This window comes from Homo sapiens, chromosome 9, assembly GCF_000001405.40.
Source record: "Homo sapiens chromosome 9, GRCh38.p14 Primary Assembly".
NCBI lineage: Eukaryota > Metazoa > Chordata > Mammalia > Primates > Hominidae > Homo > Homo sapiens.
The window spans coordinates 12,543,012-12,603,959 of record NC_000009.12 but is presented as its reverse complement, the minus strand read 5'-3'; the positions used below and the strand labels follow the sequence as shown (position 1 = coordinate 12,603,959).

At 34.6% G+C, this 60,948-nt stretch overlaps 2 annotated features.

Annotated features, from left to right (window-relative positions):
- Nucleotides 22,484–22,628: an enhancer, noted in NCBI's record as "145 bp 9:12581404 sequence used in MPRA reporter constructs". NCBI's record gives its function as "activates a minimal TATA-containing promoter with rs11788283 allelic activity by MPRAs in UACC903 melanoma cells {active_cell/tissue: UACC903}" and the evidence as "EXISTENCE:reporter gene assay evidence [ECO:0000049][PMID:36423637]".
- Nucleotide 22,556: a transcriptional cis regulatory region, noted in NCBI's record as "rs11788283 or 9:12581404 MPRA-significant variant associated with a GWAS melanoma risk locus at 9p23". NCBI's record gives its function as "allelic transcriptional activity by MPRAs in UACC903 melanoma cells {active_cell/tissue: UACC903}" and the evidence as "EXISTENCE:reporter gene assay evidence [ECO:0000049][PMID:36423637]".

Here is a 60,948-nt window from a genome sequence, read left to right as displayed (position 1 = left end):
TTAGCATTGATAAAGAACTTTATAAACAATATTAACAAACATTATTTAATGCATAATGGCATAATATAATAACCTATGAAAAGGTTAATAAGAAAGAGTTCCAGAAGTAGAGAAAAAACAACAAAACAAAACAATAAAACAAAACAAAACGAAAAAAGGTGACCCCACTGGGAATCAGGAATCCTCTGAAATCTCTTTGTATTATTTGTTAAAATTAACATTAAAATGTTATTTTATTTTCTTATGTTTGTACATGGAGTCTTGATTAGGCCTATGGCTCCCTTTTTAGAATAATATGCTAACCATATAATATGACTTATATGTAATCTTAAAGCTTACCAGTTATATGCCTTACAGTTATTAAAGGAGTCTTATAAATTTGTGACATAGCAATAACATAATTATTTATCCTCAATGAACTAACAAGTTTCTAGCAGGTATTCTAATATTAACTGTAATTTCAAAGGCATGACTTAAGTAATATAGTATTTGATGCATCAGCACTAACTGCAATATTACACAAAAATATAAAGGATTTGTACTGACAACCACTCATATGTGTTGCTAAGACTACTATGGTTTGTTGCCTACATTTAAAATGAAAAGAGATGCTAATTTCACTTACAGCTTAGTAATATGCAATTTTTTTATTAAAGTTCTCAGACCTCTTAAACCTATAGTACATGACCCCCATGTTAAGAACTTCCATACTATTTGCAGATTACTAAATAGACAAGTTGCCTTTGGGTAAATAGTATTAGAGACTGCTATAACTTTTGTGTTGCAGCAACTACAGTTGATAGATTTATTTATCATAATAAAGATTCTGGTTCAAAAAATGCCTTTTCCCCCCCCGAATAACCAGCTGCAATGTCTAGAATTGGTTATTTTTCACAGGAGAGAGTTTTAGGTGGATCCTGAAATCCATCTAGTTGATGAGACATCCTAATTTAGAGCAGTTGATTGCATGAAAGGATTAAGATTTGTTTAACACATTTTATTACTAAGCCAAATACTCTTTGCAAAAATGTATGCTAAAGGAGTTGGCATACCTTGCTTCACGACCACTCTTCCCTCATGTTTTATCTCATGCAATGACTCTACCTGTAATGTGAAGTCTTCTAAAACAGATTTTCTCCTCTTTTTCTTCTCATCACATTCATACTAACGGTAATTTCCGTGCATCCTTTAAGATTTGCTTAGGTCTCCTGCTTCTCCCATTACTCGTCTCCGGGATGTTAGATGCAACTGTCATATTGGTTTCCATAGTATTTTATGTATGTTCCTGTCATTGTACTGATTACAATGATTTGTATTATTGGGTTTTATGTTCATTTCCAATTTTAGACTATGAGCTGTTTATGAGCAGGGGGAGGTGTTAAAATAAATTTTTAAGCTCCAATCTCAGTGCAGTAATTAGCACAAAAATATTTTTCACTATGTTTATAAAATAAATGGGCACAATTGTGCTGAGTTTGAGGAATACAAAGATATATATAAAACACAGTTCATTCCCTCAAGAGGCTTAGATTCTTGCTGAAAATTGAGACTCTGTGTGTGTGTGCATGTGCGTCTATGTGTGTATGTGCACATGCAGGAGTAAGACCAAGATCAACAATTGGTATAAGGTTCCTGGCACTACATGCAAAATAAACAAAATAATAAATTATATATTTATTTAAAAATAATTAAATTAAGACTGTAATATAATGCATTCTGAAATAGTTAAAAACTGAGCTGAAATGAGAACCGTGAAAAGAGTTAGAGTGGGAATGGTGGGAATGTATCCACTATAAGGTTCTTCACTGGGATTTTCTTCTCCAGTTTGAAAATCTCTACATCATTTAACTTCTTCCTATCTGGCTTGAATTTTTGAGCTCACTGTTCCCCAGTCATTCTCCTCTTGGTAGTCATTTCTCTGTTATAATTTTGTAAAGGTGAGTGTCTGGAAGAGGATGCAATAATTTAGATATGCTCTGACCAGAACAGAATGGCTCTATTATCCCCTTAATTTGAACACTGTGTTTATTGTATTATCATCTGGAATTGTGTTTGATTCCTTGGTGGCTCGGTACATTACTTGGAAAATAAGTAATAGGTTACCTAAAACCCCAGAATATTTTACACACAAGCTGCCATTAAGACTTTTTCCATTTTTAATATTTACTTTTTAAACCATTCAATTATTCATGTAATTATTTATTCATTTATTCCATACAAACTTATTAGAATACTATTAAGTTCCAGGAATTCTTCAATATTGTTTAAGACCAAACATATAAATTTTTCACAAACTTATATTAGGAAACTTTTGAAACGTAATGAAAAATTGAAAAGATTATATAGTGAATAACCACATGTACACAACCTAGATTCTACAATTAACATTTGCTTGTGTTTACTTTATTACATATCTTTCTATACATCCATCTATTCATTCACAAAATTGTCTTATTTTATGATGTATTTTAAATAAAATGGCAGCATAAAACTCTCACAAACACTCATAAATACCTCAGCATGTGTACCAGGAACTTGAGTTCAAAATATTATTCAAACTCCTATCAAGATTTAAATCCATTATTATTACCATAGAAAGTTTCCTCATGCTTCTTTCCACATGAATTTTAATTTTTCCTAATAAAGTTTTAATTTACCTATTATTCTCCAATATTTTGGCCTATTTAGTTTTGAATCTTGAGTTTATTATTTACATGTTATTTGTAGCATCCAGGTGAATGCCATTCACTTATGTTTTTATATATACTGCAAAGTCATTGATTAAAGGGGTGGAAATAGTCATAGCTAATAAGTTAAAACAGAAAGCCCTATGAAATATGACTAGAACTTTCCACTAGGTGGGCACTGCTTCATTAATTGTTACCCAACTCTCCTATCCTTTCCGATAGTCAAGTAGATAGCACAGGAGACTTCTTGAAAGATTAAATTTATTTAATGGAAGAAGTAATTATCAAGGTTATCTGATATTATGCATATTATTTTAGTATTTTAGTGCATATCTAGATGATTAGATTCAAACATTTTTCAGGTGGCCTAATTGTTGATAATTTTGTATATTTTATAGAATCATAAAATCATATCAGACTTTGAAAGAAACTAACGCGTTATCTGGCTCCTTGCTGTAGCAGAATTAAAAATACTATTTCAAACACTAGAAAAGTGATTTCACTGTTCCTTCCTGTAATTCTCCAGAAAAGAGACTTCAACTTTTTCTGAAACAGCTTATTTTAGTGAATCAGAATGGTAGATTCAGGATTATGAAGTTTCCTCCTATCACATGTCATAAATATTAGATGCATTTAGGACTTAAAGTATATGCATAAGAAAAAGGTATGATTCTTTAAATCAAGAATTAGGAGCTGAAATTAGAAAAATAAAATGTTTCCTTAGAAGGGAGATTCTTTAGGTTTAGTGACTTCCTGTAAGAGTGCTACTGGCAGGTTAGAGCCGCTATTGGTGCAAAGCATTGCAGTTTTTAAAGGTAGCAAATAGTTATGGAAAATACTCCCTAATATTTTGTATCTTGTACCTTTACAATCTGCTTAGACCCCCTTACCTATTAAGAGAGACTCTTAAGAGATTTATTGAAGTTTCAGATGAAACTTTTATCGTTTTTAATCCAGCATTAGCAGTTAATACAATAAATTATTTCCTCTATTCACGGATGAAACTGTTTGCAAGCAAGAAAATTGCTACTTTGCATCAGATTATAAGGCCATCCCTCAAGGTCAATTGGTAGTATTTTATCATTTCAAATACACCACTAAAATTCAAGGAAAATTATGCACCAATATCTGTTATTTTTAGAAAAATCTAAATACAAATAAATGTCACAGTAATTTGCTCATTGATTTATTTGTCTGACTTGAATAGGCTCATTAGAATTATTGAAATTAGACACCATTTTGTTTAGCATAGGAAACTGCATTATAAAGTTTTGTTATAGATCTCTTATAAAGTGGTTCGAGCTGGAGATTTATCATTTAAATCCCACCTAGTAATTTGTAATGCAAATAAATAAAGGCTTATCCCATTTAAACAATAAATACCTACTTAAATAATGAAACATCACTCCTCCATTGATCAGTTTTGTGGATACAGTTATGGCACTTGCATGGAAAGGTATCACTTGAATGGACTGAAACAAACCTAACACTGCATTAGATCACAGCTGAAATTCAATGGGTTCAATTTGTTGTAGCCTGCAGCCCAACAGCTTGATCTTTTGTCACTATGTGCACTAAGGGAGATCATATATCTCTTATGCACTTATGTCAAGAAAAGCGCCACAACCTACTTATCATACTTGCAAAACACTTAAGAAAACAAGGCAAATTTCCTGAAAGTAATTGAGCTTTTGGTAAGGGCTTTATTATTGCAATCAATTACAATGTTGTCAAACCTGACAAATTGAAGTTCCTAAATAACTGGCTCATAACTGGATGTCTTAAAGCAAGAAGCAAAATGCACTTCTGCCCTTGCTGATTTTCTTGTACAGCTTTGAAAATAATTTACACAGCTGTTAAGTAGGGAAGCCATAACATGGGAAAACCATATATAGGTAGAATCCTTTTAAAGCTGATTGAATCTAACAAAAATCGCAGAAATATTTTATGATAAAACAGCACAACAATAATGCAACAAAACCAATCCAGTTGGATTCATTTAATAGCTTATTTTAATAAAGGCTAATTAAAATAGCATTCCTTGCTATTTTCTTGTTAGCCATGCTGTTAGTGCTATTGAGATACTGGATAAAGCCACTGATGATTAAAATTGCTGCAAAGGGTCACGGTTACATGGAGACCTGCATACAGGAATGCCAAGGTATCTCTTCCAGTACATTCTGAGCTTCCAATGTTTTAGACCTATGTTTGGCTTCAAATCTTACTCTGTTCGTAGCATTTTGAGGATTTAGTAGAAAAATATAATTTTCTTTCCTCTAGGATCATGTACTGTGTTGTACATTTTGCTTATCATTGCACTTAAAATAACTTGGCAATGTGTGTGTGAATGTGTGTGTATGAATGTGTGTGTATGTGTGTGTGTATATAGTTCTTCCACTATTCTCAGTGAAAAAACATAAGAATGGAACTAAAGTCTTACTCATCACTGTATCCTCACACCCTGCTAACACAGTATTTACTACCTGATAACATAGTAACCACTCAATAAAGTAGAATAAATTAATAAATAAAAGTATAGAGTATGTGTAATACTAAAATATCAATGAATAGTATTAATGTTCCCAATTTTTTACTCTTCACTGTACTTATTCCTAGAAGTGTGCTGGCAAATGTTTGTCAACTGGCTCTAAAAAACAAACACATAAACAACCCCCTTAATTTGTAGCATTTGTTGATTTGCATGGTGTAAATAATAATAACATGGCCAATTTCAGATTATCCATATGATATCCCTGAATGCAGAGTTGAGAGGAGATTAGCTTTTATGAGTTGGAGCAAGCTGGCTCCAGCACACCACCATCCCTCTTCTCTGAAATATCTCTTTAAAACGTCCCACTAGCAGCAGATACTACTTCCCTACCACATAGAGGGTGGATTTGATCATGTGCTTGCTTTGGCGAATAGAATGATGGTGAACATAACAGAGGTAGGTGCTTGAAATGTGCTTGTGCATTTGTGTTTGCTGTTTTATGCTTCTTATGTCACTACCAAAAACATGGCACCTGCCTAAGGAGAACAAAAAGCAGGTGAAGCAAACCTGTACAGCACCCTTCACTTGGAATCAAGCCCAACTAAGCCCAGCCTAAATGAGTGGATTGTTAACCAATCCACAGGTGTGAGAGTGAGAAATCAATGTTTGTTATAACACACTGACATTTTTGTGGTTGTTTTTGTTACACAACAAAAAGTAACTGATGAACATAGTATAATGCAAGTTAAGGTAAGGTAAGATAATCTAGTAAAGTATTAGAGTGAGATTCAAAGACCCATGGCTCCATTTCTTATTTTGCTACCACTTTGAGGGTGTATGTGTGTGTGTGTGTGTGTTATTAAGTAAACTAACTATATGAGTTATTGGTATATTTTCTATTTTACTTTCTGAAAGTGAAGAACATAACCACTTCCTACTTAATAATGACGTTATGTGCTACTTTACAGTTATAAAATTTTGGTGCTTTTGTGGCCACTGGCATTTAGAAACTTGGGAATAATAAAGTCAATCATACCTTGAAACTTTTCACACATTTGTTAATTTTTACAATTCCTCCTCATGCAGGGTAATGTTTACTGTGTCTGTGAACTTTCCTAGGTATAAAAAAATTAGTTTCTCTTTGAAGAATATACCTTTTTCCCAATCTCTTAACTTGTGGTATGCTGATCTTTTAATTCTAATAATCTACTGAAACTTCTATCAATGGTCACTAGTTATTAACTAATTGACAAATTTAAGGATTGTTTCCCAGTTATTAGTCTCCTTGGACATTTTTGCATCTAGTAAGTTAACACTTTTCCTCTTCTTTCCTGAAACCCTTTTCATACTTGGGTTCTATAGAATCTCTCTAGTTTTTTATTTTTGGACTTTCTTATTGGTTCTTATTCCCCTTCTAATTTTCCTAGTTGTGAGAAACCACCAAAATTTAGTCCTCGGCTCTCTCTGTACTTATATTTTAATATTCTCATATTCAGAGACTTTATCCATTGTTATTGCTTAAACTATATCTTCAATCCCAATGACACTTAAGTCCACATCTCCATTCCTAACCTCTGCAGGGCTGTAAGTCCCAGAAAATGTTGAATGTTTCCACTTAGTTACAGATGTTGCTTCAAACTGAGAATATCTTAATTGAATTTATCATCTTCCTACTAAAAGCAACTTCTGCCTGCTTTATTTTTATCAGTGACTCATTCTCCAAGTAAGACAAATTCTACATCTTGAGATAATATTTTTCCTGTACCTCCATTCCATTACCATTTAGCTACATAGTACTCCTGAATTTTTCAGTAGATATTAATGCTTTTCTCTAAATATTTAAGGTTCTCTTCTTAAGAAAAGTAGGATTCTATTTCTCTAGTTCTTCATAATTAAATATGGCTTCACAACTTGCTTTTGCTAATGATACATGAGCAGAAATATCATATTCTACTCTCAGTCCTAAGCATGTAAAAGCTGGTGTGCAAGTCCCCATCTTTCTTTCTTTCTACCAGATACTAGTAGTGGAGTCTTTGTTAACCTGGGTATTTGAGTGAGAATGAGAATCATCCTAAGGAGACATGTATGTGTAGTCTGAAGGAAACAGGCCTGTTATTGGTTCTCAAATTGTGGCCCAGAATAGCAGCATTAGCAATATCTGGGAACTTTTTAGAAAGGCATATTTTCAATCCGAAAACCCTGATTAATTTGGACCTTCTGAATCAGAAACTGTGAGGCCCAACAAACTGTGTTTTAATGAGACTTCCAGGTGATTCTATAGCATACAAAATTTGAAAAGCCATTAGACTTACTTATTTCTGTTTATTTTAATAGAAACACTTTCACAGAAGTATATGCTACTTAAATGTGGGGAAGAGATATAATGGCGTCGGGATTTTTTTCATTTTTTAAAACATTTCTCTAGGTAATCAGGAACATATGCAACATGCCTCTTGCTCTAGCAAAATTTAATGCAAGTTAACTCTTACAACAGTTCAGTACCTCTTTTTTTGCTTTTAAAGTTACTCTCCTACATATGATTTATTCAAATCTAGTTTATGAGAAAGGTAAAATAGGGGTTATCATTTTCATTGGACTAGCAGTGAAACTGGGCAGAGACTTTTGATGAACTAGTTGAGGTTATTTTATGAGTTTGTGACACAGCTGGGACTAGATCCCCCCGTTGGGAAGCTCAGTCCATATTGTGACGGATTGCAAAAGTGAACCACACTCTGCAATGTAATTTTGCAATTCCTTCTTTCAAGATGCGAATATTACTGTATTTTTCCACTTCTTGAATGTTAGGTGGCCTTGGAACTTGCCATAGCCTATAGTGTATGGCACAAGGAGGGATGTACCAAGTCCAAGCCTAGGTCTCAAGAGGTTATCTTGTGTTTCTTCTATCTCTCTCTCTCTTTTAACCTGCTCTGCAGCAGCCATGAAAACAAGTCCAGGCTAGCTTACTGGAGAATGAGAGACCATATGGAGCAGAGCTGAGGCCCTAAACATGTGAGCAAGTCTAGCTGAGATAAGCTGAACCTGGCCCCGATCAGCAAAACAGCTGCTTACTGACCCAATCCATGAGTAATAATAAATGGTTGCCATTTCAATCTGCTAAAAAATCTACTAAAAAGCTATCCCTTTTATCATGCCTTCTTCTATGACAGAATCTGGGTCGATAAATAACTTATCTCTCCTGTGTGACTCAGATAGGGTGTGATGATTAATTTGGTGTGTCAACCTGACTGAGCCATGGGATGCTCAGGTATCTAATTAAACATTATTTTTGGGTATGTCTGTGAGAGTGTTTCTGAAAAAGATTAGCATTTAGATTATCGGGCTGAGTAAAGCAGGTGACCTTCCCTGATGTGAGTGGGCATCAACCAATTCCTTCAAGGCCTGAATAGAATAAAAAGGTGGAATAAGATTAGATTCGCCCTCCCTTTGCCTGACTGCTTGTGCTGGGACATAGATTTTCTGCCATTGGTGCTCCTAGTTCTCAGGTCTTCAGACTCAACTTGTCATCTATACCACTGGCTCTCTAGGCCTTACTTTTAGACTATGGACTACACCACTGGTTTTCCTGGGTCTCCAATATGCAGATGGAAGATCATGGAATGTCTCAGCTTCTGTAATCACATGAGCCATCTCATAATCATGTGAAAAAATACTATATATATATATATATATATATATATATATATATATATATACATATATATACACACACATACACATGTATATATTAGGATCATTAAGATTCATAAGAAAGTCATTTGGTGATGCTTCTATAAAACCTTTTTAAAGCAACAGACTCTACTGTAGGCATCCTGTGATCTTTCTCCCCTTTATCATCTTATTTCTTGGAACATGGATATAACACCTAGAGGTGCAGCATCCAACTCATGATGAAAGCAATATTCGTGGATAGGGTACTACACATTACATATGGTAGAGCCAAAATCATAGGTAGATCCTGATAAAAACCAAGACCCTTAATAACATTACTAACCTTTCATACACACCTTGGATGGCCTACTCTTGAACATTTTTCTGAGTAAGACAAATCCACTCTTTATTTATTTAAGGCCTTGGTGAGATTTTTCTTTGCTGAGCACATTTCTAAAAGATACATGCATTAAGGCTCTTCCAAAAATCTTGCCTGGGTGCAGACTCAGAATACAGATATATTTTTCTTATAGCATAGTGTTCTGGGGTCCAAAGAAGAACACTTTACTCAATGTGCCCTAAATGTTAAGGTCCCATTAGACTCTAAGCAACAATTTACATATTTTTCTTCATTTAATTTCCTCTGTCACTGCCATTAAATTAGAACACATTTTTTATCTAAAAGAGATCAGAATGAGAAAAGATCACAGTGAGAAATGCAGTCTTAGGGAACAGATGCAAATGTATTCTGAATAAATTTTCGATTTCAGGTTTATAGACTAATTCTCTTCCCATTAAAATACTAAATCTTTAAAGATTCTGTACTCCTTGACCCTCAATCCCACCGTGAGCATAGCTTACCTTTCAACTATTACAAAATGTAAGGTCATATTTTGCTAATAAAGAGCACAAATTATAGTGTTTCATTCCTTTGAGAAAGGAATGATATTCCTTTATTCCTTTGAGAAAGAAAAACAAAATAAAGCAAGCTCTGCCCTACTTAGGTAACAATAAAATCAGGGATGAAATAATTATTCATGAAATGAAGAAATCACCTGCAAGGCAATTTGTCAGAGTAAAAGCGTGATTTTGAGTTAGAGGAAATATTCAACTTACACGATTTACAGAGGACAAGACTTAAAAGAAATATACAGCAATTCATTTTAGTTGCAGAAAATGCCTTCATCTATTGCGCTCTAATGTCTTGTTGTGAATGTGGCTGATAAGGTTATCAGAAGTGCAAGACTGAAGTGTTGATTTTCTCTTAGTTCTACATTACCATTTGGTTTTGCATTATATTTTACGACTCTGATGGGAAATAAAATAGAGACATCATTAAAAGCCTCTTTCTACATAATAAGCACACACTGAAGGGTTATCATCAGGTATGAGTGTGTAATTGGATAATGTTTCAGATGCCTCTGTTGTCACCTCAAGGTTATGAACAAATGATGCATATGTAACATGGATCTATGGATGTTTGCAGAGAGGCATTCCTTTCCAAAACGTTTGACATGTCAACAAATACAAATAGAAAGCATATGATTCTTTTAATATTTTTACTCAGCACTTCAATAATAATAAGGGCTTGAGCAAAACAAACAACACAATACCTTAGGAAAATGTAAAGAGGATGAGACTTCCATAGCTTAAGTAATTGTGGTACAACAATTCATTTTAAGTCATTTGAGATAACTCTTAAAACCAATCATCTCATTCTCTCAGAAGATTCCTATCTTACTACTCTCTATTCTATACGAGAATCACATTTAAACCCATGCCTTCATGTGTTACACATTTTCCACAAGATGAAGGTAGCCTAGGTCTGGCAAGGAGGAGAGTCATGGATGCTGGCTGACTTTGGAAACAACAAGGAGGGTAAGTTTCTCAAGGGAAAGAGAATAAATGGATTATTATAGGAGGGTTTTAAGAGGAATGATGTGTTCCCAAACTGCTGGAGGTGATACCAGAACTGTGCAGAATGAACTGATAAGAAAAATAATTATAACACTCCACAAAGACAATAATGAAGGTAGAACAAGGTAACTAATATTCTCATGAGAGTGGGTTTACCTGATATCTAATGTTGGAATAGGGGGATTAAAAGCGAGTGTTAAATTTAATAAAATTACACTAATTATACTCGAAGTAAGTAAGTCATAAATCAATTAATTTTTAAGAATTTTTTTCAGCATTAAACCAAATAGCATATATTTAAAGTGGAAGATACTTTTCTTTTAAAATACTCTAAATGTAATCCAACCTCAACACAAATATTTTATAGTTACACTAAGTGCACATTTATTTTCTTCTCTTTTAAATTATGGATTTCTTATATTTCTCCTGGGGATAAAATTCTAGAGAACCCAAAACCTAAAATTGAGGAAAAAAAGGAAAGTGAAGTGTTCCACACAATTAAGTGGGTTGTTTTGGAAATCATCTTAGGGTAAGATAGAAGAAGCTGGGGAAGTAGTATGCCTAGTCTTTGAAATTGCCTTTGGTGTGTGTTTAGGTCAGGAGGTAGAGTCATATGTAAGAAGGGTGCTGTAAGTTAATCAATGTTCTGATGGCAAAATGGATAAAGGTAAAGATTTAGGGCACCTAATCTCAGATTGCAGCTCTACCACTTACTATCCATATGCCTTTGGGCTACTTTCTTAACCTCTTGAAACCTCAGTTTACTGATCCTTCAACATGAGAACACAGAAAGAATGCTGTTATTTATTAAAATTATGAAGAATTGAGATCCTGATGTAAAACACTTAACATGGTTTCTACCAAAAGCTTATGAAAACTTGTTATGGTGGTGTGTTTGCTGTAATACAGTCACAGTGGACAGGGTTAAGCTTTTATTTAAACTTTTAATTTAGATATTACTTTTTCTAGATACTTGGACTAGCTTGAATTCCTCCTACATTTTTGTTAAGTGCAAACCATTTTGTTGCTGGAATAACACTAGCAACTAAAGCAATTCTTTTTTTATTCAAGTGATATCCATCAACTGTTCTATAAATGTCTGTTCTTCAGAATAATACATTTTGTTTCTCTTTCACTTGCTACAAAAATCTTGTATTTTTGAAGATTGATCTTTCTTCTTTAGTTTTCCTTCTATTATCCAAAATGAGCAAATTTCTTTAATCATTTATCTAGATATATACAATCCAATATAGTAGTCACTAATTACATATGGCTATACAGTATTTGACATGTGGCTAATTCTATTTGAGTTGTTCTCATAGATACACTACATTCCATTTGGGTTGTCCTACATTGTAACATACACACTCCATTTCAGACTTAGTATGAAAAACAGAATGTAACACATTGAAATAATATTTTAGATATATTGAGTTAAATAAAATATATTATTAAAATTAATTCTACCTCTTTCGTTGTACTTTTTTAATGATGCTACTGGAATGTTTACAGTTACATCTGCTCCTTGTATTTGCAGCTTGCTTATATTTCTATTTGACATCACTGCTTTAGAGAGAACAGTAGTGAAATGGGAGTGGGTGAAGGAAGAGTTTATCAAAAGAGAGAAACAGTTATGTGGATTTTAAAAAACTAAATGGGTTGCATTTTTTAGACAAATACTGTTGATTTGGTATTTATTTGTAACAGTTTCTTGCATGACACAAACTTGAACTCATACATTGTATAACATATATGTTCATGAATTAATATAAAACATACATTAAACTAGGGTCATATGGTCTTAAGCGAAGCTTATTTTTGTTGCTGCTCACCCTCCTGCCCACCTTTCCCTGGGAGCAGTGAAACTCTGTCAGTTGGCTGTCATGCTTGCTTAAAAGCTAGAAACTTAAAAAAGTTAATCCTTACACTTGAAAACTACTTTTGAAGATAAAATATCACTTCAGATTTCTCCAACTGAATGCCTATTTTGTGAGGCTGAAGTTATAAGTAAATTATAGTAACAGAAAAAAGTGTCCCTTTTCATTAATTTCTGAAGACAAACTAGATATTTCAAAGAAGAAATTATCTGAAAACCTAGAGAGATTCACCGTAATCTTATTAGTTCTCTTCTAGACAGAACTGTACCATATGGATGAAAAGTATTTCACAGAAATTAAAGGGAGGAAGTCCACCGTATAGCACTGTTAAATGCATTTACTTTAATTTAGTTTAGTTCTGATTTTTATAAGGCTATAAACTACACATGACCAATGTTTGGTAAGTTATGGTCCCAGCATAGTTCCCTAAAGTGTAACATAGTCTTCAGCTCAGCATTTATATTTGCTTGATTTTATTGTGGAGCTCTAAAATTTCTTTCAGCCTAAACTTCCTAAGTAAATTTATTCTGTCTGTGCTTCTTGAAAGCATAAATAACTACAGTTTAAAAGTTATTTAGAGTATTTTATTCTGAATATCCAAAAGAAATTTGTTGGATAAACTTTGAATAGATGAACATTTGTTAAAGTATCAACTTATTGCATTAATCTAGGAATTTTAAAGAGTTTTTAAATTTTAAACAGAAAATATATTAGTGAAGATAGCTTACATCAAATTTTCTCCGTCTTGACAATGGTTATATTTTGGTCCAGATAATTCTGAACTCTGGGGCTGCCCTGTGCCTTGTAGCATTGCTGACCTCTACTGAATGCCGGTAGCACCGCTGCCCCCAGTTGTGACAGCCAAAAATGTTTACAGACAGTGTCAAGTGCTTTCTGGGAAGCAAATTTGTCCTTGGTTGAGAACTACTGGTCTGGATTTTGCTATGATCAGAAGCAACACACCAAATCTCAAAGACCTTACACAACAAAAGTATATTTCTCATTCCCAATCCCTGTTGGATGCGAAAACTCTTGACCAATGGTATTCACTCAGGCATCAGTGCTGACAAAAACTTTGCCTTTACAGGTTTTTACATAAACTAGGTAAGAAAAGGGAGCTGGTGAATGGCTCCCTGGCCCCAACATAAAATTTTCTCAAAATTGACCTTTTGCTTACATTTCCTGGATCAAAACAAAATATCTAGGCATGTCTAAAGTCAAAGAGGCATGCAGGTGTGGTCATCCTATGTATCAGGAAGAGGGAGAAAAGGGATATCTGTCAATAGGTCTAGTGGCCACCCCAAGGAGTTTAAGGAAGATGAAGAAGGAGGAAATCTAAAGAGAGTATGGAGATTTGGAAAAGACAACGATGAAAGAAGAAGGGTAATTTTTGGAGGAATAAAATGTGATTGAGGTAGAATGACCAGTTTATGGATAATGGCTTATGGCAACCCTTTCAGAAATATAAAGCAGGTGGTTAGATAATAATTCAAAAGCCTGTGGGTAGGAGAGTGAGCATTCCAAAGTCTTGTTTCCAAATGTGTTTGAATATCTGCGTACTTTTAATCTATTTGGACTATATATATCCAGATTAATTCCAATAACAGTTAAGATTATTGAATGCTGACTAAGTGATAGTTATTATAAGTTATGGGCTTTTTGTGTGTTATCTGTTTTAAATCCTCACAACCCTATATCATTAATATATTATTTTACTTCTTACGTATAAGGAAACCAAAGACAAGGTAAGCAATTTGGTGTGGTGAAACTACTTGTATGTGAAAATTTGGGTCTCAAACCCAGATCTCTCTGATTCCAAAGTGCATGGCTTAAACAATTACAATATATAACCCAATGTAAATATTACCCTACTTATAGCATCAATTGTAAGAAGCACAATTTTCTCCCATTGTAATATCTCACATATCTGGAGGCATGCTATAATTAACGCTGTTCCATAATTTAACTGGCTACTTTTCTCGTCCCAGTTGTACAAGAGATGTTAGGTTTTACAATCAATGGCATTTTAAATTCAATACATCTTTTAGGAAAATGTCATCCATTAAGGAAGAGGCAAAGCTTGTCCATGTTAAAAAACAAAAACAAACAACAACAACAACAACAACAACAAAAATTAGCATCTAATCTGAAACTTTAGAGAAATACTTCCAGGTTTTTGTTCACTCAAATAGCTGTCAATCAAGGCCAGAGATCAAAAGGTTCCATTTCCTTAGGGGGTCCTCAGTCTAATTTTCAGATTCATCTACATCTGTAATACAGCCTTTTCCAAAAGCAGAAACACTCTGCCACCATGACCACCATGTGTTGGGACAAGAGGAGGTATACAAAGGAAGAGTATGGCTCAAATGTAAATGTTTCTATTTAAAATGATACTTTTGTAAAAATAAGATTTGCAGCTGAATAGTATTTACTTTTTTGCAGGGCCATTCAGCACACATTCTTTCTTCCTTTAGTGAGAGTACCCAGCTAATCCAGTAGTACCCAGTTAATTATTTTTCTCCCACTGTGGCTTCAATGTTTGTGCTTTGAGTAAAGCTGATTCCATCTCCATCTATCAGTAAGACATGCCAGCTAGACCTAAAAGATACTTAATGCATTCCAATCTACTGGCTAAATCCATGCCGATTAGACCATTCAGAATTTACCTCCTGATGCAGTGGCTCACGTCTGTAATCCCAGCAGTTTGGGAGGCTGAGGTGGGAGAACTGCTTAAGCTTAAGAGTTCAACACCAGCCTGGGGAAGATAGCAAGACTCCGTCTCTACAAGAAGTTTAAAAATTAGCTGAGCATGGTGATGTGCACCTGTAGTCCCAGGTATTGGGGAGGCTGACGCGGGAGGGTTCCTTGAGCCCAGGAGTCTGAAGCAGCAATGAGCTATGATTGCACCACTGCACTCCAGCCTGGGCAGCAAAGCCAGACTCTGTCTCTAAAAGATAAAAAATAATTTAAAAGTATTTGCCATAGGGCTTTGCTTAAGTAGAAAATATTTGAACAACACAAGATGTAAAATTTAGAGGTAAATTTTACCTCTCAAGATGCAAACATCTTGCTACTTATCTGAGAAGAAAGCCATCTAAAAGTTCACAAAGATAAGAGATAGAGGAACCAAGTCCTGGGGAAATCTGTTGATGTCCTGTCACAGATCACATCTGAAGCCAGCCTGTTCTCTGAGGTTTTTAGTTATGTGAGTACATTATCCTTTATCTATCTATCTATCTATCTATCTATCTATCTATCTATCTATCTATCTATCTATCTATTTTATTTTATGAGACGGAGTCTCGCTCTGTAGCCCAGGCTGGAGTGCAGTGGCGTGATCTCCGCTCACTGCAAGCTCCGCCTCCCGGGTTCACGCCATTCTCCTGCCTCAGCCTCCCGAGTAGCTGGGACTACAGGCGCCCGCCAATACGCCCGGCTAATTTTTTGTATTTTTTAGTAGAGACGGGGTTTCACTGTGTCAGCCAGGATGGTCTCGATCTCCTGACCTCATGATCCCCTCGCCTCGTCCTCCCAGAGCGCTGGGATTACAGGCGTGAGCCACTGCGCCCGGCCTACATTATCCTTTATTATAAGCCAGTTTAGGTTGTATTTTCTGTCACTGGCAATCAAAGATGTTGTAAGTGACACAACCACTACTGGCTATATTTATAAAAATGGTTTTGGCCAGGCACGGAGGCTCACACCTGTAATCTCAACACTTTCAGAGGCCAACGTGGGTGAATTAATTGCTTGAGCCCTGGAGTTCAAGGCTGCACTGAGCTATGCTTGCGCTACTGCACTCCAGCTTGGGTGACAGCGAGACCCTGTGTCCAAAAAAGTAAAATAAAATAAGAAAGCTTTCTAAGAGGATGCATACCTATAAAAAACTGAACAGAGAAATACATAACTGGTTTGCAAAGTAGGATGAAACTCCTCCCAATCACTAAAACAATTAGGAGCAAATAATGTTATGCATATTGAGAGATAATTATCTTAGTTCAAAAATCTTATTAAATTTTTTTACTCGAAAAAAATTTATATTTTCAATATTTAGAAGAAAATAATCACTTCTCAGTTCAGACCAAAAAGAAAAATCATTGACAAGTCTCTGTGGTCAGAGGTGACTAGGTAATTTTCAGGGCATTAACATTTAAGGATAGAATAACTGTTATCATGTTCACTGTAAAGACAAAATTTAAAATAAGAGGTAAATACAAATAATAAACATTTGAAACATGATTTTGTTTGATAGCAAATTAAAATGAATGAATGCAGTTGAAGTTATGTAATAGTTATACACATTTCCTGGAAAGCTGATGCAAATGGGTGTGTCTACAGAGGGAGAAAAGAGGGAGAGAGAGAAACAAACAAAAAAGAGAGAGATGGAGCCCAGTAGTGAATATTTTAACCAAAATGGAGATTTGGAGGGTCTTTATGGCACAGTCCTCATTGAAGATAGTTTTTCTCCATTTCTAGTCTTTCTGCCATTCTCTTCAGATTCCTTGAGACCACGACAGGCTACATTGTCTTTCTATATTTGCTAATCCAGCCTATGTTAGGTTTCAATGAAATTTACAATTCCCTTCTCAATGTTAGAGTGTTTCTACCTTCTACCTAATTGCCTACTGATTTTTTTCTTTACTTCATCAATAATTATCTTACAGATACTATGAAGTTTTGTACGACTAGAATTTTAACACACAGAGTGATGGTTCCTTGTGGCAGATATAACTTCTCTTCTGCACAACTCTTGTCAGGTATTAGAAATCAAAACTGTTGGAGAGTACAAAATAAGTGACAGAAAGTAAGGCCACTGTGGTGTAAAAATACACATTGTAGAACATGCTCACATCACCTTGGGTGATGAACTGCTCATTGGCTGAGAATGTTTGTAGATGGTACATGAAAGCTCCTTGGTAGAAAATTTACAGCACTACACTATCTGCCACGCTAGCTTTGGCAGTCATTAAATGAGGGAGTATGCTAGTCCCTAAAACTTGTGGAAAACATTCACAAGATACACACACATACAAATATCTTAGGAAACTAGTCAGAGCATTGTATTGAATCAACGATGAGCAAAGTAATATTAAATGAAATATGTATATATGCAAAAAACTCATAAGTTGAAATTTTCAAAAATATGGATTAATCAAGATACTTGGATCTCTTTTACATTTCTAATTTTCAAAAATGCATATTAGTGAAAATACTTAGATCTTAGTCTTTTATTTTGTACCTACAGTTGCTCATAATCTTGCGTGAAGACTGATATGTGTGATTTCAGTAACTGTAATTATACTGGCATCAATATGCTTCTAAGGAGATTGTAGACATCAAGGGCAGATTTTTATGTAGTTCAACGACATTTTTTTCCTTATTTATTTGGTATGCAGGCTAAGCTGAAGAAATTGGTCTAGGATACATATTTTGAGGGTGTTGAGTTTTAAAATTGCTCAGTAAGGCATGTATATTAAATATGAACTTTCGTCAAAATATGCTATAGCAGTTACACAGCAAAAATAGTATATAAAGTTTGAAGATTCGCTTTTATTAATTGCTCTCAATTTCTCTGGAAATGTCTGGTTGCTTTAGAAAGATGATCTTGTGTAATCTTTTTAATAGCTCTGTTAGCTAAATATCATTGTTCACATTATAAAGATGACGTAGTTGATGCTCCAAGAAGGTGAGTTTATAGCAATTTGAATATTGTCAAGAAAGTCTGTCTGTCTTCAAAACCTATTATTCTTCTAGCTCTATCATGCTGCTGATAAACATATAGTTATTAACTTTCCTTCACAAGACTCTACAGAGATGCTAGAAGAGAAATTTGTTGAAACTTGACAAGAAGGAAGGAACTTGAAAAAGAAAAATTGTTTTCTTTTAAAATAAGATTCTAATATCCAATTCCCTGTAGCCCCAAGGACTGATGATCTGTACTAAGTTATTACGTACCCTAGCAGTTCTAATATGCCTGCTTCAGCCTCACTAGAAACAGATGGGTTGATCAATTCCATTTGTAATTACATCTGGGAAAAGGGATTATAGAGACAAATATACTCAACTGTTTTGTTCCCATGAGTACAACATGAAATTAATCACTGGACCAATCTTCCCCCTGCTACAGTGGTACTGATTAAGGTGAATCTTTTGCTAAGTCTGGCACATACTAGTCCTAACACAGAAGTATTTAGAAGAACAAAATGAAAGTGTTTATTTCAAAAACCTATTTGATCTCTTAATGCAAGGATTACCAATGATGACTGTAAGCTCTTGGTTATAGTGATTAAGTATAAAATTGCCTGGCCTATACCATTCAGTCATTTCTGCATTTTAAATAAAATTCTGTTCAATGTTGAACACTATCCAGTAATTTAGAAGCACACTAATATTTAGATTTATAATGGCCATCTCTCCACCTTCTTACAATTCATAATGCTGATTTGTTCTTATATATCGAGTTCTACAGAGGGCTGCTGCTATGACAAATATAACTGAGAATGACTCCTAAGAGATTGATGCAATCAGTTGCTTACTTCACATTAAATTTAATAGAATATTGAATGTCGCTCAAACATTTAACACTTTGATGAAATATATACTGTATATTATTTCAGTTACTTTGTATAGATAGGCTATAAACAAGATAAAATACTTTTCATAAAATGTCCAAAAGGGTTCATTTCCTTCTTGTCATCACTCTTCAGAGTCAGTGTTTGCAAGGCACGTGTTTTAGAACACCAATTTGTGGGATGTTAGTAGTTGCTTATCATGCATGAAAGGTCCTATAGAGAAACATATTTTTGAGAGACACACACTTCAAAATATTAAAGATTTTCATAGGTATTTTTATAGGCAAATAAGAGTTAGAATTCTTCTGAAGAAAGGCAAGCTTCATCAAAAGGTTAGAAATAAAATTCAACAAATTTTATTTTACTGCAGAATTTATTTTCAGAGGATGTTCCAAATTGGTGTTCCAAATTGTTGTACAGTTTGGAAAGCACTTCCCTGAATATAGTACAGTCTCTCCAACACATTGTCTTACAGGCTCTGACTTGAAAATATCTGGATGATGAGTAAGTATAAAATATTCTAAATATAAATTAGTCTCAGGCAAACATGCTAAACAAGTCTATTAGAAAGAGGTATATGGATTGCTTATATCTTCATATTACATGATAGTGTTAGCAGATAATCTAATTTGCTACTAACAAATGCAAACAATTATTAAATAAATACCCATAATATTCCAGACAACATGCATGACAACTTGTAAAAATGTTACATTCTTTATCAGATTAAAAGGTAATACATGTTCACTGAGGAAAATTAAGAAAAAAGAAAAATAAAGACAAGAATCTTACTTAATGTAATAATTGATTCTTAGATTTTTTTTAAACTTTAAAAATGCATGTTGGCACACAAGTCAAGGATCTGAAAAATGATTGGAATTTATCTTCAAGGTTAGATATTGACATTTGGTTTATGTCATTCACAGCTAATCAGCCATAATGCAAGTGTACTATATGGATCAATCAATAGGGTGAGTTGATTGGGTCACAGATTGTACATTTTGTCTTTGTTTCAAAGTTTAGGTAATATAATACACCTTTTTGTTTTTCTAAATATTATTAAAAAATATTTAAATGGAATAATGTTTGCAAAAGACCTCTCAATATTCTTTATAAAATCCTTCACAGATTATACTCTTATAGCAAAAAAAAAAAAAAATCAAAACTGTATATGAAAATGTATTTTTTCCCCTGCTGTATATTCTTTCAAACAATGATTAAGGTAACAAGCACCCTTTAGCTAAGGTTTCAATCACTTTATCTACAATGGATTTTTTGTTCTCAGTGTTTTTCTGAGCAGCGTTAACAATGGCTCTAATAACCCAATTCTAAATAAGAGAACTATGCTGTACTAAGATGGTGACCTTTGAGTTGCTTTATTCCTCCTTAAGTGTTGTGAAGAACGGTTAATGTGTTCTTTTCTTGCATTTCATTTTGGTCTCAAAATTTCATGATGAATATTTTGTCAAGTTGTTTCCATTTTAAGAACTCTAACATTAAAAAGTAAATTTTGTACAACTGCAATGAAAGAAATGGTGTGCTAACTATCATTTTCCTTCTGAAGTCCTTATTGTATGTTGTGGTCATAAACCCATCTTTATTATTTTAAACATAAAGGGCCAACTGGGACTAACTATTTTCAAAACTATTCCTCCCCAGTAATTATGATTTATCTGTTGTCTACTGCTTTATAGGTTTTTCATTTTGTCTATTTTGGTCCATACATGAGATCTTTCAGGATTCAAACATTTTTAGTTGCCCATCTTGACATCATTGCCAACATTGTTTCTCATTTATTGACGAAAATACCAGTCCAAAGTAAGATTAAGCCATCTTCCAACATTGTATTAGAATGACAGTCTCCTTTATCTTGGCATTATGTGCATGTAATTAGCCAGCATAAAGGGCATATCCAGTTGTGAACTGGCCTAAATAGTTCAGGATGATAATTTGTGTAGTAGTTTCATTAGTAGGTTATTTCTAATGTAATCAGCTACATTGCCACAGGGTGAACGTATTGAACAAAACTATTCTTGCTGTTTAATCCACATGATTACTGTAGATGGAGGAGGTGGGAGGAGATTCATTTAGAACACCAGAATGAATTTTAACAAACTTCAATTTGTTTACTGGCTAGCTCAAAATCATTCACTATGGTTTTAGAATATGTCTCTAATGTGAGTTGCAGGGATATACTATTTCCACCAAATATGTACAGCTGTAGTAAGGGCAAAATGTAGAGGTTTCTGGGTTGAATGAGTTAGAGATGAGTAAGACTCCAAAGCTGGGAGTAGTGCAACTTCCAGTACTTTCAGATTTATGAATGTTGGGTTTTCCATTCCTTGAACCAAGGCACAGAAAAGAATGGCATGGTGGAATGATTCCAAAAGAGTTACAAACTTTATAGTAAGAAAGAGTGCTGATTCTTGATAATGCCTGCATGACTTTTATGGTTTCCAAAATTTTCAGTTTAATCTATTGTGTCAGCACCAACTATCAGTTGCTTCATGTCCAGTTAGCAAGCCCAAGGGGAATGCTTACAGATGTGCTAATTTGCTAAGATATCAGCTTCACAACACAAATAGCAATACTCTAGAAAATGTAATCAACTGTAGTTGTTTCTGTACTCAATTCAATTACTTTTCGTAAAATAAAATTTTCATTGCAGTGAATCAATGGCAACTGAAATCACCGTTTACATTCACATTCAAAGTCAGCCATCCCTTCTTCTAGAGTCCAGGTCTATATGAATGATTTATTCGCCTTCCCAGCAGCCTCAGTTTCAAACTTTCTAATGGCTACATTATTTCCCCACATTTGTGCATCAGGTTGCTTGTTGTGGTAGGCTTTTCCGACTTGAGAGCTATTCGGTGACTCTAAAAGTGAACTGGGACTTTTGCTTTCATAATTTTGCATTGGATTTAATGCTGTTTTTTATGAACCTGTGTTTGGTGCTAAAGTTGTTGAAAGAAGTTTGTATGCTCTTTGTAGCTTTTAATATAGATAATTAAATCTATTGTATCCTACTTAACAAGCTGCTTTGATGTCCCCTCACTAACCTACATGTACAAAACATCACCTCAGAAACAGTGGCTGGAGTTCATCTATGCTCTCCCTCCCTGCCTCTTTCTCACTCCAAGGGATAGTTTATCCAAATACATATTTATTTGAATTATGAGACTTTTTCCTAGATAAAATTGCACTAATCTATACTTCTAGAGGTCACTTTTTACGTTCTGAAATCTTGTGATGCCCTTGATTAAATATATTGCACTGCCGGTTGTTTATCATCTAATTTTCTACCTATTACAGCTCCTAGAAAATTGTACTTTGCCATATTAGTATAAGGATGTGCTTTTGTATTTTAATATAGCCTTAGAAAGTATCTTTTTGTCTCTTTACTTGTCAATTTTTGTTTTAGATTCTTAAAGTGCTTTAGCAAGTCAAACGCATTAACAACTGTCCATGGTGGGTTAACTTCCACTGTAAATATCCTGGCAATCCAATTGTTGGTGTCTTCAGAATCACTTAGTTTCTAAGGAGAACTGAAACTGTTAAAAAAAACAACAACAAAAAAGGAATGTTCACAACCTTTTACCTCTAGCATTTCACTTACTCTACTTGTATAGGGAAGAGGAAGAAAAAGAATTTTAAAGAAATAGACTTCTGTTCTTGTTAGACACTTGATGTATATTTTCTTATAACATTATCATGATAATCTTAAAAAGAAAATATCTTTTATAATCTCCACTACCTAGAAGAGTCAATGAACCATGAAAAGAAAATTAAGAAAATGATCACATTTATAATACCATCAAAAATAAAAAATTATTAGTAGTAAAGCTAACCCAGAATGTGAAAGATTTGTACATTGAAAACTACAAAATATTAATAAAATAAATTAAAGAAGACACAAGTACATAAAAAGACATCTCATGTTTATGGATCAGAAAACTCAGCATTGTTTAAACACCCAAACTACTCAAAGCAATCTACAAGTTCAAAGCAATCCCTATCAAAATCTCAATGGCATTTTTCACAGAAATAGGAAAAACAATCCTAAGATTCATCTGGAACCATAAAAGAACCCCAAAAGCCAAAGTAATCTTGATCAGGAAGAATAAAGCTGAAGGCATCACACTTTCTGATTTCAAATTATAAGACTATAAGATAGAATAGAGAACCTAGAAATAAAGCAACACTTACACAGTCAACTGATCTACAACAAGGATGCCAAAAACACACAGTGGGAAAAAGATAGTCTTTTTGGCATATGGTGTTGGAAAAACTGGACATACACATGAAAAAAAGAAAACTAGATATACACATGCAAGAAGAAGACAAACTTAAGACAAACTTAAAACCTGAAACTGTGAAACTCCTGTAAGAAAATGAAGGGGTAACTCTTCTGTATATGGTCTTGGGAATGATTTCTTGTATATGAGACAAGCAACAAGCACAGGCAACAAAAGCAAAAATAACGTATGACTACATCAAACTAAAAAGTTTCTTCTTCACAGCACAGAAAACAATTAATAGAATGAAGAGGCAACTTACAGAACGGGAGAAAATATTGGCAAACCATATATCTGATAAATAGTTCATTTAAAAAAATATAAGAAACACCTATAACTAAATAGCAAAAAAAACTAATAACCCAATTAAAAATTGACAAAGAACTTGAAAAGAAATCTCTCTGAATTACACCTACAAATGGCCAACCAGTATGCAAAAGATGTTCAACATTATTAATTATCAGGAAAATGCAAATTAAAAATACCAATGAGATATAATTTCACACCTGTTAGGTTGGCTGTTATTTTTTAAAAAAACAAACTAAAGATAAGAAGTTTTGATGAGGTTGTGGTGAAATTGGAATCCTTGTAAACTGTTTGTAGGAACGTAAAACGATGTAGAGCTATGAAAACAACATGGAGATTCCTGAAAATTTTTTAAAAATAAACTATCATGTGATCCAGCAATCCCAATTCTGGGTATATATCAAAAAAAAAAAAAGTGAAATTGGGATCTTGAGAAACAGCTTTATCCCCATGATCATTGCAGCACTATTCAACATAGCCATCATGTGGAAACAACTCAAATGTCCATTAATATATGAATGGATACAGAAAATGTGGCGTATACATACAGTGGAAAATTATTCAGCCTTAATAAAAATACATTCATGCCATTTGCAACAATATGGATAAAATTGTAGAAAATTATTCAAGTGAAATAAGCCAATCACAGAAATATTACATAGTTCATTATTCCACTTATATAAGGAATCTAAAATATTCATAATCATAGAAACAGAAAATATAGCATTGATTTACATGGGCTAAGGGTTGGGGAAAATGGAGAGTTGTTTGTCTGTGAGTAGAATGTTTCAGTTATGCTCAATGAATGAGTTCTAGAGATCTGCTGTACAACATGGAACCTATAGTTAAAAATACAGTATTTTGCACTTTAAAATTTGTTAAGATGGTAGATCTCATGTTATGTGTTCATATAGCAAAAACAAAACAAAACAGAAACATAAGGAAACTCTGGAATATGTTGGATATGTTTATTATCTTGATAGTGGTGGTGGTATAATGGGTATTTGCATATGTTTAAACCCCTCAAATAGTATATATTACATATGTGCAGCTCTTGGATATCAATTATATCTCAGTAAAGATGTTAAAATAATTGGCAATAAGAAATCAAATAAATAAATAAATGTAGGTGTCCTGAATCCATAGACTGCTTCTTTACTAATTATATTACTTTTCTTTCATAGTTTGACATTTGAGCGTACCTTGTGTTTTTAAAATTTACATTTCTATTACTTCTTTCATTTAGATCAGTAATTCTCAAAATATGGCCCATGGAGTAGTTAGACTGGTGTAGGTATTTGAGTGTTTATTTCTCATTGCTGATGTAGCTCTACTGAATTGGAAAAATCTCAGCAGGATGACAGAATCTACCTTACTAATATGAGTCCCAGTTAAATCTGATACACAATATAATTTGAAATCATGCTTCTCATCAGTCATCTCTATATCAATGTACCTATTTATTTTCTGCATTTTCAGTTTAGAGTCATAAAGATGGCTGGTACTCAGCAAATGTTTATTAAATCAAATTCTAAATATAATTTTAGAATTCTTGAGAAAGAAGTTTAATTTTCTTTTATATTTAGTCAATCAAGTAATTGTCCATGATAATAGCTAACAGAACTCTCCTATAACTTTCTAAATGACTGTAGAGGTTACGGGGGGCAATACAGAGAACACAGAAGAAGGACTAGATTGCAAAATTTTAGCATAGATTAATGACCAATGGATAGCTTCTGACATAAAACATGTGCCAATACAATATTTCAAGTCTAGTTTAAGGAGTAGTTTTGCAAAAATTTTTGTGTTAGGTAGGCCCCCTTCAATAATGCCCAACTCATTCACATTTTCTTTGTCCTTTCTCCTTTCACTATACCTTCATAAGATTACGCTTCATGAGATATGATTAAGAGAAATGGGAAGAGATAAGATTTAGGAGAAAAGGAAAGAATACGTCTAAATGAAATTTTTGCTTTCTTTACTCAGGAATCTTCCTAATATTTTTGAAATTACAGATTTTCAAAACTACTCATTGGCACTGAAAACTTCCCACTCTTCTCTGAACTCCCTGGATATGTTGATACCCCTGGAATCATTTGGATTTCACTCCACACACTGTATTAATTAATTGAATGATTAACAAAATTACAAACATCTCATGTATCAGCTAGGAAAGAGCTAAACTGAAAAGCACTGTAAAATTGAAGGGAATGCTAGTTTTTCTCTAAGAGGTTTGGTTTACTAGGTAAGGATCATAGTGCCTAAACCTAGAGATAAAAAAATGTTAATATGGTAAAACTTCCTATAGATTTTTCTAATTCCTATTCAGAGAGCCCAATAAGCATCTCCAATTACAAATGATCACTCATTCCATATTAAAGCTCTTTTCAATATCCATGTATGAGTAGATGAAGTTTTTTTTTTTTGTCATTTGTAGAACTGAGTAATGGAAATTAATTGTTTTTCCTGCACTTGAATGTTCTGTGGCAAGTAGAGTTGCTCCCCTGTGCACACTGGCTACTGCCACCTGTATTGAGTTTTTATGTGTGTAGGTAGTTTTCAAGAGAATGAAACATTCTTCTCAGATATTGAATGTGCTCAATTTGTGTTCCTGCTATTAGAACTATATTCCTCTTGCTCCTGAGTGACTGCTTTTGATTTAGGTATCACTGGGAGTGGCTTAATGAGGTTTCTGCTTGTGAATCAGGCTCTCCCCAAGGAAAAAAAATATAGGTTCAGTGGTTTACCACAATAATTCCCTTTTCAATATTCACATTACTATTAAATAAACATCTTAAAAGGAATGTTAATGATTCATCCCAATTTCTGGCCTTAATCCCCTAATTAGATTTACTTATGTATATTTCCATCAACCATTTATCACATATATGTAGCTTTCATAGTTGTACCAGTAAAAAAAAAGTTTCTTTAAATAAATAATTTCACTTTGGAGGCTCTTCATCTTTACAATTTTAATTGCTCCACATTCTACTTTGTTAATTTGATATGCCAACATTTAAACATGCTCAGCATTCAGTTTATTCACATATTGTTCCTTTTATATATATCATGGCACTAAGTGTCTGTTATAGGTTGAACTGCGCCTCCCAAAATTTATATGCTGAAATCCCAGTCCCAGTACCTCAGAATGTGACCTTATTTAGAAATAGTATTTTGAAGATGTAATTAGTTAAGATCAAGTCATTAGGACAGGCCCCAATCCAATATGACTGGTGTTCTTAGACAAATTAGAGAAGTTTGGACACAGACACACACACAGAGGAAGAATATCAGGAGAAGATCATGGTCAGACTTGGAGTATTGCTTCCACAAGCCAAGGACTGCCAAAGATTGTCAGCAAACCAACAGAAGCTAGAGGAGATAGATGGAACAGATTCTTCCTCATAGCCCTCAGAAGGAGCCAGCCCTGCTGACACCTTGATCTTGAACTTCTAGACTTCAGAACTGAAACAGAAAATTCTGTTGTTTAAGCCACCTAGTTTGTGGTACTTTGTTATGGCAGCCCTAGCAAACTAATACAGTATCTCTGAAATACTCTGTATGATCCGTGTTAATCATTCTTTCTTGGTTTTGGTTCAGCGCTTATATTTTCAATTGCTTATTCAGAATAATTTTCTGTTAACTTGCCACAGTTATAGAGGTAATACATTTTATAAATCACATATATTTGTATGCATATATAAATTTATAAATTTATATATATATATCAAAGTGTCTTTAAGATATTTTTAAAATTCCTGTCAATGTACAACTTCCTTCTTATTAAAAAGAATGACAGCATAAGTATATTCTATCATAGTCATCATTCTTATATATTCAATTATTATTTTGAGTACTTCATGTTAAAATTTTGTTGTGTCAGTAGCATTACATATTCTTTCATAGACTTAATTACTTTTAATAAGTGATAACAAAAAATTAAATTGTTTAATTTGGCTCAGAGCAGACCCTTTAAGGGGCTACTTTCTCTTTCAGTACTTTCTCTGTCAGTGCTTTCTCTGTCATTCTTTAAAGCAACCTTAATTACAAAAATTGGAAGCTCCAGACCTACTATGAATTTTCCTACATCAAAAAAAATGGAATCACTCTTCCTCTCTTTTAGTGGAGAATGGTATTAGAGAGGAAAATCTAAGCACAATTTGTACTCATTCGTGTTGAAGGTGAACACTAGCGTTGCAATTGTTGAGTCAATTTTATTCAGAAAGATGAAAAGATATTTTCATGAGGTCTTAGGTTCATAGATGTCTTCCTGTCTTTGCATTTAATATACTCTGCTTCCTAGTACTATTTTACTCTTTACTTAGTCCTGTAAACTATTAAACTATATTTAACTATTTGACTATATTTATAAATGAGAAGATAAATAAGACAGCTGTGCCCAAAATGGACAACAGAGGATATTCTAGAGAGGTGTGTCTGTTAGAATTCTAACTTTAGCAAAAAAGTATATATTGAAAGAGTCTCAGGTTAGCTCACAGAATTGATAGGAAGACTGAACAAATTAGGAACAGGAACTCCCAGGAACCATGGAAGTGTCATGAGGTAGGATAAAAATAACTTCCTGACCATTACAAGCACATCACTTCACTGTAGGGAATGTAGGAAACCTTCACCTATAATCCTCCTAAAAATTTCCACAGTCTGCAATAGAGTGCTGAGTAATAGACGTACACTAAAATGTGGCCAAGTCGCTAAATATATATCCACTGCAGGAACAGAGAGCAGTTTGGGGGCTGTCAAAATGATGAGAAGCCAGCTTTATCAAATATAAGAGTAGTGAACAAGGAGAAAGGGTCACGAGCAGAAGAAATCAGAGCCATTGATTATACTGGGAAGTCTTTCAAGGAATATGTAAGACAAATTACACTCCAATCATGGAACTGTACTGGACCAAAAATTCTTATTTTTTCTTTTTTTAAAAAACTACCAGGTCATAGATTCAGCAAAGGCATAACTCTACCATTATTGGAAATCATAAAGAAAAAAGATTATAAAAAGTATATGGTCAAGATGTGATGTGTACTTTAATATAAATACTTATTGCTTTATAAAGAATTATTATAATGTGTTTAAAAAACTTATTTATATAGTTAGCTGATAATGTACTAACTTTTCCTTGAATTAAATTTAGGATTTCTTTTAAAATAAAAATAGAGCAAGCAATATTGATGGCGGTCCTATCACTGCTATCAAAAAGTGACAAGAAAGAAGGAATAACATATGACTTAAAGGTTATAAATCTGGTTGGCATTCAAGTGACTTAAAATAGTGGACTAAAATCCAGGGCAGATGACTGGTGGTAGAGTGTTCGGACTGATTTTTATTATAGTCACATTTAAAACCATATATTTGGATATGATTATTAAAAGGAACAGTTCAGAGTTAGTGAAGGAATAATAACTCATGCATTTAAGAAGAAGAAGGACAAAGAGGAAATGATAAATGTGGCAGAAAAAGGATCATTTTTTTCCTAAGGACCAATGAAATATCTCTTTTAAAGAGAATTAATACAGTCCTCCATTGTACACTAATATACTACATATTATTCATAGGGAGATTAACTTTTGGGTAGAGTAACTGGTATACGATTATCACAGCCCTTTAAAATTTAAGATCAAAAACAAAAGAAATGGAGCTCTTATAGAAAAAAAAATGGTATTAAGGACAGGGGATTTGGAGTTAGAAAGTCCTGCAAGTGAATCTTGGTTCTGTCACCTATAAACTTGGTGCTAACTGGTGAAATTTTGTAGGCCCCGTCTTTTGTCATCTATCAAATGGGAATAATAATATCCACTTCTTAGAATTATGTTAAGAATTATATAACATCACACATGAGAAGCATGTAGTAAATTGACACATAGTGTACTTTCAAGAATAATTTTTAAAGAACAGAATAACATCAAAGAGCAGTTTCCACGTGTTTTCTGTTATCTAACACATTTATTATATCCTCTCACTCACATTAATCGGGCAGTTTATATCTGGTTGTAACAGAAATAGAGCTGATATTTTACAAATTACCGCTAAAATAATCTTGTTTGTGTAACTGTTATATAAAATGCAACTGTGTGTTTTTTTGGTGTGCAGACATTTCCACTAACATTCCTTCCCCATAAAGCTATAATATTTCCACAATCAATACCTAGAGTCTTAAAAATGAATATGCAAACACAAATAAAACTCTCTAGACAGGGATAAAATCCACAGGCCTGGAGAAATAAAATAAACTCCAACTCATGTATATTCACTTACTCTTAGCTTTCAAGGAGTTTTATGGTTGTTAGGGAATTTGGAATGCGTTTGCTCTAATTAAATTGAAGTTTTCTTTAAATATAATGCAATGAGGAAAAGGAAGACAGTAAAGACGACTTGAATCTCCTGGAAAGATGAGACAACAAAATTCAGTTGTGTGTGTGTGTGTGTGTGTGTGTGTGTGTGTGTGTGTGTAAGGAGAAAAAGAGAGAGACAGAAAGCTATTAGAAATAAGTATGAGAGATATTTTAATTATTAAAAATAATGTTTCCAACTTAAGGCTATGCATTGTATTCAGGGCTTTTCAAATACCAATCAGTGAAGAATAGACATCTATAATTAGAATTATTGTAGAAACTGAAGTCTGCTAAAATTTTTCAAAGTTTTGCTTCATAAGTCATTGATTTCATTTTGTGAAATATATAAAAAAAAAATGTCAGCACAGTAGCCTTACCACCTCCCCCTGCCCAGTCTACACTCTGTCTATAATGAACTTCATTTAGTTTTTCTAATGCTTCGTGATCTCTGTATCTTAGAATCTTTCTATAAACTGTTTGCACGGCCTGGAAGACCTTTCTCCATCACATCAGAACATACAGTAACTCTTACATATTCTTTATATTTCTATTTAAATGGGAAATAGAAATTAAATTTCTATTTAAATGGGAAACCTTGGGAAAATCTTCCCAACCCACATATACCAGATCAGCGCTCTTTGCTATTAATTTTTAGAGACTATGACCTTTCATTCATACACTTATAAAAGAGATTAGTAAGATGCTGTGCATACTGTAAGCACTTAATGATTACTTGCTCAATGAACAAATGAAGACATAAATAAGTTTGTCTTCTGACAACTCAGATGACTTTTGCTCTTCTTGTACTACCTGGAATCCATGAAATAATATTTTTTTTTCTTCTTCATGAGCACTTGGTTTTAACCTTTAACTGTGAATTATAATACCATATCCATCCTCTTTTAATAACCTCATAATTCTATATTTGCAATTATAGGATGTTGACAGTGGGTGTCAAACTTATAATCATAGACTGGACAATTCCTTTTTTACAGACCATCAGTCTTTGAAGTTCAACTTCCCTGAAAACTATGTAAAATAAAATCTCTGGATTTCAGAATTCAACATATTCAATATATTTTTAGGAAATATATACATTTTTTAAAAATATACATTTATACTTATACATTTCTTTCCAAAATATGCAACCTTTTTTATTCTTTTTAACAGCATTAGGTCTATTTTTAAAATACGAATGAACAAATATTATATGTCACCTTTGGAAATATATGTCACCTTTCAGCCATTTACTAAAAATGGCTAAAAATGAAAAGATATCCCCTCCTTATTTTTTAGTCACTCAGTTTGCTTATCTTTTAAAGACTGCTACTTTAAAACCTGTGCATCTAGAGGGAAAAAGAAATATTAGGGGCCAACTTTCTAATTTTCCTCAGTAGAAAGAAAAGAGATGCATAGATCCATTCCTTCATAAATATTTTAGAAATTATTTTTAATAATATCAGTCAGGAAACAAGCCAGAAAGAGCAGAAATCATCAAAACAAGCTAACCTTAAAAGTGAGCTACACATGTGATCATTTAAATTTTAAAGTTAATCAGATACTCAGATTCAATGCATTTTCATTCATAGGGAAAAAATATCAGGGTTATAAAAATAGAGAGACAGGTAATATTCTACAAATTCCTGTTGACCTTGAAATTTATGTTCAGTAAGATAATCTCAGTTTGAGACTTGATAAGCTTTCATGTTTTTATTTCACTTTTAAATTTCCATTCATCCCTTCATTTAAAGAAACAATATCCAAAAATTTCCTGCAGAAAAGTAAAATTCACTCTGCATTAAACAAACATTTGGATTCATTTGGGAGCCTCAGATTCAGAAAAAAAAGCGAATAAGTTACTGAAACAACAACCTCAGAAAACCCTGCAAAAACAAAACAAACAAACCAATAGCTTTCATTTTAGATATGAAAGTTGAAGCAGATTATAAATGGTCTGGCCAAGGTCATATTGGAAATCTCGACTATATTCCCCAGGCTATCCAGCAGTACTCCTGCCTATTTTCTATTGTTTCTATCATGCTTTCTCTCTTTTAAAAACAGCTATAGTGATACAAGTTTACCTATGTAACGAACCTGGGCTTGTACCTCTGAACTTACAACAAAAGTTAAAAAGAATAAAAATAAATACAGTCCGCTCATTAAACAAAAGTCAGAAATGAAAAAAGCTATGAAAATCCAACCCTGAAGCGCCTTTATAAGTTAAATATTTCTATGATGAAGCCTATATTTAAAATTTACTTTTAAGCTTAAATTATAAAAAAAAGAGCGTGAATATAGGTAATTAAATCCTTATTAAACAATATGAACAACTCATTGCTAAATGTTTATAATTCTAGAGATATCTCTAAGGAAGTTTTAAATTCTACTATATGTATTGTGCTGTTTTGAGCAGCTATGTCAATGTTTATCATAGAATGAGAAAACAGTCATTAATGATACATGAAATGGTTTGGCTATGTCCCACTTAAAATCTCATCTTGAATTGTAATAATCCCCACATGTCAAAGGCAGGACCAGAAGGAGACAATTGAATCATGGGGGCTGTTTTCCCCACATTGTTCTTGCGATACTGAGTGAGTTCTCATGAAATCTGACAGTTTTATTAGGGGCTTTTCCCCCACTCCAGTCTGTACTTCACTTTGATACTTCCATATGAAGAAAGACGTGTTTGCTTCCCCTTCCACCATGATTGTAAGTTTCCTGAGACCTCCCAACCCTGTGGAACTGTGAGTCAATTAAAACTCTTTTCCTTTATAAATTGCACAGCCTTGAGTATTTCTTCACAGCAGCGTGAGAACAGACTAACACAGTACATAACTGTAAAAAAAGTCCACTAAATTTTGTGGACTTCGTATCTGCATAATATATTAATTTTTCAATGAAATGACTACATTTTGATCTCGTGGTAAATCATCTATGATTTTGGCACCAAATAAGCAAATTGTTACAACTCATGCTTTTGTGGGCTCTGCAGTCTGACCTGGGACCCTAATTTGGTTTTATACTATTTGAGTAGGTATACAGAGAAGAGATCATTCCTGGCAAGGGAAGATAATTACTACGTGTCTAAGACTAGAATTGAAGGGAATAATTGGTTGAACTAGAAATAAAGGAACTAACACTAAGAATTTGAAGGGTCTGCTCTGTGCGTATTATGATTCCGGGTGGTAGAAGTAGTGGTGGTTGTGGTGGTGGTGGCATAGGAAATTTCATCCAGCATCGAGTATTTCAAGTGTTCTGGCCTTAAGGAAGCTTTAGATTTACTAGGCATAGAAAAACACAAATAGGCTACAATATCATGAGTGATTCAGGAAGGGTGGAAAAGAATAGATGTCAATTGAAATGGGTTGTTTGGTTTATTATAAGTAATGGGTTACTTATTGAAATATTTTCTAGGCTACTGTTAGGCGTATGCGGAACCAGTTTGAAATTTCACACTAGGATGTGGTCGGTGGTAGCATATTTCACTAGATGTTTCTAGAATGCAGACAGCTTAGCATAGGCAAATGTCATGCTACAGAAAAATGAATGGTTGGGCCACATGACTAGAATATTCTCAGTCACAACTTGACAGTGCTACTTGAATTGCTGAAAGATTAGTTAATTACAATCAACATGGGCATAAGAATTTCTTCCAAGAATATAATGTAAAATTTCAGGAGTTAGAATGACTAATAATAATAAACATTGGGAGAAACCTAGGAACAGCATGTGTAAATTATTTATTTTCCTGCAAAGGTTATTGAAGAAAACTAATCTAAAACAAGGCGTATTATTGGTCAGCAGCGGTTTCAACCCAAGAGCCATATAGAATATGCATGCTTCAACAGTCCTGGTTTGGCTAGTTCACAAATATAATTGTTTGGAAGTGATGTGAAATAGTGGAAAATGAAAGGCTTAGAGAGTCAAATGGAAATAGGTTTGGGAATGGCTCTGCCACTCGCTGGCTATGTAAACCTGAAGAAATGGCAGCATGTTTCTGATGCACAGTTCCTCATCATATCATATCTATCTGTATTGTGAGAATTAAATGAACTATTATATGTAGTTTAGGCAATTCTACTTTGGTTACAAAATCATATTAAATAGTAACTCTTACTTAACAACACAACCTAGTAAATCACATTTTGATATCTGCTTTTGCTCTTCTCCCTCTGTTCTTAACCACAGTGACCTTTATGTTTTATGTAACTAACTTGTATGTGTAGAATCTGGCCAGGCTCACGCCTGTAATCCCAGCAGTTTGGTAGGCCAAGGTGGGCATATTACCTGAGGTCAGGAGTTTGAGACCAGCCTGGCCAACATGGTGAAACCCTGTCTCTACTAAAATACAAATTAGCCAGGCATGGTGGCTCGCACCTGTAATCCCAGCTACTCAGGAGGCTGAGGCAGGAGAATCACTTGAACCTGGCAAGCAGAGGCTGCAGTGAGCAAAGATCATGCCATTTCACTCCAGCCTAGGCAAAAAAGAGCGAAACTCCATCTCAAAAAAAAAAAAAAATCCATCTGCAGCAATAATTTGATAAGTAAAACTAGTCTGATTTCCTTCTCTCATTCAGATAACCTGATGTGAAATAAAGGTAAATGAGCAAAACAGAAGAATGGACTTATTTTCTCTATCCCCCTTACACACCTATGCAAGGGGCTGCCTGGTGACACAAATTACTCCCATGGACAGTGTTCTAAGGATTGGAGAAAAAGAATCTGGATTCCCACAAACTCCCGACAGTAGACAGACTGTGGAGCAGTACCCAGTTGGATATCTCAAGTCCATCTAATATACCACATGAATTTGAGAGACATTCATTCTTGAAAGCATCATCCCTTTGACACTGCCAGGGCTAGAGATCAGAACAGGGTGATTGCATTGGAGAAAAGAATCTGGGGGTGGTAGAACGATGTGTGAACCTTTGTTATCTCGCCATTCTTGTTTCTCCTCTGAAGCAGTCTCTGCCTTCTCCCTCTGCAGCAATTCCTCAGGAAAGCTCCATGAGAGAGAAATAAGAAGTAAAGAGGGAGGCGGAAAAATCCTAATGTCTCCTGAAATTGAGAATATAGATCTGTGACTAAGATATTAGTATCTCAAAATGGTCTAAAAACAAAATGGAATAAATTGATTTATGGGCCTGGAATTTAGCTTTCCTGCTTATAGAATAATGGAGAATAAACTCAAACATGTATTAATACATTAGTTAGAAGAACAAATAGGGTTTTCCTTCCTTCCTTCCTTCCTTCCTACCTTCTTTCCTTCCTTCCTTCCACATATTTTAACTTAGCTCCTCCTCTGTGTCAGAAATTGTAAGAGCAAATAATACTTCAGTGAACTCTAAAAACTAATCTCTGTTCCTGCTATCATACAGCTACTTTCTAATGGGAAGAGACTAATAACAAACAAACCAATGAATAAGGTGGGATAGTGGTAAGTGCCTGGTTTAAAATCAAGTAGTGTAAGCAATTAGTGCAAGTTGTTACTGTATTTTAGGATGATAAGAGAAGTTCTTTCTGAGGGGTTGATATTACAAAAGAGACCAAAATTAAGTAATGGATCAATCCATATGTATATTTGAGGACAAAATATTATAGCTGCAGGATATAATGAATCCAAAGACCCTGAGGTGGTAATATATCTTATGTACGTAGGAACAGCAAGAGGCTGGCATAGAAAAAAGTGATGTGATAAAATCCGAGAGGTGACAATCAGGGATTCAGATTGTATATGATTCCCATGGTTAATTTTATGTGTCAACATGACTGGGCTATGGTGTGCCCAGATATTTGGCTAAACATTATTCTAAGTATGTCTGAGAGGGTGTTTCTGGAAGAGATTATTATTTGAATCAGTAGATTCAGTAAAGCAAATTGCCCTGCTAATGTGTCATCCAATTTGTTGAAGGTCTGATTAAAACAAAAAGTCTGAGTAAGGGAGAATTTACTTTTTCTGTCTGACCAGAATCAAGCTGAAACAGTAGTCTTTTCCTGCCTTTGGACTTGGACTCCAGCTAGAGCTTGCATCATCAGCTTTCCCTATTCTCCAGCCTTCAGACTTAGACTGGAACTATAATGCCAGCTTTCTTGGGTCTCCAGCTTGCCAGCTGAAAATCTTGGGACTTCTCAGCCTCCATATCTGCATGAGCTAATTAATTCCTCATAATAAATTGGTTTATAATGTAAATATGCTATTGATTATGTTTTTCTGGAAAATCCTAATATAGATTTCAGTACTGAGAGTGATTATAGAAAAACAGAATGTTAAGGATGAGTTTTCTGAATTTGTTCTGGAATTTCTGGAATTGACTCTAATGTTTAAATTTAAAGATGCTAATAGGTCTTTCTTCAATACTGAAGAGAACAGTAATATTCCATACGTGATTTGGCTTTAGAGATATGCAAAAACACTTATAAGAAGCAGGTGCCAGGTAAACATGTATATGATATTCTCAAAAATTCTTGGAAAACTAATTAATATAATGAGATTGGCTGGTTGCTCTTAATGTTGCTGGACAAAGTCGTTAAAGAAAAGAATGAGCTCAGGGACTTGAACTTCTAGCTCAAGCGAGGCATAAATGACCTGAAAGTTTCTTTGTATCCCCTAAAGAGACTCATCTCCTGTAGCTGAAGGGCTGAGATTGCTGAAAATCAAATGAAGAATCTCATCCTGCAACTGGCTGAGTTACAGCACAAGTTGGGATGCTTGCTAATAACATAGTGCAAGTGAAAACTAACTGTACTTTAGGATAGGAGCTCTAGGATTGGTGAGAAGTAGTCAGAATATAAATATATTTCAAGGTAGAGCTGTCAGGATTTGAAATGGATTTGATTATGAACCCAAGCGGAAAGTGAACAATGATTCTGAGACTTTCCGCATGAGCAACTGGGATAATCTGTGTATTGACTGGTTAACCATTCTTGCTACATTTTGAGAGATCAATGCTCAGTGTTGCATATGAGGATGGTTAACTCTAGTTGCTAATGCGTAGCCTGAATTCAGGTTCCGTGGTATTGGTGGAAACAATGAGCTATAGAAAAGCAACCAGTTCATGCAGAATACAGTTCAAGGTAATCAGAAAAGCCTGGAGGTAATATTTTAATATACTGAATTGGAAAAAGTCACCTTTCATAGACTGAGGTTAAGTGTTCTGTGTGGGAAATATAAATGTTTACCCAGCAGAGTCACAGGTTATGCAGGCGTTGGCTTGTGGTGACCTTTATTATGGAGAGATATGTGAGTGATATATTTGCATTGATAATGTAACACATTCTATTCAATGTGAAACAATTTCATAGTTCATATTCTATGAATTTCTCACATGGCTTTGAAATTCACATTTGCACAGATGAAAATTAAGACATACTTTAAAATTGCCACTTCAATATAATTTGATATTTACATGTAAGTATTTCACATATTAAAATTAAGTTCTTGTTTTTTTTTCTTCCCTCTCTTCCTTTTCCTTAAGATGACATGGATTCACTTTTGAATGAATAAACTTCAGAATGTTATACTGTATTTCCATATTTTGGATGAAGAAATCCAATTACTGAATTCTACTTGAAGCACATGATGAAATTATATAAAACTAGCTTCTTGTCACTGTTTAATTTTTTCATTTTGCTAATAAACATATTAACAGCTTTTCTTGAAATTAAAGATGTGTAAAATCCATTTATATGAATAATCACTTGATCTAAATGAAATTTTAGAGTCTACAGTGACGCATAAATATACCTTCTACTGCAACATGTGTTAAATCACAATCTTCAGGCACAATCATCTCTAGATAGCTAACTGTTAGAATTGCTACTGATGCTGTCTGAACAGATTTGCCTTTTTTGGTTTCTTTGTGTCCAGTGATATCAGCACAACCCTCATGGTGAATGGGAAAGTTGGAACTACATTTTATGTCAGTAACACAATTTCAATTCCTATTGTTTTTTTATTAATCATGAAATTTTTAAGTCCATTGCTGCTAAAAGAGTTTAAGGAAAGAAAAACAGGGTTATCAAACAAAAAATTAAGAAACAATTGTAGGCTTATACTATAAAATAAATAACAAAACCACTGTAGCGAGAATGTTCAGATTAGTTTTAATGTGAATCTGAGCAGGGCTGTTCACCTTCTTTTTTTCAACACATACTACCTGTTTGTGAATTTATACATTTCCCATAGTCCTCACTGATTTTCTCAACTGGCTGCTTGACAGTTTCAGGCATTTCACAGGCTGATGTCATGGGCTGTCATGAAAATGTCTCATATGCTAAATGCCAGGTTTGAGAAGCAGTGTTGAAGAGTTCACCCAAAGACAGAAGATTGAGGAAGTTTTCCCTAGCTGCTTGTGACCAAGCACACTTCATTTTACAAGTGAACACCCTCTGTGATGTCAGTAAAAGGGGGACTCTGTAATATCGCATGTTGAAAAAACCTAGCAAAGACTTCCTGCTTATTGCTGGTTATCTTTCAGGCTTAAATAGGTGTTAAGGGAAGACTCTGCTAACTGTCTGTGCTTCTTACATAACACTAATACACGGCAGATGCTGGAAGTACAAAGTAGAAGCTTCCAAACTCATCAGAGGTTATTAATAATACTTCATTAAAAATGAAAAATCTGGGAAAAAAGTTAGACTGGATGAGACTCTAGGGCTTTGGGCTTAAATTCAAACTCTGCCAGGCAAATGGGAACATATCATCACTTTACTTTATAAGGCCCCCATGGTCTTTTGCCTGTTTAGTCCCATTTTTTTTTTGTATCACTATGTCCTCTTTATTAGTCATAATAGGGTAAGTTATCATGTCTGTAGAAAAATTGGCTAAATAATGGTTTGATTTCATTCAGCATTTATTTTCATTCACTCAACTCGCCAAGGTGGGTATTCTTCATCAGAGAGTGGTTTTCTCCCATGCAATGTCTCAGAGATTCATGCTCTTTTTCTTCTTGAGACTTTGCTTTTCCCAAAGACCTTGTTGACACCTTCATCCAGCTTTGCAAGGAACACAGCTGGATAAAAGGAGGCACATCTGTTTTATAAAAGCCTTAGTCTATAAAAAGGCACATATTACTTCTGTTCACCTTTCATTAAGAACCTAGTCATATGGGCACATATAAGTGCAATGAAAGTTTTAAATGCAGCTAAAAAAAAGGAAGATATGAATTTTGGTGAGCACTTAAAGCCTCTGCAAAAGTGATATTTTGTTCAATTTTTGTTGTCCTCTGGTGACCAAATATAATGTTTAATCTTCTCAAATATAAACACATTTATCACCTCCTAAAAAGCAACAACCCCAAATCACATACAATGTGTACCGAATACTTGCATCTACTTCAAAGTTCAAGAAGGCTTGAAGAAGCAGAATTCTGCTTATTCAATGAGGTTATGTTTCCTCATAGTCTAGGTAGGTGTAGTCAATCAAAATACAAGTTGTTTGTGCCTGTCCTCCACAACCCAGAGTGCCAATTTATAATACCAGAACAGAAACAGAAATATTGCAAATAAATAAATACATTAACAATATAAAATACACAGCAGTCACTTGTCTATACCAATGACATAAACCTCTGCAGGAGACATTGTGAAGACTTCCAGCTTTAGCAGGGGAAGGATTTCCTCGACTACATATAGAATGTGCTCTGTGGAAGACACCAACTTCACAGAGGTTTGTCCTTGTTTGTTTTCTACCCTGAACACATAAGTTGAAAATTGAAGAGTGTGCCCAATTTGAGGGCTTACATCTTTGTATCGTATATCTTGCTCAAACACTGCTTGGAGTTCAAAGATTATTGTATAGCTAAAACAATCAAGTGATGTTCTAGCCTTTATTTTTCCAGTGAACTTTCCCAAAAACATTTCAGATATCTGGTTCATTTGATTTCAGCCATCTCTAGAACTCTCAAAGTTCTTTCTGAGGCTAGTTCTTAACCCTGTTTTATTTCCTTGCTCCCTTCCCTGGTGTCTCTCTCTCGCTCCCTGAATTTATTGATGGCTACCTTGGGGCTATGTAAGATAATAGGCATGGCTGACAAAGCTTTATCCTTTTCTATTTGTCACAGAGCTGAGTTCTTTTGTAAAACTGAGAAATTTTAATGGGTCATTGCTGCTTAAACTTCTAGTCTTATTTCCTACTCTGGAATTCTCAGAAGCAGTCAAATTTTGTGAGCCTCCAAATTTCTGAACTTTCTATTCCTCTTTATTTCCCTTTGAAAGCCAGAAATTCCTTGGTTGAGTTCATCTCTTTCTTTTAATACCTTTCTTTATAAGCATCAAGAAGCCAAAAGAAGGCACTAAAATTTGTTTCTTTCCAATAGCTTTCCTAAAATTAGAGGCTCAAAAGACACATAGCCTGTTTTCCTAAAATGTTAGACAATATTTTAACCGTGTATGTTGCCACTTGCATAACATGAAATCTCTAGCTTTCTGGCAAAATATATCATTGATTGCTCCTCAGGACCATATATTTACGTTTTGTCAGAGCAATACCCCACTTCAGTCTGCACATTTCCATACTAGTTATATTAGGCTAAATTACAATAACAAATAAACACCAAAATATATATGGTATCAAACATCACAGAAACATATTTCTCAATTATAACAGCTCAAACTGGGCATTCTGATTGGCTAGCTTTTCTCTCCTATTCATTAATTTAGAGACACATATTTCATTTTCTCTTGTAGATCTATCAGTCCCAAAGTCTTGTCACCATTTCTTCCAAGCTACAACCTCTTCTGAAAAGCTACAACCTCTTCTTAAAATCTTTGAGGAGGAAACAGCACAGGTTATGTATACTCATATTCCATTGACTCGTTCCAGTCATATTACCATCATTAAGCACCAAGAACAACTGAAAAATAAGATTTACTCTGTGAGCAGAAAGAAACAAAAATGAATCCTAGAGAGCAGCCCACAGTCTTGCCCTTTTCCCACATTCTCTGTGCTCCAACTACACTGGTCTCCCTCCAGTTTCTTGGCAGTGACATATTCCTTCTGTAATGGGGATTTGTCCTCTCTTCTTTCCTCTACCCAAAATATTCCTCCTACCATGTTCATCTTATATTAACTCTCAGCTCTATGATCTTTTTTGTCTTTTCTCAAGGACGTCTTCTCTGTCAGGCCAATTCCTGATACCTATGTTCACAGAAGAAAGGACATTTACTTCTGTGATACTCATCACAACTGTCATCACAGAGCTCTGCTCTATTACTGCTCAACACTGTTAACACCATCACATAGCACAATGTCTGGAATATCATTAGCTATTAATTTGGAACAAATAAATGAATCATTGAATGCATGCTGTTCCAAAAGCTTATTTCTTAGGAGAAGTGGCAGAATTATACTGACATCCTAGTTTCAGCACCATTAATGACATGGAGAGCCAGGCTAGGGATATGTAGAAAGAGGACAAACATTTCTGAGATTTGCTTTTCTGTGCACAAAATTGTAAAGATTTTATTAAAGGATATGTAACTAAATATAGAGTGGAAAATGAACACAACTAATACTAATAATTAAAGATAGGGAAAATAAAGCAAAACCAGAAATATTTTAGAAGGCATTATTCGTTATTTTTAGTACTTTTTTCCACTACTGCTTTTTCTTAGTCTGGCTGAATATAAACATTATTGGTTTGAATTTGTGTTTTTGATAATTCTCTTTCTAACATAAAGAAGGTCAACACTACGCAAAAGGTCTGGGAAATGCTTTCATTTCAATACAGAATTTATACACAATGATGACAGAATAGCAATATCACTTATAATTCAGTAATAGAATGACTGGAATTCCAGATAAAATTTGTCTGAAGTCAAAGTTCTGTGTCAATACAGCAGACCATTGCAACTTTAATCACTAACCTTGGGCTATAGGCTGACCCTATTAGATTAATTGCATACTATTTCTGTCTGGCATTTGGGAGTTTGGAGTATTATTTATTTAACAATTTTGGATTCCATATTCTCACCAATTCCTCCCCAATTGTCAGAGCAAGTCGGGAATTGCTCTGACAATGAACCTGGGGTCTGTATTTTTTATCACCCAGTATCAGAATGTATTGAGGACTTATATAACGCAGTCTTTAAATTGATGTGAGCAGGTACCTCTTAATCTTTTCCAGTAAATTATATTTATTGAAAACTGCAAGCATTAATCTTGGTTACAAGGATCTGAGACCAAAGTACTTAGAAATTGAAAATTAACTTCAGAATATACACCTAATTAAAGCAACTTCATTCATTCATTTAGGAAATATTTATTTTGTCAGGCTCTGTTTTGTGTAAGCAGCACAGACGTGTATCCCCGTTGCTTTGGGGTTAGAATTAATCATATATTTTTCCACTCTTACATGTGATATCACGTTTATTGAATACTACTAGAGGCCAGGCACTATATTAAGTGCTCGGATCAGGAAGATTAAGAGGACATGCTCGCTGACGTCAAAGAGCACACAGGCTAGTGTATGGAATACTACGTTAGCATTTACTGAGGCAATATGTGTGAAAATAAGGTTGGAGGATTATCTAAATAATTGAAGTCATGGTATTTTTGGAAAAAAAGACTTAGCCAAAAATTATTTCTGATGAATGGTATTTCTATTTATACTTATTTAAAAATCGTCTTATCCCAAATAATGTACCTACATTAATAAGATATGTAGAAAACAGAAAATGTCAGAATAAATTTAGGACAACATTTCAGCACTTGGAAAGTTACTGGCAGCATAGCAATGACATTTGAAAAGAATATCTAAGCAAACTTAAATATATATTATTTAATGCCAACCAATGCTGATACCTATAAGCTATACTTTACTTTTTTGGTCCATATTGAATTGCACCTAGATCTACTTATTACCATAAGACTTCTATTTTGGCCTGCTATAAGACAGGAGATCAAAACACTAACAGAACTTATCTTGGATGTGCAGAAAAGTGAGAGTGTGTTCTTTTCTTCTCAGGACATTATCAGAAATGTAACTGTATGTATCTTTCCAAATAACTATTTCATTCCCTGCTCATTATTCCTAAGAAATTCTGGCCCCTGTTAGTCTCCAAGGCTGTAACAAGGCTTTACTCCTCCAGATAAAGGAAATAAGTATATAATTTCAATCCGTATAGATGCCTATATTTCCAAAACAATGCATCTAAATTCAGAATCAGCAAATAGATTGTGGCAGAATTAACATAATATTGTCCTTAAAGGAAGAAAACCTTTAAAAATAATTATATAATTGTGTACTCAAGATGGGTGACTAAATTATTAGAATACCCTGTGAAGCTCAGAGAAAAGATATTCCATAAAGCTCAAAGAAAATTGATAGCAGCACTTTCCAAAAGCAAATAAGCACATTATTGTCAATCTAGAAATATATGCAAGCTTCCCATGTCATTTAATTCACTGTAATGTAGGTTTCCTGTTGCAGGCATACAAATCTTATCTTTATCACACCATTTTGCTCCTTCTTAGGTCTTGATGGTCAGCTTTAGCATTCATTTCATGGATTTCAGAAATAGTTCAGAAATGCAGGTGAAACACCTTATCTTTAAACCTTTCAGCATTTAATCAACTTCTCTTGAAATTCACCCTTACATTTCAGGTTTATCAGATCCCATTGTTTGATATAGTGAACTTGATACCACATTTAACATTCATCGGGCCATCTTTCTTTTTTTTTTTTTTTTTGAAGCATTCCCTAGTAAGGAGAGAATAGATTGCAGCCTGCTGCTATGACTTTCATTTACATGCTCTTTCAGAGCAACTGTAAAAAGAGAAAGTAGCAGGAGGCAAAGTTCCTTTCCTGGAGTACAAAATGGTAATGCACATAATCATGCCCTTCCCACTTATGTTACTCTATGGGATATTCAGAGACTGGGGAGCTGCAGCACCTGCCAACCCTTCTGCCTCTGGGTTCTAGCCTGAACTGTGTGGTACATAAGGCCATTGCATCAACCCCTTACTCATCAGTGTTCTCCACATTTTCACTCAGAACATCAATTGGCATAAATAGCCTGAGGACTCTGAAGAACTCTCTTCCTTTTGGGCACTTGGAGACTGAGTTCATTAACTTCTCCCCAGGGGAAAGGGCAGTTCTCAACTGTAAAGGCAGTGTCTAATTCGAGGTTGAAAAGTATTGTATTGACTTCCTCTTTTCCTAATTGAATACCCTTTATTTCCTTCTCCTGCCTGATTGCCCTGGCCAGAACTTCCAACACTATGTTGAATAGGAGCGGTGAGAGAGGGCATCCCTGTCTTGTGCCGGTTTTCAAAGGGAATGCTTCCAGTTTTTGCCCATTCAGTATGATATTGGCTGTGGGTTTGTCATAGATAGCTCTTATTATTTTGAAATACGTCCCATCAATACCTAATTTATTGAGAGTTTTTAGCATGAAGGGTTGTTGAATTTTGTCAAAGGCTTTTTCTGCATCTATTGAGATAATCATGTGGTTTTTGTCTTTGGCTCTGTTTATATGCTGGATTACATTTATTGATTTGCGTATATTGAACCAGCCTTGCATCCCAGGGATGAAGCCCACTTGATCATGGTGGATAAGCTTTTTGATGTGCTGCTGGATTCGGTTTGCCAGTATTTTATTGAGGATTTTTGCATCAATGTTCATCAAGGATATTGGTCTAAAATTCTCTTTTTTGGTTGTGTCTCTGCCCGGCTTTGGTATCAGTATGATGCTGGCCTCATAAAATGAGTTAGGGAGGATTCCCTCTTTTTCTATTGATTGGAATAGTTTCAGAAGGAATGGTACCAGTTCCTCCTTGTACCTCTGGTAGAATTCGGCTGTGAATCCATCTGGTCCTGGACTCTTTTTGGTTGGTAAACTATTGATTATTGCCACAATTTCAGAGCCTGTTATTGGTCGATTCAGAGATTCAACTTCTTCAAATTGTCCCTGTTTGCAGACGACATGATTGTTTATCTAGAAAACCCCATCGTCTCAGCCCAAAATCTCCTTAAGCTGATAAGCAACTTCAGCAAAGTCTCAGGATACAAAATCAATGTACAAAAATCACAAGCATTCTTATACACCAACAACAGACAAACAGAGAGCCAAATCATGGGTGAACTCCCATTCACAATTGCTTCAAAGAGAATAAAATACCTAGGAATCCAACTTACAAGGGATGTGAAGGACCTCTTCAAGGAGAACTACAAACCACTGCTCAAGGAAATAAAAGAGGAGACAAACAAATGGAAGAACATTCCATGCTCATGGGTAGGAAGAATCAATATCGTGAAAATGGCCATACTGCCCAAGGTAATTTACAGATTCAATGCCATCCCCATCAAGCTACCAATGACTTTCTTCACAGAATTGGAAAAAACTACTTTAAAGTTCATATGGAACCAAAAAAGAGCCCGCATTGCCAAGTCAATCCTAAGCCAAAAGAACAAAGCTGGAGGCATCACACTACCTGACTTCAAACTATACTACAAGGCTACAGTAACCAAAACAGCATGGTACTGGTACCAAAACAGAGATATAGATCAATGGAACAGAACAGAGCCCTCAGAAATAATGCCACATATCTACAACTATCTGATCTTTGACAAACCTGAGAAAAACAAGCAATGGGGAAAGGATTCCCTATTTAATAAATGGTGCTGGGAAAACTGGCTAGCCATATGTAGAAAGCTGAAACTGGATCCCTTCCTTACACCTTATACAAAAATCAATTCAAGATGGATTAAAGATTTAAACGTTAAACCTAAAACCATAAAAACCCTAGAAGAAAACCTAGGCATTACCATTCAGGACATAGGCGTGGGCAAGGACTTCATGTCCAAAACACCAAAAGCAATGGCAACAAAAGACAAAATTGACAAACGGGATCTAATTAAACTAAAGAGCTTCTGCACAGCAAAAGAAACTACCATCAGAGTGAACAGGCAACCTACAACATGGGAGAAAATTTTTGCAACCTACTCATCTGACAAAGGGCTAATATCCAGAATCTACAATGAACTCAAACAAATTTACAAGAAAAAAACAAACAACCCCATCAAAAAGTGGGCGAAGGACATGAACAGACACTTCTCAAAAGAAGACATTTATGCAGCCAAAAAACACATGAAGAAATGCTCATCATCACTGGCCATCAGAGAAATGCAAATCAAAACCACTATGAGATATCATCTCACACCAGTTAGAATGGCAGTCATTAAAAAGTCAGGAAACAACAGGTGCTGGAGAGGATGCGGAGAAATAGGAACACTTTTACACTGTTGGTGGGACTGTAAACTAGTTCAACCATTGTGGAAGTCAGTGTGGCGATTCCTCAGGGATCTAGAACTAGAAATACCATTTGACCCAGCCATCCCATTACTGGGTATATACCCAAATGAGTATAAATCATGCTGCTATAAAGACACATGCACACGTATGTTTATTGCAGCACTATTCACAATAGCAAAGACTTGGAACCAACCCAAATGCCCAACAATGATAGACTGGATTAAGAAAATGTGGCACATATACACCATGGAATACTATGCAGCCATAAAAAATGATGAGTTCATATCCTTTGTAGGGACATGGATGAAATTGGAAACCATCATTCTCAGTAAACTATCGCAAGAACAAAAAACCAAACACCGCATATTCTCACTCATAGGTGGGAATTGAACAATGAGATCACATGGACACAGGAAGGGGAATATCACACTCTGGGGACTGTGGTGGGGTCGGGGGAGGGGGGAGGGATAGCATTGGGAGATATACCTAATGCTAGATGACACATTAGTGGGTGCAGTGCACCAGCATGGCACATGTATACATATGTAACTAACCTGCACAATGTGCACATGTACCCTAAAACTTAGAGTATAATAAAAAAAAAAAAAAAAAAAAAAAAAAAAAGAATTGTAAAAAAAAAAATTATAAATAAAACAAAGAAGAATAAAAAAAAAAAAAAAAAAAAAAAAGAAAAGTATTGTATTGTAAACTAAAAATAAAATCTTAACCCCTGTCCCGCCCGCTACCACGTGCTGTACAGACCCCAAAGGGCCCCCAGAAAAAAAAACTTAAAACTAAGTTCCTTGCGGCCAAAGGGACCCCACAAAAAAACAAAACTGAGTTGGTGACAGGATGGGAGGTCAGATATGCTTTGTTATATCCCCCCCTTTCATGGTTTACCCACAACTGACCAGCATTAATGTTAACATAGAGATCATAAGACCAACAGAACAGACTCTTTGTTGCAATAAGATGCCCAATTACAAACAAGACCTAAGGCCATGCCAGGCAAGGGTCTGGCATGGGTACAATTAAAGAATAAACTATGCTGTAACTGTGCTACAAAGCTTTTCTTTTTCTCTAGGCTAAACAAGCACTGGCCTCCAGATAAGCAAGCTAAGTAAAACGATTTGCAACTCATCCACCGCCAGACACTGAACTCCAGCCTCTTTTTCACCAGCCATAACTACAGCTATGATTGGACAAGAGACTGATTTCAATAACTTTCTCCCATCAAGAAGGACCTCCGACAATGGACTGATTCTGGCTGGTTTACAGAAGTTGCATATTTCATATACCTTCAAGTCCTGAGGAAATCTTTTGACATATAAGGCCTAACCGTAATACATTTAAATGTTAAGTCTCCACCCAAAAGTGAACATGGGTTGTCTGTAACATGCATGTTTATCCAATACGCATGCGTCAGGACCACCTTCATTAATATTCATAGCTCCTCTTGTAACATGTTGAAAATGTATGTTTAGTCAACCCTTTCAGCAAACAGCTTCTATCCCCACCCCTACTAATTGGCAGGGCCTGTCCCTGGTCTTTGCAGGAGGCACCTTTCCCAACCTGCAGGATGGCGGCCACCTTAAAGGCTGTAACCCCTTATAAGACATAAAGTCTCCTCTCATTTTCTAAATTTATAAGTTGTGGTGTGCTTTTTTTTTTTCCAGTTAACAGTATAAATGAACCACAGATAGCTTCTGTACATTGGCCCTTTGGTTATTTCTTCACTGCAGGCTGAGACACCCTTAGCTCAAAAGCCTAACAGCCCCCAAACTCAAATTTTTACATATCAAATTATTTTAAATATGGCCCAAACAAGCAAATTTTTAGTCATTCATAGTCTGCTTGTTTTGCATACTCCATAAAGCCTCACATGACAGCTATTACCTACAGATACGATAGGACTTAGCAGTTATAGCTTCTTTGGTCCAGAGACTTCCCACCATCCTTCTAAGCCACATCACCTAGATATCTAAGCCCTCTCTTTGATCCACCACTCCTCTGAGAGTTCCCTTGCTCTCTACTTCTTTGAGGTAGCAATGCCCCCATCTCTTTCCTGCACTCCCAAACCACCTCACCATAACCTCTGCACATCCCCCACCTGCAAACTGGTCAAAGCAACCTCATGGTCATATCTTTTTCCTAGATCAGCCATCAAATCCCTCAAACCCCTAAAAAAGTCATTTGCTACAAAGACAGTTAAAATGCCCCTTCAAAGAAGCTTTTCATGTCAGAGGCTTGAAATTGTGATTTCTAGAAGGAGAAATCAAAACAAAATGCTAAAATAGGAGGAAAAAAGTGGCAATCACCAGGTAATGGCCAAAAGGAATTGATGGCAGGTCATATGAAACACATCCTGTATTCTACTAGAAATGAGAAGGATATTTTAGTGAGGCTGAAGTTTGTGCCACACAGGATGAAATCAAAGTCAGAGAATAAATATAAATTACCTATAGATAATTTGTAACTACCAAAGAGCTTCTGGTGGAGTCTCTATTATAAAGAGTGGCCCAAGAGGGCTATCAAGTCATAAACCTGGCATAAGAATTTTCATTGTGTGAGTGGGGGTTCTTATTGTTGGATCTGTGTGACAGGGATTTTTGGCATAGGGCTCATGGGGAGGGCTTCATAAACTACTTGAATTTGAGTGCAAAACATGTGTAAATATGTGTGAAGTGCACGTGGCGGCATCTGCTGGCAGTCTTTTTAAAGTCCATCCTCCCACTCTTCGTTTTTTTTCCCAGTCTTTCTTGCAATAGATGTGGTCATACAATTAAGTTCCAGCCAATGAGACTTGAGTGGAAGTAAGATGAAATCTCTGTGGCGTGCCTTTAAAAGGATAGGGAAATATCCTTTCTGTAAATCTTTTCTTCTCTCCGGCTGCCTAGAATATACACAAAATGACAAGAGTTCCAGCTCTTCCTGATACCACGAGCAGCCTTGGAAATGGAAACCATGCATGGTAAGCCATAAGATAAAACCTCATGTGAACGTCAAGTTACCCCTAGACTGCCTATCTCCAAGTTATTACATGAAAGGGAAACAATCTTCTAACTCTTTTAAGTTTTAGATTTTGTTTTATCCTAGCCTGTTTCTCAGTGATGCAGTGAATTTGTTATGGTGAGGGTTTCCACACTTAAATTCACTTCTCAGAAAGGCCTTTGATATTAAATACTTACTAATTGCTCTTTGAGAGGAATGTGTAAAGCCTACTGGGATACAGAATGGTAAGAAAATGAAAATTAAATCACTTGGCAAGTCTTCTTTGGGATTTAGTAGAATCCTGATCATTTGACAGTATTGAATGAAAGTTAGGCTAACCTATTAGAACTAGTGAGTAGTCACTCTATATTCAGATTTCAGAAATGGTTGTCGTTCACATCTATTATGAACCAAGGACATGACATGTCAGTTATTTTCTCTATGAGCTTCGATTTAGTATCATCCAAGGTTAAAGGAAGAAAGTATACAGTTATTTGCTGCTGGGCAAAAATTAATGAAAAGAGGCCATTGAATCTAAGTGGCAGAGGAAATAACTCGTGAAAAACAGGTAGTTGTAAGTGCAAAGGGGTCCTGAGGAAAATGAAAAACTTTGTCAAATTGTGAAATACTCATTTTAGAGATACGAATTTTAGAGTGGGAACAACTAGTAAGGAAAGGGGACATGGATCAGTATATAGTGTGACCTGTGTTTTCCTTAGCTAGTGTTTCTTCTTTGGTCTTATTTTTTAAATGTAGCTGTAATTAATTATGGACAGTATTGAGGGTATGCTCATAGTATTTTGAGTGTTAGCCTTACTGTTTAACTTATTTTTTTAAAAAAATTATTCTACTCTCAAGTGTAACTTTATCACATTTGGGAAACAAATATATTTCCTGGAAGAGCAGTTATAATTTTATAATAAATAGCAATAAGAAATCATATTGGCTGAAAAAATAAAGTTACAGTTTATAAACTACTGAAAACATATAGCCATAGCCGGGCGCGGTGGCTCACACCGGTAATCCTAGCACTTTGGGAGGCAGAGGCGGGCAGATTGCCTGAGCTCAGGAGTTTGAGACCAGCCTGGGCAACACGGTGAAACCCCGTCTCTACTAAAATACAAAAAAAATTAGCTGGGCATGGCCGCATGCGCCTGTAGTCTCAGCTACTCGGGAGGCTGAGGAGAATTGCTTGAACCCCGGAGGCGGAGGTTGCAGTGAGCTGAGATCGCGCCACTGCACTCCAGTCTGGGTGACAGAGTGAGACTCCATCTCAAAAAAAAAAAAAGTATATATATATATATATATACATATATATATGTATACAAAGTACCAATTTGATTAGTGCATGGTATATATAGGTACTCTTTAAATATCCACTATCATTATTAGCTATAAAATGTCTTTTTAGTAAGAAACATATATTTGTACTTCCAGTTATACCTCTAGTGGCAGCCTGGATATAATATCACATTCCAATGTTTAGAAATTTTGAGATATAAAAATAAGAATAGGCTATTCGTAAAGAAAAATTATTAGCTAATAGAAAAAGATTTAAAAACTAAAGGTATATGTACAAAATCTCTGTCGACAAATTGTCAAAACCCACAAGGCAACTTTCTTGCCTGAAACTTGAGTAGTGAATATCTAATAGAAAAAAAAGAACATACAAGTAAAGTGTAGAAAAATAAGCCAGAATATCTCATTCCATTATAACAACTTGCTATGGTCCGAATGTTTTAAGCCAGAATATCCCATTCCATTATAACAACTTGCTATGGTCTGAATGTTTATGTCCCCACAAAATTCATAAATTGATATCCTAACCCTAAGTGATGGTATTAGGAAGTGGTTTGGGGGAGGTAATTAGGTCATGCGGACAGAATCCTCATGATTTAGCATCCTTATAAAAGAGGGGCTGAGGCTCAATATACTTTCTTTGTCCCTTCTTCCATTTAAGGTTACAGTAGAAAGATGGCCATCTGTGTACTAGAAAAGTGCCCCTCACCAGGCATAAGATTTTTCAGCCCTTGATCTTTGATTTCTCAGACTCAGAACTCTGAGAAATAAATTTCTGTTATTTATAAACCATTGAGTTTATTGTATTTTGTTACAACTGAATGAATGTACTAGACACCACTATTAGCAATTTCATATAAATAATATATAATGTATACTGTCAAATGAAATATGCAATTATTTTGTAAGCTATATTGGTATTATTACCATGTTTTCCCCACTAAGTAATATATCTTATTCCTTTTTCATTACTTTTTAACAGCATTATTTTTAAAAATTGCAACTCATATATACATGTTATAATTTTCTCAATGAACTTCTTGAATCAGTCATTTAGATTGCTTGCAACTTTTTTCCCATAAACACAATGCTGTAACATCTTGTGCTAAATATTTATACAAACCTTGATTTGTCTAGTACAAATTCCTAGAAAGCTGAGATATATACACACTTATGAGATATACTGAAAAATTTTGCAGCAGATATCTTGTATCAATTTTTATGGCTGTTAACATGGTATAAAATTGCCCATTTTTTAATACCTTGTCTAATCATGGGTAAGAAATTTTCCTTTTTTCTCTCCTTTCTTTCCATCATATATGCTTTTCTACTTTCTATACTTCAGTGTTCCTGTTCTTCCTTTGTCTCCCTACCTCTTTCTTTTTCTTTCTCCCCTTCATTTTTCCATTTTTCTTTCATTTCGCCAAATCAGTAATGAAAAAAGAGGCCCATCACTGTTTCTAGTTTTATGTAAATTACTAATGAGTTTGAACCCTCTTCTCATGTTCATTATTTACATTTCTTCTTTTGTAAATTGTTTTATCAATTATATTGATATATTCATTTTATTAAAAACTCTTTAAATATTAAAATGTTAACCATTGCCTGACAGGAATGTAAAATTTTTATGTCTGAAACTCTTTTTTCAAAAAAAATAAGTCTATCAATTCCACCCATAAGATTTTGTAGATGCCCATTTTATTTCCTTGGGTATTTTTATTATTTTTATTTACATTTAAGTGTACATTTTCTCTGATGATTCGAAATGCTACCCTTTCTCATAGTCTTAATTCTTCCATTAACAAGATTTGCTTTCAGGCTCTTTTCTTCTTTCTCTCTTTCTTGGTTTATCTGCCTGTCTTTGTCTTTTCCTGTACTTGTTCCACACTTTAAAAATTACAACATTTTCATAGCATATTTTAGTATTTTCAGAATTAGTTACACATCTGCCCCTTATCTTAGTCATTCAGACATATTTTTTATAATATATAGTTTTAAAATTATAAATCAATACTGAGTATAAAGTTAAAAATTAAATTAGTTCAAATTACCACATAATAGAAATTTTAGTATTCTGTGTTTATAGACAAGGCGATGAACCTAAAACTCTCTTATAATTTAAAGCACTTAAATGGTTAAATATTGTGTATATTAGAAAGGGTACTAGAATCTCGTGAATGTTCTTAGCCTGTGTGGGCATTATGAAAATGAAAGCAGAAAATTTATATTGGACATTGAAATTTGTCTATTAATAGAGTACAGATTAATATGCCAAGAAGATTTCTTACTGAGTTTTAGGTAGACATTAATGATAATTTATGATGCAGTTACTAGAGCAGAAAAAATAAATGAATCGTTACACTCAGTATATGTCACAAAATGTTGTCAGCTATAATGCAATCATTTAAATAGATGAGGCTAAATTAAAGTTAGCAGTCAACCTTTTGGTGACTTAAACCTTTTATTACTCTAACTTTCCAAAAAATGCACCATTTCTCTTTAGCACAGTTTCTATTACATTAAACATATAGGAGACAGCCTTTTAGAAATTTTGTTTATAAAAAAACCTCTCAGAAGACAGATTTTTTTCTCTACTGTTCACCATGTTTAAATTAAAAATTCTTTATTAAACTGTTTATTGCAGTTGTTTTCAATCCTTCATATACTCCTACTATTTAAGTAAATGATTGATTTTTTTCCAAATTAAAGATTTAGGAGAAATATTATCATTATCACAAGAGCTACAAGCTTTTTTATGAATTTCAAAATAAATGTCACAGGTAATTTCTGTGCATCATATTCCATCTTGATAAATATAACTACCACTGATGACAGTGTATGTGTAATACATTGATTATTTTGTATAGGTCATAATACTTTCAGTCATTTCATAGAAAACACAATCACAATTATTTAAAACAAGAAAGAAAAAACAAGAAAGAACAATGACAAACAGAGGAAGAAAAATATACATAGTAGTGATGAAGTTTCATTTCAAATGATGAGAAAATAAGTGAAGATAAACCTATAACAAAAAGACGATGCCATATTATGTACATTCATTCAGACTCCTAGTGTTGACTGATATACCATCTTTCTCTCTGCACAAAACATACTTATTTATTATTCCATTAGAGTTATATCAGTTGGAAAAAGATGCTGAGAGTTTTGGTTTGTGGTGTTCATTCTGGCACTGTTCATTTACTATTTGTTTACTCTCAGTTGAATTTGTTTGAAAGAACCTGGATGAATAGCCCTATAAACACTGCCCTATGCCATTATGTAGTTATATTAGTTTAGTTTTTTTGAAATAGGTTGTTGGGTGGAAGACTTGAATATATGTTACGAATATTCTGACCACAATGTGGGGATCTCACTATTTTCTAACCCAAGAGTACATTAGATAAGAGAGAATGTATGTTTTCTTTTTCTTAATGTTTTCTCTTATTAAATATAACCAGGAATTCTCCAGCAGGCAAAATGCCCCTTCCTTAGCCCTTTGGAAAACAATTCTCTGCATGTCTGCAGTAATATATTTTGTCTTTTACTGGGCCCTCTCTTCTTACCGCAGCTGTTCCTTTTTTCTCTTACTTTGTGCAAGTCATTTTATGCTCATTTCTCGTTGTTATTTTCTGAATTTCTAGAAACTAACATTTACTTGTTAAGTCAGTTTTCGCAGTTCTGAATAATTTTATTTCCTAGGGAAATTTTACCAGTGCCATTCATCCGCATGTCTTAAGCACACTGAAATATACTCACATTTCACATTAAGCTTAATTGACATATAACTATAAAAGAGTTTAGTAATTATATATTACAGAGGTTTAATCCATCTTTCATTAAGTTTAATTTCACATTTTTGTTTTTGCATTAGGAGCTAACATTTTTCAAATGTTTTTGTAGGCCTTGGCAAAGCTCACAGACCTTAAGCACAGTATCTAATAGATTAAAATGGGCTGGAATTTCATAGTTGATGGACCCTGTCTCTTCTAAATTGTGGCTTTTCTCCTGAAATAGCAATCACTTCAGTCTATTTCACCCTATTCTGATTCACTCCTACTTACCCTATTGGTGAAGGAGGGATCCTCTACCTTAAATAGTCCAGAATGGCTGAACCCATGACACATGACACTAGACAGATGTAATTTGCACATTATAGCATATATTCACATCTTAGGGGAGGTGGGTGCTGTAGAATATGTAGAACCACACGGAGGATTGCGGCCAGGAACAGAGTGAGGCGCTATAGGAGGAAGGCTTTGTAGTGACGAGAGAGTGAGGTGACTTTTGGTTTCCTCAGGAACATGTGATTGGCTTGTATGTATATTTAGTGTCTGGCAGGGAGACAAAACCCATCTGATTGAGGGCGAGCTGGGGCGTACAGTGTCTGGCTTCTAGGGAAATTACAAGGTAGGAAAGCTTTCTGGGTGGGAACATATCTAGTGAGAGCAGGAGAACTCATGTCTAGGCCTTTAGGGCCCTGTGACAGTCACAGGTGTCAGAGAATCACATCGAATTTGAGGCCCTAAAAAGCATACCCATCTTCCAGATCTTTCACTTTCCTCTCTCCTTCCAATCCTTTGTGTTAAAAGAACTCTGATGATAGGCCCACAATTAGGTGTTCTGTTCTGAAGTTACTGTTCACTGTAGAATGACATCATTTTTTCCTTCTAAAGGATTAAAAATGTGCTGTCCCAAAGAGAAAACTGTTAAGCAAGGGTTACGAAAATAATGAAATTTTATATTCCATAATTTTAATTAGTATGATGTACTGCAAGTGCTATGGTCAGACTCTGGTCATTTCTGGGTCTTCTTTTTCCTGGTTTAAGTCTTTATATACATTTCTCTATAATTTTATTCTTCAGGTAGAAGGCTATAGGTATTGGACTTTAAAATTAAGTCAACTTAAAATAACACAGATGTTGGCTATTACTGATATTTGAAACACTAGCTAATTTTTAAAAATTAGTAATAGGTTAATTTTCCAAAATGAAAACATTGTAGGCAAAAAAGAAAAAAATATTATTAGAAGACACTGAGGGGCAAATGTTATGATTAATTTGACTATTACTCCAAATATTAAAAGTGTTACTTTTTTTTCCCTTTGGCTCCCAAGGGTTGAACTGCTAGAGAAAGTGAGCTGGACAGCAGCAAGAAGTAAACTGCTTTTTAGTGTCTATCATGAGCAATGGAATCTAGCCTCTACTTGGAACACATCAAAAACTTAAATGGTCTACTCTTGATCAAACTGATGAGTGATACTAAACATTTTCAGTTTCCCGCATAGCATGAGCACTGCCCAGAGGGCACTCTGTGATTAGAATAAATGCTGTCTGTGGACTGATACAGTCCTGCGGACTCCTGAAACACTAGGTATGACAGCTTCGGTTGCTGGATTATGAAGAGATTGGGGAAGGGTACCAGGGGAGGGAATTTGGTCCTGCATTTATTGTGCTCAGTATGTGGGATCGGGAGAGTGGCTCTTGACCAATTGTTAGGCAAATGTTTTAATATTTTAATAACCAACATGGCTGTTGCATAGAGGCTGGATGTCTGCAACTGTGACTAAAGAATAAAGAGAGCCTAGCCTGAATCTTAGGATTTGCATAGCAAGATATTTTCTTTCTATCTTGCAATCAGCATGGACTGAACAGAAGTAGTTTATGCATTTACCTCTGGGGTCTTAAATTATGCCATTTTAAATTCTCATCACATCCATTCTTTACCTAACATTTAAAAGTTATTAAAGGGGCATTTCTTGACTAGCGTAATCAGTCATTCTCCAGAAATTTATTTCTACAAATGAGAAAAGCTAATAGGTATATGCTGTTCAGCTGTTTGTATTACAGATCTGTTTTATTTAATTCAACAGTTAAAATTTGGTATTTTTAAGGCAGTATGGAAGATCTTATATTACCAAGTATGAAGACTGGAAGACAATATCTTTGTTCAAAATGCTTGATGAAGGCCAGACACGGTGGCTCACGCCTGTAATCCCAGCACTTTGGGAGGCCAAGCAGGCGGATCGCCTGAGTTCAGGAGTTCAAGACCAGCCTGGCCAACATGGTGAAACCCTGTCTCTACTAAAAATTCTAAAAAATTAGCCAAGTGTGGTGGTGCATGCCTGTAATCCCAGCTACTAGGGAGGCTGAGGCAGGAGAATTGCTTGAACCTGGAAGGCAGAGGTTGCAGTGAGCCAAGATCGTGCCACTGCACTCCAGCCTAGGCAACAGAGCGAGACTCTGTCTCGGAAATAAAAATAAAAAATAAAAAAAAAAGTTTGACGCTTTATCTGCCATGTGATTTTAATGATAGAATGCATTTTTTCCATCCTTTTAATTTTGGGCTTGGCCTGTGGTCCACTTTGGCCAACAGAATGTGGTTGGGAGTGAGAGTGTGCCAGTGTGGTTCATTCTTCTTGAAATCCTTCCACTGGCATGAAAAGAATATGACCCAGCTGCCCCTTTGTGCCAAGGCAGTTGAGAGGCACATGGAGCATAACTAGACAAACCCGTAGCTTGAAGACCCATTCAGTGAGTCAACAAACAAATAAGAAAAAATAAAATGATTGTTGTTTTAAATCATAGAGTTGTGATGTATTTTCAAATGCAGCATTACTGTGACAAAATTTTCTGATGCAAAGACCTATTAAAAGACATAGTAAATGAAACGGCATCATGAACATACAGAATTATAAACTTTAATATTTCAAGTGAGTCAAAAATATGCCATAGCCAAATGCTCTAAAAATTAAAAGATTAGTTTCTACAAATAATTTATCTTGTTAATAATATGCTAACAGAGAGATCTTCCTAACAGAATCTGTAGAATTTATGAGTAAACCCCAGAAAATATGTAGGCTATTTTTGGATTTTGAATTTTTAATCTTTACACAAACTAGCAAGTTTTCTATAAACCAAGCTGGAATTCTAGCAAGAAGGCATGACCTCCTTGAGAGAGTATGCCATTTGAAGCCATTAGAATGAAACCCAGAATCTGTTTCAGTAATCAACACTGTGTAAGATCAGGATTTCTTTACTATTCACATAACTATTATAGTCAGGAATTGAGTCTTATCAAAATGAACCAAAAAAAGATCATTCTGGACTTGGCAGTATTTATATCTTGGCTATTTGCCCAGGATCAATGTTAATTTTGGTGGGGAAGTGACTATAATTACTAGTAACAGTTCACCCTGATAACTGGATAATTGTTTTAAAAATGTACGTTCTAAGAAGGGACAAGGACAATATGATTATTCTTCTAGGTTTTATTATTTTATGAAAGGGTATCATGTGTGCTACCCTCACAAAGAAACTAGGCTTTTGGAAAACAGTTTCCAATGTCTTCATAACACAGAAGGCAGGGTGAGTCAGACAAATTGACACAAATAAAATCATTTTAAAGTTTGGAAAAATAAAAGTAAACACTTGAAATAGAATTTTTGAAAAAAAAACTATATATTCTTATCAATGAACCTTGAATCTTTTAGTGATTTAAGTTCATATAGGAGGAAATTCTGGAAAACTTACAGATGTTTTTTTCTACCGAAGAAGTAGAGTCTGGTTCATTATACAGTTTTATTTGGATATAGTGCTCCTATACTGAAACAATGTCACTTTCATTTCCTTGTCTCCCACCTCCAAAATATAACATTATTTAAACCATGATATGTTAAATAATTGAGGCACCTGTATAGCACTTCATTTAAAGAAATATGGCAGTGCTGAATATAAAAATGCTAGCTATATTGACCATCTGGAGTTAGGTGAATCCTCACTCCATTCTGGAGGATATTTTCTGCTTCACTAAACTACTCACTGACCCAGATAAAAACAGCTTCATAACAACCCATAATGTTTTTCCAAGTTAGGAAACATTCATTGAAAAATAGTGCTAAGAAAATCATTATGGGGTAAGTCTGAACAAGCTATTTTCCAAGCACTGCAGGTCTGAATTACGGAGGTGTGACACAACAAATCCAATTTTGACAAAAAAAAGCATATGGTTAAGGTTTTACAGGATCTCTGCTTTGAAAGATTTTCTTCTAATCCCTTATATTTTTAAGTCTCTCTAGCTAGATAAATTATTTACTTTTTTGCTTTTTTGTTCTTTTCAGTTTATTCTTCTGTTTCACCTTGTATATTTGTGTTTCAAAAATTCTCTAGAATCCAACAGCTCATAAAAGCTTTGTTTTTGTTGTTAGTTATTTTTTTGTGTGGGGGCCAATAAAATAGTTTTCTCGTTATTTCTTATAAAACTTGTATGTAGGTCAAGGCTAAATTTGCACACTCTGCTGCAATATTCAAACTGTGGCATTTCTTTTAGTTCTCAGATGACTAATAACACCTTGGAAATTATGAATGACAGGATATGAATAGTGGAATCAACCCATTACTTGGCTTGGGGAAACAGATTTTCAAGAACAAAGGTTATGGTACAGCTAGTGTTATTCTCCGTGGGTCTGAAAATGAAGCCTAAAATTAGCTTTCACTGTGACAATTCAGTGTCTAAGCAAGTTGGAAGAGAACAATGTCCTCCTAATAATTGTGATTTTTGTAATTCTAAATGCTGTAATTTTAGAGCTCTTTGAAAAACACTGGAGTCCCACCGAAAGTAAAAGGCTGAGTGTGTGTGTGTGTGTGTGTGTGTGCGCGCACAAATTAGCCTAGGAAGATCATTATAATGATTTATATGTATATAAAGTATATTAGCTGACTTTCTATGAATTGGTAGTATTATATAGGATACTTTAAATGCCCATTGTTTCACTGAGTATTGCATCAATTTATGGTACTGTCTTTTGAGACTTATTTGAACTTGTAATTGACTCACAAAGAGAGAAGGTAGACAAATTAAAGTTCAAATTTAAGTAAAAAATAGGCAGAAAAGAGTTTTTGCATATGTTACATGATCGCAAAAAAATATTACCATAGACCCAGTTTATGTAATTGATAGAGACAGAATCTAAAGATTTGGGCATCTTGTTGGTTTTATATAACTAACTCAGGATGGTTAAACACATCTCAGCAGAATGAGCTACTGAAAAGTGTGTATGTGTGTGGAATGAGGGGGTAGGTGGGAACACAGGTGTTAAGTGGAGGCACAAGTTGGGGCATCTGAGTGCTAAGAGAAGTGTGAGGGTTTGCAATACCAAGAGTAACAGCACTTTAAGGAAATATCTAGTGCCATATTTCAATGCATAAATGTTTCTTCAATAACTCAATGTAATCGTATTGAACAAAGGTCCAAACGTGCCAATCCCATAATGGCAATGAATGCCATAAACAATTAGAGATACACTATGTCTTATTCCCTAGTAATGACCATGTAAAAAATCCTTTAGTTTACGATAGAAATCCTTACTATCATTAACGATGGCATTAATCCTTTATGTCAATTCTTAAAGTCAATATCAATTCTTAACATCTTTAAGGACAGAAATTATAAAATTCTTATCCATATTAACAATACATTTATAATGATAAATACATAAGTTATATATGGGATTTTGAAATATAAAAATAAAAGTAGAGGCAAAAAGATTATATGCCACTTATATTTACTAACGCTAAATTTAGTGGACTTCTTGTCAGCCTGCTTTCAAAGTGTTTTGAGTTGTTTCAATACATAAAAACTAAATGGAAACAATAACATCACATTCATTATATAAGCTCTTAGCATTATGATTAAGAATGGAAAATCTATTGAGAAATGTCTGTTCATAGACATTTATGCAGCCAACAGACATATGAAAAAATGCTCATCATCACTGGTCATCAGAGAAATACAAATAAAAACCACAATGAGATACCATCTCATGCCAGTTAGAATGACGATCATTAAAAAGTCAGGAAACAACAGATGCTGGAGAGGATGTGGAGAAGTAGGAATGCTTTTACACTCTTGGTGGGAGTGTAAATTAGTTCAACCATTTTGGAAAACAGTGTGGTGATTCCTCAAGGATCTAGAACTAGAAATACCATTTGACCCAGCAATCCCATTACTGAGTATATACCCAAAGGATTATAAATCATTCTGCTATAAGGACACTTGCACATGGATGTTTATTGCAGCACTATTCACAATAGCAAAAACTTGGAACCAACCCAAATGTCCATCAGTAATAGACTGGATAAAGAAAATGTGGCACATATACACCATGGAATGCTGTGTAGACAAAAAAAGGCTGAGTTCATGTCCTCTGCAGGGACATGGATGAAGCTGGAAACCATCA